The 70,184-nt window shown below is 46.9% G+C and overlaps 2 protein-coding genes across 6 annotated transcripts; one reads left to right on the top strand and one right to left on the bottom strand.

Annotated features, from left to right (window-relative positions):
• Window positions 1-25,574: 25,574 nt before the first annotated feature.
• AMPD2 (adenosine monophosphate deaminase 2) lies at window positions 25,575-42,255 on the bottom strand. Of its 5 annotated transcripts, XM_016429075.2 has the most exons (19): window positions 41,657-41,947; window positions 36,660-36,714; window positions 33,150-33,280; window positions 32,832-32,962; window positions 32,509-32,577; window positions 32,083-32,194; window positions 31,709-31,895; window positions 31,157-31,298; window positions 30,956-31,045; window positions 30,741-30,870; window positions 30,284-30,478; window positions 30,064-30,195; window positions 29,371-29,534; window positions 28,930-29,056; window positions 28,674-28,837; window positions 28,025-28,145; window positions 27,177-27,350; window positions 26,903-27,013; window positions 25,575-26,797 (listed from the first exon to the last, which is right to left on the bottom strand). In XM_016429075.2, exons 3-19 carry the CDS (start codon window positions 33,177-33,179, stop codon window positions 26,588-26,590), a joined length of 2,289 nt encoding a protein of 762 aa, XP_016284561.1. In that variant the 5' UTR covers window positions 33,180-33,280; window positions 36,660-36,714; window positions 41,657-41,947; the 3' UTR covers window positions 25,575-26,587. The 5 variants fall into 5 exon arrangements, with proteins under 5 accessions (XP_016284561.1, XP_007485157.1, XP_007485156.1 ...); XM_007485095.3 differs by lacking the exons at window positions 36,660-36,714; window positions 41,657-41,947 and adding an exon at window positions 41,994-42,255; XM_007485094.3 differs by lacking the exon at window positions 36,660-36,714 and having other exon boundaries at window positions 41,657-42,003.
• Window positions 42,256-54,447: 12,192 nt separating this feature from the next.
• Window positions 54,448-68,376, top strand: GNAT2 (G protein subunit alpha transducin 2). The gene is made up of 8 exons (XM_001372488.3): window positions 54,448-55,124; window positions 57,935-57,977; window positions 58,525-58,666; window positions 60,438-60,595; window positions 63,209-63,337; window positions 63,880-64,009; window positions 67,593-67,746; window positions 68,009-68,376. Exons 1-8 carry the CDS (start codon window positions 55,007-55,009, stop codon window positions 68,197-68,199), a joined length of 1,065 nt encoding a protein of 354 aa, XP_001372525.1. The 5' UTR covers window positions 54,448-55,006; the 3' UTR covers window positions 68,200-68,376.
• Window positions 68,377-70,184: the final 1,808 nt, after the last annotated feature.

Below are 70,184 nucleotides of genomic sequence, written 5' to 3'. Positions count from 1 at the left end.
CCGATCCATCTTTCTAGAATTCTTTTTTTTTTAATTTCTTACAATCTGTCTTAGAATCAATTTTCTGATTCTCTGCCACCCCACAACCACTTTGTATTGATTACCTCGTATTTATTCTGAATATGTTGTCCAGTCTATTGGAATGTAAGCTCTCTGAAGACAAGAACTGTTTTATTTTTGTCTTTGATTCTACAGAGCTTAGTACAGTCGCACACAGAAAAGGAGCTTAATAGATGCTTTGGCTGATTGATTGACCACCTAAGGGAATTTGGGTGCCAGTCTACGAGTGGGGCCTGGAGAAAGGGAGCAGGAGACCAACAGGCCTCCATACTAGACCACGTGCCTTCCCACCTTGGTTCTCCCTTGGGAATGTTGATGGAGAGATTAAATTCAAGAGTTCCATTCATCAGCTTGATACTGGTTGATTTCTTCAAAGCTGAGGCAATACCAGAGAGGTCAGCCAGCTGTGGAGACACTGGCAGAACCTTGCAGGTGAGGAGTGGGGTGAAGGAGCTGGGGAAAAGTAAGTGGAGAAGGGCAAGGAAGGGGAATCGGAGCCTTAAAGAACCCAAGAACTTGGGGAAATTCTGAGAAGGGACAGAAAAGACGGAAAGAACAATGGTCAATACATTTGACTGGGGCTGTCCAATCTGAAGAGATCCCAAGAGAACGTCCTAGGACCTTCTATCTCCTTGAGGGTCACCAGAGTCTGGGTCCTTCCTCTTCCCCTTCTAAACCTTCTTGAAGCCTATTGAGTGCCCCACTTGACTCTCTTCAGAAATACTGGATGGGGAGATATCATGGAGAGTTCGTGTAGTCTGACATCTTTGTTAGACCCTGGGGAGAGGAAAGAGGAAGGAAGAGATCTGAGCCCAGAGCCCTGTCCCCACTAGAGACAAGACCCCAGTGAGCATGGAGGGCTCGTGTTGGATTCTAGCTGTAGAGGTTGCCATCTCCTCTTAGAGAAAGGGTCCTCCACCATGTTTTTTAACCCTTACCTTCCATCTTAGAGTCAATATTGTGTATTGGTTCCAAGGCAGAAGAGTGGTAAGGGCTAGGCAATGGGGGTCAAGTGACTTGCCCAGGGTCACATAGCTGGGAAGTGTCTGTGGTCACATTTGAACCCAGACCCTCCTGGCTCTCTGTCCACTGAGTCAGCTAGCTCCCCATAACCTTTTCTCTTTTATCTAACCTTTTTTTTTAACCCTTACCTTCAGTCTTGGAATAAATATTGTGTATTGGCTCCAAGGCAGAAGAATGTTAAGGGCTAGGCAATGAGGGTTAAGTGACTTGCCCAGGGTCACACGAGGCCAGATTTGAACCTAGGACCTCCCATCGCTGGGACTGGCTCTCCATCCACTGAGTTACCTAGCTGCTTCCTCACCCTCCACCATGTTTTATGTCACACTCCCTTGATGGTCTGGTGAAGATTGTGGACCCCTTCCCAGAATAAGATTTTTTTAATTTGTAATTTTAAAAAGTCATCATTTCAGTTAATTGTTAGTGAAAATATAGAATTGTTTTTCTCAGCCAAGTTCATACACTTTCTGAAATTTATCCCTAAGTCTGTGGATCTCAAATGAAAAATTCTTATCTTAGGAAGACAACAGGGAAGGAGCAAAGGCTCATGGGTTCTCCGGATCCTGTAGGAGTTGAGGGTCAGAGGGACTTTGCCCCCCCTTATATATAGTCTATTGAGTCTTCCTCTTTTAGAATGGAAGCTTCTTAAGAGCAGAGACCCTTTTCCCCCCAAAATATTTGTATCTCCAGCACTTAGAAGAGTGCTTAGCACATAGTAAATGCTAAATAAAACCTTTTTCATTCAATTATCCTTTTAATTCACATATGCACTATATATGAATAATAATAACTCATGCTGACGTTAAGTGACAGCAGTGGAGAAGAAAGTCAGTGCAAGTGTTTGTTCCCATTTTACAAGGGAGGACATCTGAAACTCATCCAGACCTTGATTAGATTTGGGCCGGGCTTGAGGCCGCCGGCATCATCAAAGTGTCTGATTTTGACCCTGGCCATTAGCCTTAACTAAGAAGTCCATGATGTGATCTGAGAGACACTGAGGAGTCCCAGGCCTGATCCATCTCTCACCCAGTCACCTGAAATGCTACCATTAGCAATTCAGTTCCTTTGGATTCAATGGGAGCTCCATCCCTATAAAATGCAAAATTCCCAGAATGTGGAATTCTTTAGCTCCCTAAAATGTAAATAGGAATGTCAGAGGGAAGGAGAGGGGTGCTGGAACCCAAAACTAGGAGATTTCCTGGGTTCGACTCCCCCTTTTGGCATATATTCACTGTGTATAAGTCACTGAACTTCTAAGACTCAGTTTTCTCATCTCTAAAATGGGGAGAATAACACCTGCAGTCACCTCACATGAGTATCTTGATCCTCAAATGAGATAATGTATAGAAATAATTTTTTTACCTTAAAAATTCTATAGAAATGTTAGCTGTTGTGATTATGAATTAATTTATCAGATGTTTTACGTTGCACAAGGTTCTGTTTGGTCACTTGAAAGCAATGGACAAATGAGAACTACTGACCTAGAGCAAGTCACTTAAAATAATGTCCTATTATAAGGATTAATAATGACTAGTATATATCAAGCACTTCAAGGTTTGCAAAGCATTTAACAAATATTATTTTATTTTCTCCTCACAATGATCCTACTATTATCTCCATTTAGCAAATGAGGAAACTGAGGCAGACAGAGGTTAAATGACTTGTCCAGGATCACACAGCTCCTCCCCTCTCCTCTCTTCCCTTCCTCCTCTTTCTCTCTTCTCCTCTCCCTGCACTTTCTCCTTTAGTGAGTTCATCTACTTCCAAAGCTCCATACATGAGTACCAGATCTTTCTGATCTCTAGCTCCAGTCCCATGTTTCCTAATGCCTGCTTGAATATTTAGCCAGCCCAAACTCAAAATGCAGAAAATTAATCTTGTAGAAGGGGCATCTGTGTAGCTCAGTGGATTGAGAGCCAGTCCTAGAGATGGGAGGTCCCAGGTTCAAATCTGACCTCAGACACTTCCCAGCTGTGTGACCCTGGGCAAGTCACTTAACCCCCATTGCCTAGCCCTCACCTCTCTTCTGCTTTGGAACCAATGATTCTACTGATCTAAGGCAGAAGTACTGATTCTAAAGCAGAAGGTAAGGGTTTAAAAAAATTCATATCCCCCTCTGCTTACCCACACCCCAAATCTGTTCCCCTCTGATTTTTCTCTTTCTCTCGATGGCACCACAACCCTCCCATTCATCTAGGTTCAATCAATCACTCAGCCAGACCCTCTGCAAGACCCTAGACATATAATAATAAAAACAAAAGTAATAATACTATAGCTAGCTTTTATATAGCACTTATGCGCCAGGCACTGTGCCAAGCACTTTACAATTATCATCTCCTCTTATCTGCCCAACAACCCTGGAAGGGAGATGCTGAGGAAACTGAGGCAAACAGAGGTTCAGTGACTTGCCCAGCTACTTAGCGTCTGAGGTCAGATTTGAACTCGGGTCTTCCTGGCAGGAGTAGAACCATCCCTGCCCTCAGAAAGCAGAACCTCGGAGTTCCCTTTGACCGTGCCAAAGGCTTGCCAAGCCCTCAAGTCAAGCCCTCCTCCATATTTCCCCCACTCATACTGCAACCACCCAAGTTTCATGCTCAACTGGAGTGGATGGAAGTCAAAGAGAGACAGATTTCAGTTCCAATTTTTAAATTAATTACAATTCGTTCTGCCCAAAGTAGAACAAGGAGGAAGCCTTAGGAGTTTGTGTGTACCCCATCCTTGGAAATCCTCTGGCGAAGCTGGAGGGACGGTCAGTCGAGAAGGCACGCAGCAAGTGCCTCCTGGGTGCCAGGAACTCCATTCAGCCCTGAAACCTTCCAGAAGGGAGACGGTTGGGCTCAACGACCAGAGAGGGCCATTCCACGAGGCCCCCATTTCTTGTCCTCTAGACTCTAGTCACAGCCCTCTACCTAGTCCCGCTGGTCCTCCTCTCATCCCCTCTTCCATTTTCCCTCCACCCAGCTGCCCAGATCCATATCCCAGAGGCACAGCTCTGACCCGGTCACTCACAGAAGCGCCTGGGCAGTCCCTTCTTGCCTCTACGATAACATACAAATTCCTCTCTTTGACCTTTCCAGCCTGGCTCCAGCCTCCCTTCCCAGGCTTATCGCCCATTCCTCTCCCTCATGAACTCTGCATTCCAGTCCACTCGGCTGCCTTGCTCTTCCACACACACCGTCCCATCTCCCATCTGCCATCTTCCTGGGATTGCCCAGGCTGACTCCTGGAGCGTGTGGAATGCATTCTCTCCTTTACTGTCTCCACTTCTTGGGATCTCCAGCTTCCTCCAAAGCTCGGCTTCCAGGAACTCTTTCCCGATTCTAGTGGTTTTTGTCCCAAAAAATGACTTTGCTATATTTTGTTCAATTTTCTGTTTAGATGTTGTTCCCTCCCCCAACTTTTCCCCCAGAATATAAACTCCTCAAGGGCAGAGATTGCTTCATTTTTGTGTGTCCATCCTTGGTGCCAAATGTATAGATGCTCATTGAATCAAGAATGAATGAATGAATGAATGAATGAATGAATGAATGAAAAGGTATTTATTAAGCACTTAGGAGGTCAGGCCCTCTCTCTGCCACTTTTTGATCTGGGTTTTGATCTGAGAAGTCATAGGGATGGTGACAAAGAATAGTAGAGAGACAGTGGATTGGAAAAAGGAAGAGAATAAGCATTTATATGGTGCCTACTATGCTAAGCATTTTCTAAAAATATTATTTCATTTGAACTTCCCAACCACCCTGGGAGGGAAGTATTCTTCCTATCCCCACTTCAAAGTTGAGGAAACTGAGGCAAACAGAAGTTAAGTGACTTTCCCAGGGTTGTAGTTAGTAAGTTTCTGAGGTTGAATTTGAACTCGGGTTTTCTTATTTTTAGGTCCAGTGGTCTTTCACGTGTTAGACTCTGGGTCAGGAAGATCTGAGTTCAAATTTCACCTTACCCATCTGGTAGCTGTGTAATCTGGGACTATAATCACTCTAACTTCTCTTAAATCTCAGCTTCCTCATCTGTAAAATCAGTTTTGGACTGAATGGCCTCTAAGGTCCCTTTCAGCTCTAAAGCCACGATCATCTATCACAGCCTTTCAATTAGCAATGATGGTATTGATTTGATTAATGCTCCCAGAGGTGGAAAGGCAAGTGGGTTGCTGCTGGGCAGATGGCAGGATTCCCAGGTAAGCCTCAGGCTCCTGCTGGATGGCTGAAAGGGATGTAAAAGCATGGAGGGAGGCCAGCTAGCTAGAGTGAATTTGGTGAGCTTGCCCTCAATCCACCAGACAGCCCAGCTCATCCCCAGGGCAAGAGTTCTAGACCCCCTGGATCGACTCTCCAAGAAAAGGGGTTCAGAGATGTGCTTGCAGGGACAGACTCAGGGCATCCTTCCCTGGTGGGTCAGACTATCACTATCCTCTCCCCTGACCCCTTCCCCAAAGGAATTTCCCCTCTGGCACAAGAATTTCTAGTCCCAACTGGGCATCGGTCCACTATCTCCTCCCTCCCCGTCCCAGTCCTGGAGGAAGACCCAATTAGCCTCTAAGAGTGGAATGCTAGCCCTGGAGATAGGATGATCTGAGTTTGAATTCAGTTCAGGCACAAAAGTCACTTTTTTGTTGTTCAGTCATTCACTTGCATCTGAGTGTCTCCTCCTGACCCCATGGATCACAACACACCAGTACTATCCATGGAGTTTTTGTGGCAGAGACACTGGAGGGGTTTGCCATTTCCTTCTCCATGAATTAAGACAAACAGAGGTTAAGTGACTTGCCCACAGTCACACAGCTCATAAGTGAGGTGAGATTTGAACTCAGTTCTTCCTAACTCTATCCACTGGGTCAACGAGCCACCTGAGTTGTTCCCATTGCTCCTCTTCAAACACCCAATGTTCCAGCCAAATTGTACTCCAACTTTATCTCTAGGCACATCCTCCTCTTTACCTTTCAGCATCCTTCTTTTCCTACAAGACTGAACTGGAGAGCTACTTCTTCCATAGATCCTTTTTCTGGACTCTCCAGCTAAGACCATTCTCCCTCCTCAAATTTCCCAGAAGCTTTTTGTCCTCATTGCTCTTCCTGCCCTCACTCTCTACCATGGTTTATGCTTATCCAGTAAGAGCAGAGACTAGTCCTTTCTGCCTTAATGTTCCCAGCACACAGCATGATTCCTTCCTTGCAAAGAGCAGCTGCTTAACAAACTCTTAATTGATTGATGTGTATGGTAGAATGTAAGCTCCTTGAGGGCAGGGACTGTATTTTTTTTTCATTTGTATCTCCAGTGCTTTTCAAATAGTAGAAGCTTAATAAATATTTGGTGATTTTCATTGATTGCCTCATGATTCACCACATCTCCCTCCACCAAAAAAAAAATTTCATCACAAATCTTTCCAGCAAACCAGCCCTTTGAGCCCAGAAAATGGGGGAAGAGTTGCAGCATTTGAGGTAGGTGCTGGAGGGAGATGACATCTCATGGGGAGATGAGAGGATGAGAGCAAGAAGAAAATCACTGGCAAAAGACATGGTAATCAGAGATGTAAGGGGAGAATCAGGAGAACGAGGCATCCCAGAAACTAGGGGAGGAAAGATAAAGAAGGGGGTGATCAACGGTGTCAAATGATGCTGAAAGAGCAAAGATAATAAAGAATAAAGTGCCCTTGGATCTGGTAATCAGGGAGCTATCTGGCTTAGTGGATAAAGAGCCAGGCCTGGAATGAGGAGGTCCTCTCTTCAAATCTAGCCTCACATATTTCTTTCCTTGACCCCAATTGCCCAGCCTTTATAACTCTTCTGCCTTGGAACCAATACTTGATTCTAAGATGGAAGGTTTTGATTTGGGGGGGCTGAAACCAAACTGCTGAATTAGAAAAGGGATGGAGATAAGAGCTTGAATGCATGGAGGCTGAGGATATGAATCCTTTATTTGTTCGATGAAATCTGTGAAAAGAAATAAAGGAATGGGATGACAACTAAAGGATCAGAGATCTAGATGGGACTTTAGAGGCCACCCGCACCCAACCTCCAGGCAGGGGTCAGGCAGGTGAGATGGATTCCCCCAAAGTCACAAAGGAAGCAAGTACAAAAGGCAAAAATGAACCTCGGGCTTCCTGATTTCCAAAACTAGCACCCTTTCCCACCACTGGATGGAACAGTGGGATCAACTGAGGAATTTTTCCAAAGATAGGATGGCTACACATGCCTGTAGGCAGAAAGAAGAGAAAAAGACGAGAGACAGAGACAAAGAAATTGACAGATTAAAAATGGTGATGCAGGAGCGAGCAAAGGTCCTCGGGAGGCAGAAAGGGATGGAGTCCAGGATGGTGGGAGAGATGTTGACTTTACAGTAAAGAAGCCATACATACCTTTTCCTCTGAGACTGGAATAAAGGATGAGAAATTAAGTACATACATAGATTGTTGAGGGGGAGAAGTGAGGATGAATTTGAAGTATATATATGAAATGTATATATGTTATATGGTATATGTAATGTATATGTATATAGCCCTTATAATATTTTTGATAGAGAGAGAAAGAGAGAGAGAGAGAAAGAGAGAGAGAAAAAGAGAGAAAGTGAGCAAGAGAGAGAGAGAGAGAGTGAGCAGGAGAGAGAAAGAGAGAGAGAGAGAGAGAGAGAGAAAGAGAAAGAGAAAAAGAGAGAAAGTGAGCAAGAGAGAGAGAGAGAAAGAGAGAGAAAGTGAGCAAGAGAGAGAGAGAGAAAGAGAGTGAGCAAGAGAGAGAGAGAGAGAGAGAGAGAGAGAGAGAGAGAGAGAGAGAGAGAGAGAGTCCTCTCTTCAAACTCCTGTAGTACTTTAGAACAGCAGAACCTTTTCATCTTAGGACTCCTTTATACTCTTAATTAATGAATACCAGAGCATCTAGGTGGCTTAGTGTTTAGAGAGCCAGACTTGGAGAAGGGAAATTTTGGGGTCAAATCTGGTCTCAGATACTTCCTAGCTGCGTGACCCTGGGCAAGTCACTTAACCCCAGTTGCCTGCTCCTTACCACTCCCCTGCTTTGGAATCCTTCCTTGGTATCAATTCTATAAAAGAAGGGGAAGTTAATAAGGACCCCTCCACAAAGAGATTTTGTTTATGTGGATTATATCTATCAATATTTCTCTATTAGAAATGAAAACATATTATAGTATTTTTGTGAAAATTCTTTTGATTGGAGGATCCCTTGAAAAGGTCTCAGAAACTCAGACCACCCTTTCTTTGAGAACTGTTGGTCTAAGCCCTAGAACATGCATCAACTCAACTGGATTTCTATTTTCTTGGGAAATCCTGACCTCCCTATCAATCTATACTAAATACTCAGAAAATCTAAAGACCCCACTGTCACCCAACTCGTAAATGTCAGAAGGAGCATCTGAACTGTCTCCTCCATCTTCCCACACTCACATCACACAGGCTGTCTCTAAAAGGACTCTTCACTTTTTTGGTGTCATGAACCTGCCTTGGTAGTCAGAATGTTTTTAAGTAAGTGGATGAAATGCTAAGTTTTCATTAGAGGTTTGTCAAAAGAAAGATGTCATCGTTTTTCCCCATATAAAGTGATGCCCCCTGAAATCTATCCATGGAACACTAAATAGGTCCTAGGATAAGAGCATGCAGTCATCTTTTTAATCATACCGTAGCATTTAATTATATGTCTTGCATTTCTTTACTGTTGTTTGTTCTCTTCTGTACAGTTATAATCTCCTTAAAGGCCAATGATAATAGCTTGTATTTAGGTAGCACTTTACGGTTTACAAAGCACAAGAACTCTGGGAGGTGGGTACTGCTGGGACAATTATCCCCATTTTTCTTGTTTTCTTTCTTTTTTAAATAACCCTCACCTTCCATCTTAGAATCAATGCTGTGTATTGGATCCAAGGCAGAATAGGGGTAAGGGCTAGGCAATGGGGTTAAGTGACTTTCCCAGGGTGACACAGCTTGGAAGTGTTTGAGGTTTGATTTGAACACAGGACCTCCCATCTCTAGGTCTGTCTCTCCATCCATTGAGCTATCTCACTGCCTCTCCCCCACTCCCATTTTTCGAATGAGAAAATTGAGGTTCAGAGGTACTGTGACTTTCCAAGATCATAGAGTTAATAAATGTCAGCATTGAGTGATGAAGAGGTGATTCCTGACTCCAAGGCTGGGTCCAGGGCTTTCTCCACTATCCCACAATATCTTCTTCTTCCTCTAGCAGTGGCTGGAATAGTATTCAACCCAGCATAGAGGCTCAGACAGTATCTGTCCCAACGATTCATTAGGAATCCTGAGGGAAATGTGCCCTGGGGAGCCAGGAAGGGGCCCCCATCTCTGCCCTGGAAGGAAGGGAAAGGATGGAGAGGGCAATGCTTCTGGCAGGATGTGGGATGGCCATACGCTGGCATAAGTGTGAACACACACACACACACACACCCCTAGTGCTTTTATCCAATATAGGGTACGATAGCTTTGCTCTGGGTGACCTTGGGGTTCTCATCAATCAGGTAGAGTAACTGGAAAGTCAACAGGGAAATGATTGTTTCCTTTCTGTTCACACCCTGGAGTCAGCCCCATGTGTCTTCCCCGGGGCACATAAAAACTAGGAGACTCTGTAGTCCCACTACTCCTGACCCTACCTTGCTCTCTAGGAAATTATATTCTATACAACATGGAGTTAAGTATAATAGAATTCTCCCATATACATTCTCCCTCCCTTCTTTCTTTCTTTTCTTCCTCCCTTCCTTCTCTTTCTTCCTTCTCTTTCTTCCTTCTCTTTCTTCCTCTCTCTCTCTCTCTCTCTCTCTCTCTCTCTCTCTCTCTCTCTCTCTCTCTCTCTCTCTCTCTCTCCTTCCTTCCATAGATTCACCCTCACTCCTCTAGGGTCTCCCTCTTAGCTCCAACCTCCCTTCCAATCCATCCTCCTTTTAACCATTAAAGTCATTTTCCTAAAACAAAGGTTACCCCTCTCCTCAATTAACTCCATTGGCTCCCTATTTATTGCCTGCAGGAACAATTACAAAATCATCTCTTTGGCTTTCAAAGACCTTCAAATACCGTCCCCACCCAAACTTTTTAGTTTTTTTACACCTTATATTGTCCCTAACCCCCACATAATCTTCAATCCAATGACACTAACCTCCTTGAAGTTCCTAAAAAAGATGCTCCATCTCTCCATTCTGGGCATTTTCACTCCTGGAAATGCCATCCCTCCTCATCTCCTCCCACCCGCCTTGGTTTTCCTGGTTTCTGTCAAGTACTAGCTAGAATTCCACCTTCTACAGGAAGTCTTTTCCAAACCCTCTTAGTCCTAGAACCTTCCTTTTGTTGATTATTTCTATTTTTCCTGTATATAGCTTGTCTGTACATAGTTATTTCAATATTGCTTCCCTTTTTAAACTATGAGATCCTCAAGGGAAGAGAGACTTTTACCCTTTCTTTTGTTTTACCAGCACTTAGCACAGTTCCTGGCACCTAGTAGGTGCTTAATATTGTTTGACTAACTGATGGACTCCAGTTCCCTCTGACCCTCACTCACAGATGGGACCCACTGAGGCCACCTCAGATTCCCCTTACTCACAGACTAGCCTTCCTCCCGATGCCATCGGGCCTCCCCTGGCCTCCAGGATTTTGTGTGATCCCAAATCTCTAGGTCTAGTTAGATTCCCAAACTTAGCTTCTCCTTAGTTCAATCAATTTAAAGTTTCATATTTTCAAAAGGAATTTTATCAGGAAACTAGGGGAAAGTAAGAACGAGCAAGAGAAAGGAGATATTCTTGAAGGTGATGCCAACAAGCACAAGGTCTGGCGGGTCCACCAAGCCCAAAGGGATTCAGTGTCCTGCTGGGTGATGGATTGTGGCTCTAACATCAAAGGACAAGCCTGCCTAAGTGATTCATTGTCAACTTGACGATCTGATGATGAATTTTTGGTGCAACTGGAAGACAATCTACTTCAGGATGGAGGAATTAGGTTCTTTGTGCCCACAGTGATGAATGAAATCACCATTCCTTGAAGCCTTTGGACTCCTATTCATCTCATCAGAGTTCCACTTGGCTGCTCCTGGGGATGATGGGAAAAGTGAGGTATCCTAGGGACACTAGGCAGTTTACCCTCAAGGGCAATGGGTTGGGAGAGCTGCTAAGCTGGATAAATCAAAGCCCTGCTTACCAAGTTCGAGCCAGGGTGCTTTCCCCAGATTCAGTCTATTATGGGAAGAGTAATCCAGGAAAAGGGTACCAAGAGCATCAGGCCAGGAATCTCTAATAATTCATCTGGTGAGAGGGAATCACAATAGGTGGAAGGTGCAGGATATTGGATGTAGCCTTCTTGTAAGGATGCATCTCCCAAATGGGAGGATGGTCCAGTAAGGGAATGGGCTACTTTGAGAAGATGCGAGTTTCTCGTCATCAGAGGTCTGCAAAAGGCTGGATCACTTCCAACGAGCAGCCAAGACTCTTCCATGCACCCAAGACTCACTGCATTTCTTTTCCATTTTGATAACTTTCCAAGTTCCAACTTCAAGCCTGAGGTCTTTTCTCCATTAACACATCTAAGACATACCTAGTGTCTAATAGAGCTTTTCTAAACCCATTCTTGACTGTACTAACTTCCTTATAGTTTGAGACTGATGAATCCTCCTTAGTTACTCCTCAGTCCCATTGTTGCCCCTGCTACAGTCCCATTAGACCCTTCTACAATAATCCAGAATTTTAAGTGTATGTATGTACTTTCCATATAGTAAGTACTTAATACCTACTTTTTTTTCCCATTCATTCATCAATCAGCATGCATTTATTAAATGCTTATTACATGGTGACACTGTGCTAAATGTTGGGAATACAAAGAAAGACAAAAAAATCCCTACTGTTAAGGAGAGTACCTTCTAATGGGACAGACCACATGTAAATAAGTACGTACAGCAAAGATATATACAGGGTAGATGGAGGTGATCTTAAAAGGGAAAACCATTAGCAGTTGTTAGTTCTTCTCTTTGAAAAGGACCAATGGTATCATGGGATGATGTTTTGACTTGAGTATTGTGTAATTAGAATTTTGTACCCCAAGACTCCATTTCCCAGAATCCCACTTTCTTCCTCACATTACATCCTTGCATTTTGGAGATAAAGTTTCTATAACCCCATCCCCTCTTTGCTCTTCTCCCGCTACCATGGTCCAGAAAACTTCTCTTTACTCAGGCTTTACTTTTGTCTTTATTTTCCTCTACTTCAAGTGATTATTAATATATCTTATAAAATATGACACTTGGGGTTATTACATATTAATTTTAATCTTGGAGTATGAATTGATTTAAGTGAGGCAGAACTGCACTAAGTCTCACTCTCTCTTCTAGAGTCATCCAAGACCATTGGCTAGACAGAAGTCAGAAGAACTGGTGATGGCTCAGGATGGAATGAATGACCTTGGCATCTTCCATGTCTGACCAAGCTCCAAGTCTCTACATAGCCTGCTTCAGCCACCTTCATGGCCATTGGAACAAATTGTTCTCATCTGCCCCTTTTGCCAAGGTAAATCTTTACATGTTTGGGGTAGACACCCTACCACACACCCAACCAATGGGTTTCAGGTGTGTCAGTTAGCAACATTAGCAATTAGGTGGACCAGGAAAGGCCTCCTGCAAAAGGTGGATCCTGATGTAAGCCAAAGAAAATAAGAAGCAGAGAGGAAGGGGCAGAATATTCCAGATCTCGGGGACAGTTAGGATAAAGGCTCAGAGATATGTGACCTACTGATGCATTTGAGGGACCACAAGTTCCCACAATGACATGGCTCATTTTGTCCCAGATCCAATGGCCTTTCCAATTCACACCCACCTCATTCATCTCAGTTACGCTCTTTTCCATACAGGATCCTCAATAGTCTTTAGCATCATTCAGTCAGGATCAATGTTGTCTAAAGTCCAGTCCTCACACTAATTGCTGAATATCTAAAGTTAATATTTTACCAGAAGAATAAGATCCTGAACTCACTCTTCCAGAGTGAGGCTGGCTGCAGGGTTCTAAGGATTCAAAGTGTCTCCCCTCTAATCTTATCATTTTAAAGCCCCCATTCCAGTAAGTTCTTCCTACCATTAACCACCAGTGATTAGCACCCCACTTCTACTTAATCAATTAGCATCAATTAGCTTTTACAAAAGGAGACTTCAGAAGTAGAACAAGAACATCAATTACAAAATACAATTCAAAATACAAAAAAAATTATTTTAAATTTAATTAAAAATATTTTTCCCATGATTATGTGATTTTTGTTTCTCTCTCCCTTCTTCCCTCTTGCCTCCGGGAGTTGGCAAGCAATTCCACTGGGTTACACATGTATTACTAGCTACTGAACTCTGTGCTTGCCCTAAATTGGTGAGCAAGATATTTCCATTATTGATCTCCACGCCTTTCAAGAAGCCTCTTACACGCTAAATACTGCATTATCCATCCCACCCAAGCCCATTCCATGAGGCTACAGAGCTCTTGTCATCAATGGTCCTTACTTCTCACAACCTCTTAAAGGTAAAGAGCTTTCTTCTGCTCTTCCAAGGAACACAGGCCTCATGTTGGCCATAAGAATGGAGAGGCCAATGCGTTGGGGCCAGAATATCCATTCAGGGTGCAATCTCAGCAAAAACCACCAGGTAGCACCACAAGCTTGAGCTCCAGCCAGAGTTCTTTTGCATAGGTGTGATAAAGGCTTTGGGACCCCACTCCAGGGCAAGACCAGAACAGTTTGGCCCGGGGTTCCACAGGCTCCAAATTTCCTTGCCCAGGAATGATTTCCTCTGATTTAGATTGTGAAATAAGAATATTCTCATCATTTTTGTGGCTCATTCTCCCATTCTCATTTAGATCCCAATCGGCTTCCCATCTTTGCCTGACCCACAAGAAGGGGTACCCTCACATTAGAACTTAGAGCTGTTTTCCAGAATAGAATCAGGTTTCCAAAAAATAAAAACACAGCATTAAAACTCCTGAGCAGCTGATCACAGCTGCCCTGGAAAGGTCTGAAATCTCAACTTCCTGTTGGTCATCACTGCCCCTACTAAAATCTAAATTCCCAACTTCACTTTTTGCAAAGGAACAGATGCTGGCAAAAGAGGTGTTTCCAACAGAAAGTCATGGCAGGTGGAGGTGGCAATCCTCATCCCAGATCCTATAAAGGCAGTATTTGCTTCCAAATCCATTCCAATGGTCACCAGAGGATCTCTCCAAAGACTCCCACAATACCCTGGTCTTGCCCCCACCATGGCCCTAATGCAATGCCATGATGTAGTTTCACTGCCTATACTTCATTCCAGACATTCCGTTCTGTTCCTCTCCTCCTCTGGATCTCCTTTAGCACATTCCCCATAAAGTAAACTGATGTCTCTGTTTTAATTGCTATGTCTCACCATACAGTATTATATAACTCATGAGCCATTTGGGCAGATAGGAGGTCACATGACCAACAAAGATGGCAGACCAGTTGTTATTCCCCAGTGCTGAGCAATCCTTAAACCTCAGATCAGGGAATTCCATGCCAGCTATAAAGTCACTAAAGATGAATCTACAAGATAAGACAAAAAAAAAGATGAGTATAACCACAAAAGATGATCCAGACACCTCATACGATGAAGGAAAATGAAGCCAAATTCTCCTCAGAAAAAGAAAATCCTGGGGGCAGCTAGGTGGCTCAGTGGATTGAGAGCCAGGCCCAGAGACAGGAGGTCCTAGGCTTAAATCTGGACTCAGACATTTCCTAGCTGTGTGACCCTGGGCAAGTTACTTAATCCCCATTGCCTAGTCCTTACTGCTCTTCTACCTTAGAACCAAACAAAAAGAAAGAAAGAAAGAAAGAAAGAAAGAAAGAAGGAAAGAAAGAAAGAAGGAAAGAAGGAAAGAAGGAAAGAAGGAAAGAAGGAAAGAAGGAAAGAAGGAAAGAAGGAAAGAAGGAAAGAAGGAAAGAAGGAAAGAAGGAAAGAAGGAAAGAAGGAAAGAAGGAAAGAAGGAAAGAAGGAAAGAAAGAAAGAAAGAAAGAAAGAAAGAAAGAAAGAAAGAAAGAAAGAAAGAAAGAAAGAAAGAAAGAAAGAAAGAAAGAAAGAAAGAAAGAAAGAAAGAAAGAAAGAAAGAAAGAAAGAAAGAAAGAAAGAAAGAAAGAAAGAAAGGAAGGAAGGAAGGAAGAAAGAAAGAAAGAAAGAAAGAAAGAAAGAGGCAGAGAGAGAGAGAAAATACTGAAGATTCTTCAGAAATCATGGAATTGGGGCAGCTAAACGGCATAGTAGATAGAGCATCAGGCCTGGAATCAGATTTTAAAATTTTAATAAAAATTTTAAAAGAAGACAACCTCCATCTTGCCTCCTGGTCATTCATATTATCCTCTCGTCTAATAGATTTGAAACAGAGAGAGAGAGAGAGAGGGGGGGGGGGGGAGAGAGAGAGAGAGAGAGAGAGAGAGAGAGAGAGAGAGAGAGAGAGAGAGAGAGAGAGAGAGAGAGAGAGAGAGAGGGAGAGAGGGAGAGAGGGAGAGAGGGAGAGAGGGAGAGAGGGAGAGAGGGCAGAAGGAAGGAAGGAAGGAAGGAAGGAAGGAAGGAAGGAAGGAAGGAAGGAAGGGAGAAAGGGATGGAGGGAGGGAGGAAGGAAGGAAGGGAGGGAAGCAGGAAGGGAAGAAAGGAGGAAAGGAGGAAGGAAGAGGAGGAAGAAAGGAAGAGAGAGAGAGAGAGAGAGAGAGAGAGAGAGAGAGAGAGAGAGAGAAAGAGAGAGAGAGAGAGAAAGAGAGAGAGAGAGAGAAAAAAAGCGGGAGAAAGAAAGGGAGGGGAAGGGATTTTCTTTTAAAATCATAGAACAACACCCAGAAACTCCAAAGTGGTTCAAAAGGAAAAGGAATAGTTCTAAGATAACATAAGGAATAATATTTCAGATGGAAATTGGAACTGTTAGAAAACTGCAGAGTTCTTTTAATGATCCTGATTCTCATGAAAACAAAAACCCCATGTTTTTAATACATTCTGCCACAATTGTTATATGACAGTGAAACACAATTTTATAAGCATGAACAATAGAAACAGGAAAAAGCAGATGATATTTCAAAGTAGAGAGAGAATAATAGATTCAGGACACCCAAATACTGAAGTGGAAGAGAATCAAAAATCAGCTATGTTAAAGAAGCATAGGAATTCTATTGAAAATAAAGTGGTTGACCCTGAGAATAGGATGTATAAAAAGGTAATTTGAAGGGCAGCTAGGTGGCTCAGTGGATAAAGAGCCAGACCTGGAGGTCCTGGGTTCAAATGTGACCATAGACACTTCCTAGCTGTGTGACCCTGGGCAAGCCACTTAATTCTAATTGCATAGTCCTCACCACTCCTCTGTTGTGGAATAATTCTCGATTCCAAGATGGGAAGTAAAGATTTTTCAAAATCAGATATATAGATAAATATGGCCTTTGGCTACCATTTTGTCTGTATATGACTGGTAAGTCCAATGTTTGCTGACTAATCTACTTGGGGGTTCTTTTGGCTAGTCAGTCAATACATTACTCTGTTTACTGTGTTCTAGGGAAAATGCTCATAAGCTCTGGGGATACAAAGGCCAAAAAAAGTCTCTGCTCTCAAGGAATTCACAGGCAAGTGGTGGAGATGAAAACAACTACATACAAGCAAGCTATAAGCAGGATAAATTTGAGGTCATCTCAGAAGACACTAGAATTAAGGGAGATTAAGGAAAGGTAGGATTACAGGTAGTGCTTGAAGGAATCCAGGGACGCCAAAATATTGAGATGAGAGAGGAGAGTATTCAAAAAAATGGGGATAGAGTATGAAAATGCACGAGTTGAGAGGGAGCATCTTGTCTGAGGAACAGTAAGGTGTCACTGGATCACAGTTGGGGATGTAAGGTACAAGATGTGTGTGTGTGTAAGGGGTAATCTACAAATTATATCTATTTTAGCTAAACAAAAGGATTTAAAATGCCAAATGAGATTTTTATATTGAATACTGGAAGTGAAAGGGAACCCCTGGAGTTTATTCAATGGGGAGAAAAAAGAGAGGTGGACACATGGTCAGATAGATTTACATCAAAATCCTATCTAAATAATCACTAAAACCATTGGTATCTATATCACTTCTGTTGTCCATTTCTCATTTTTCATTGTCAATTATTTAAGTGGTTCAGGATTAAGTAACTTCAAATATATGCTATGTCATTTTCTCATTGTTATTCTTGCTTTTTACTTATTCTGATCTCTCCTCAGACAAGTCAGTGGTCTGATTATCTAGATGCTGATTTAGAGAGATAACTACCACATTAACAGCAACTATTTTCTTGTCTTGAAATATAACCTATTTGCTCTTTTTGTAATGTTGTTGCCATGTTGAGCAAGTGATTAAAAATTATTTTCCTAAAGAAAGTGGTCATGATATAAAATCATGAGGCTTCTATGTAGCCTACTCATCTTTGACTTCTCATTCTCTGTTTCTGGACCTGATTTTCCAAGTAATTCTCGCCATCCTCACTTTTTTCTCTTCTTTGCATTTAAATCACCAAATATCAGAGTATTCATGGATTTAATGAAATATATGTGGATTTAAGCCAATGCTGGAGCATAAGTTATAATTATTTCATAATGTTCTTTTGGTAAATACTTATCAGGATTATAATATGAGATGATCAAATATCCCATGAAAAATGTTTATTGTTATCTATGGATTTACAGGATGTATACCAAAGCCCCCCAAATGACTTAGGAAGCAAACATAGTGGCCAGAAGTAACATTAGTTTACAATATAGACTCATTTATAAAATATTACAAAGTACTATGGATGAAAGAGAGAGAATTGGTGGAGTTTAAAATCAGTTTTTGTAGTGTTACCTTTGGACAACTCCAACAGCTCCTTGCTTTACCTTGCCAAGGAGCCATTTTTCCATTTCACTGCAATTTCTGGTTTCATTTATATTCAGAATATCAGAATTTTTACAATTCCACTCCCCAAAAGTTTGTTCCCTCACTGATTGTTGGACAAGGATTTCAAACACCAGCAGTTATAGTAAAGGTTTATAGAGGACAGTCTAAAAGCTGTATGGTTCTTAGCATTCTCGGCCCCTTTTCCTCATCACTTTGTCATAATTACTGGCTATTTGATAGACTGGAAGGTGATGAGGCTCTGAACGAAATACTGGTTGCATGAGTGGTTAGAAGTGAACATACATGAGAAAAGTTGTAGAGATGGAAATTGCAAGGTTTGACAATTCTTTGGATATCTAGGGTGGGTGAGAATGAGGAATTGGGGATGATACCAAGCATTGGAAGGGTGGTGGAATCCTCAGTGATGGTGGGACATTCAGGATGGAGGTATATTTGAGTGAAAAGATAATAATTTCCAGTTTAGACATGGGGGGTTTAAGATGTCTGTAGGACATGCAGTTAGAAATGTCCAGTAAATAGTTGGTGATGTGGTATTGGCACTCAGGAGAGACAGTAGGACTGAATATATTGATCTAAGAATTATCTGCTTAGAGATGATAATTGAACCCAAAGGAATTTGTGAAGTTACCAAGCAAGGAATTAGAAGAAAGAAAAAAGGGCCTTGAGGGACAACTACAAGAAGTGGACAGGTCATGGGCGAATATCCAACAACAAAGATTGTAAAGAAATGGTCAGACAGATAGAACTAAGAGGAAGAAACGTTATGAAAACATAAAGAGGAGGGAATTCTCGCTGTTGCTGTTTGCCCTTTATTTTCAAAGAGGACCAAGGTTATCACTGGATAATGGTGACATCCCAACTTGCTCATGAATTGGATTTAAGTGAATAAGAAGTTGTATAAAGTTGTCGGTCTCCTTTGGTCTTCCACCGTCATTGAAGTCCAATGGCAAGACCAAAGTCAGGAAGACTGGCAATGGCCTGGGATGCAGTGAATGACGTTGGCATCTTCAATATCTGGCCAAGCTCCCTTCGTGACAAATTGTTCTCATCCACCCATTCCACCAGGTGAAGACTTCACATGCTTGGGGTAGACACCACCCCCAAACACATCTATAGTTTTGAGACCTGTTGGTTTAACCCTTATCCTGATTTAGCTTGACTGGGGAGATGGTTTTACCAAGGTGAAGCCATTGCCTATGCTACAGTTTCTTGGCACCATATTGAGGAGGAGAAAGTGACCAATGCTGTCAAGTGCTTTAGACAAGTCAGAGAAGGATGAGGATTGAGGAAAAGTCATTTGTCAATTAAGAGATAACGAATAACTTGGCAAGAGCAACTTCAGTTGCATAATGAAATGAAATTCACAGATTGTAGAAAGTTTAATGAGATTGAAAGGAGAAGACATGGCAACATCCAAGAGAGATGACTTTTGCTACCAAAGAGGAATCAGCAGAAGGATGCTGAGGGCAGAGAATGGAGATCGCGGCTACAAGGCTAGCAGTTAGGAGTCTGTGAAGCCATCCAGGAACTGAAAAATGCTTCTGGAGAAGAAAGCATACAATAGCTTGTATAAGTACTGTGAGATTTAAAATGGTTGAGGTCTTAAACTGTAGTGATTAAAATAGTGGAAGATATAAATTGTGATAGATATAAGAGAGGGTGAGCAATTTTGACCACAGAAATATGTTTCACTACAGTGTCTTGGGTTTTAAAATCAAATATAAGGTGGTCGCCAGGGAAATATTCCCAATTATTCAAATACCCAAGTCAATTGGGTTTTATAGAGATTTTTAATTAACAATGCAATGAGTAATCAAAGAAGGAGAGAGAGAGTAAGAAAAGAATCAGTTTTTTAACACTCACCACAAGGTCTGACTAAACAAGGATTTCTAATGACACCAGGCCAGCAGCATCTCAGCTGCTTTCACCAGCTCCCTCCTCCATCTGAATATTTCAGAATCAGTCTCCTCAGAATGAGTCTCTCCAATCTGAATGTTTCAGAATGACTTCCCAGCTCTTCCCTGAGCTCTTATTTTTAAGGGCAAAATCTTCTCTGTCACCTCCCCTAAGTCCTTACATCTACCAATCACTGTAGATGTTTCTAAAGGACCGCCCATTTTGAATTCACAGCTGAGTAGTTTTAATCTCTTTAGTAAGAGAGAAAAAAATGCTGCTGTGTTGACTAATTTCATTAAGAGAAAACCTCTGAGTAAGTTTTCACCTTTTAGGTCTAAGTAGTTTACAAGTTGCCCACCTTTATAGGTACTTAGTATCCCATTGTATCAATTCTAAAACAGTCATGACTCAAAGAACTTCCTGTCCCTTCCATAAGCATGGATCAAAGTACTTTTCATTGTTCTCAAGGAGCTCACTGTCCTAAATCAGTCCTAAGTAGGGTGGAGTAGGGATATTCCCAAGGCAAGGAGCCCTCACATTCAAATAGAATTCTCACTATCTGCTAGGGAATTTTTTTTAAGTAGAAGATTCCCCAATGGGGGAAACCCCTAACATTCATAAGGCTGAGAAATTTTGAGGTTTACAGTACCTCATCCAGGACCAGGTGCCAGGACAAAGCAGAAACAAGGTAAGGCAGGAGTGGCAAATAGGGGGAAACAGGGCTGGAACCTGAGATAAAGGTAATTCCCTAGAATTAACTAGGAGTCCCAAGAAGCAACAGCCCTATGAGGCTCCCAGGACATCACCTATTAGTGTTATGAGTCAGAGGATCAGAGAACCAGAACTGGAAAAAACAAACAAACAAACAAACAAAAAACCTCATGGGCCACCAAGTCCAACTCTCTTCATTTTGCAGATAAAGAAACTGAGTCCCAGGAGGTCATGACTTGACCAGGGTCCCACAGGTAGTGTTAGAAGTAGGACATGCATCCAGGTTCCCTGACTATAGACTCAATATTATTCCAGGTTACCAATAACTAGTCTTTCCTCCTTTTCTTATATGCCTTAGAATAAAGTTGATTTAAGCTTAAAATGCCTTGGCTGCTTGGGTAGCTTAGGAAGAAAGTCAATACTCCTAGAGGACAGATTTTTAAAATGAGCCCTATTCATGGATTCTCGAGGGAAACCAATGCTGGTGGGGGCTTGAACCAAAGAGTGATTAGTGAGAAGTCTCCAAGCCATGAGCTGTGTGATTCCAAACTGGGCTTTGAGCCACGGGTTATAAATGTGATACTATATTATTGGGTCATAAAAGTGACAAAAAAATGAATACAAAGAAATGTGAAAAAATTTATAAGAAGAGATATTGAGGAAGGAAAGCAGAATTATAACATACATACTGACAACAACAGCAACATTTTATGAAAACACAGAAAAAACAACTTACATGTTCTGGGACACCTTCCAGTCTGTGGGTGTCTTAGAACAAGTAAATTATTGTGCTAAAATTTTCATCTCTCTTTTTTTTTATCAAAATGTGTGTTATCAAAACATAAATGGTTGAGATTTTGCAGCTTTATATTCTGGATTCTCCTCGACTCTTCCTGGCTTGATTGGACTGTATTTGGGGAGACTGAGCATTGACTAACTGAAGAGAGTCCAGAGGAGGGGGCCCACAATGGTGGTGCCAAATCAAAATGAAAACATGGAAGGATGGAAGATAGTTCAGCCTCAAGAAGACTGAAGGAGATTCTAGGTTCTTGTTCTTCAAGGTCTTGAGCTACATCTTTGATTTCAAGAAAGGGGCAATAGGAAAGGAGGGTTAGTAACCCCATCTGTGTCCTAGATCAGGATGTGGGTCAAGGGGGACCAATTTCTGAGGTTAATAGCTAATATTTACAAAGCACTTTCAAGATGTGCAAAGCAGTTTATATACATCAGCTCATGGGATGCCCACAGCAACCGGATCCTGAGCTAGGTGCCGCCATTATCCCTGCTTTACCAGCCCCTTCACCAACCCATTCCAAATCTATGATGCTTTGGTCCATGAGAGGCAGTGTGACTTTTGAGGGTCTCCCTCTTAGTCACTTTGGAACCAAAGACCCAAGTCTAACCTGCACTCCAAGAGACTAACTAGTTGTTTGGTTATGTGCAAGCCATTTACCTAACCTCTCAGAATCTTAGTTTGCTCATCTGTAAATTGGGGACAATACTTCCCTTATCTGCCTTGAGGAGCTGCCACAGGGAAGGGCTTTGCAATAGATGTGAGACCCACAGAAATGGAATGGTTCGCCCAAAGTCACATAAAATTAGCAAGTGACAAAGTTAGGGCTCAAATCAAGTTCTTCCTCCTCATTTGGAAAGGCATAGGGAAAGGGGGAAGGGTCATCTTTATGACATCATGGACCATTAAGGGTGAAATGGACACTGGAGATTATGAAGATCATGGAGTACAAAGCTAGAAGGAACCTCAAAGGTTATCTAGTCCAACCCACTCAGTTTACAGAGGAGGGAGCTCAGGCTTAAAGAGTGATTTACCCAAAGTCAGAGGGCTAGCAGGTAGCACAGCTGGGATGGCCTGGCTTCCAGACTTTTAAAAATCAGTTCTAAGACAGAAGAGTAGCAAGAGCTAGCCAATGGGGGAGTTGAGGGACTTGCCCTGAGGTCACACATCTAGGAAGAGTCTGAGGCCAGATTTGAACCCAGTTCCTTCCAACCCCATGCCTAGTGCTCTATCCACGGTGCTTTTGTGGTGTCATACCTAAGCATTTTTTTCAACCTTTATATGCTCTTTTAGTAATAACTCTAAGACAGAGTGGCAAGTTCTAAGCAATCTAGATTAAGTGACTTGTCCAGTTAGGAAGCGTCGGACACCATATTTGCACCCTGGTCGTCCTGACTCCAGGACCGGTGATGTTCCCATTGTGCCACCTAGCTACCCTGACTAATGCACTTTCCACTGAGGCATGATCCATCTTTTTAGTTCAATCCCCTCATTTTACAACTGAGGTCCAGAAAGGTATGGTCTATGGTGAGGCCATAGTTTAGGAAAGAACCCAAATTCCTCAGTCATGGTACCTACAAAGGAACACATGTGGCATTCGCCTATAATGAGGACCAAATCCTGATTCCTCATGCCTGACCTGGTGCCAGGAGGGAGGAGAGCATCTGAACATCCAACAATACCTGGTGTTGAGGATTCCTGAAGGAGGGGGACATAGAGATGGAAGGAGGCTACACTGGGAGAAGAGAACTTACTGCAGAAGCTGAAGAAGTCTCTGGGGGAAAGCAAGTTAGGGCTGTAGAAAAGGCTTGAAAAGGTATCTCCAACCCTACCTTGCAGGGTCTTCTCAACTAGAAGCCCTAGTCTGAGCCTGGGAATTTGGAGGGCTGAGTTTGATCCTGAGAGGATCAAACTTTCTAAATTCTACATCTGTTTCTTTTTTTTTCTGGTGAATAAAAAACTCCCTAAAGGAGGGAAACTGAGGGCTGATAAAGGGGGGGCAGTCCTCAAGTCACTAAGATGCATAGTCTAATTTGGGCACTTGAAGATTAAGAATGACCCCTTTCATCACTTGCTAATCTGAGGAAGCTTGGTAGAGCAGTGGACCTAAGGGGATCTTGGTTCCCATCCCAGTCTTGCAATTATCCGTTATCTGCAATGATTTGGGTCATTTAATTCCTTCATCTGCAAAATGAGAAGCTGGACTAACTTGAGACTCCCTTCTTGCCCTAAAGTTAGGTTCCCAAGTGCCAGTTTCCAAAACTATAAAACAGGATAGAAAAATATACTTGTGAGGGAAAGCTCTGTTCATTTTAGTGCCATGATAGAACACCCGGGAAGGATTTCGTGTTTGCCTTTCTAGTGTCCAGAACAGTGCTTGGTACATTTTAGATGCTTAATAAATGCTAGTTAATTAACAGCATCCTTGGTTGGAAATGTTCCTATGGAAGTTGGAAGTTCTCCCAGTTCCAGGAGAAACATTGGGTTCACAACAGGCAAGGTACCATTGAAGGAAGCCCTGGCCCTTCTCTCAGCTCCCAGATTTCCCTTCGTGGATTTCTCCTGCATATGAAGCCCTTAAACAGCCACAAGTGGGATCCCAAGGGTCTAGAAGGAATCCCAACCCTCCCACAGCCATTTCAAGATGGAGCTCAGCAACTCCATCTAAAGTTCTCTAGCCACCGTCTTCTCCTCCAAGGTTTTGGAGTGAGAAGGTAACTAAAATCCAAAGCATCCAGCTGGGATGGAAAATGTGGGATGGGATTGTGGTTAGAGAATTTAGGTCAAGGTCTGGGTGAAGCTTGGGAATCGGGGCTGGTGGCGGGAATATGGAGGTCTCCGGGATCAATTCAATTGAGTTGTCTGTGGATGGTAGAGAATGAGTCGGTGCTTCCTTCTTCTTTAGATCAATGGGAAATGGAGCATTGCTAGGGTAGAGGGAGATGGACCCACCAGACCTGACAAGTCTTCAATCCATTGCTGGTTCCGGGTAGTTGTGTTCAAGAATCAGGTATCAGTTGGTAAGAGCCCAACAGTTACTGAACTCCAGCGAGTAAGTGAGGGATGAATTCTTGGAACTCAGTAGACTGAGGTCAAGGACTGGTATGGGATGGAATCCTGGGAGTCAGAAATCTTTTTTAACAGGGGCAGATTGGTGGATTGAGAGTCAGGAGGTCCTGGGTTCAAATATGGCCTTGGATACTCTAGCTATGTGACCCTGAGCAAATACGTTTCTTAAAGCCCCACTGCCTAGTCCTTACCTCTCCTCTGCCTTGGAACCAATACTCACTATTGATTCTGAGACAGAAGATAAAGCTTTGGGTATGTCACCACCAGAGGATTCATCCGTGAAGGAAGAGTTGAACTAGCTGGGGTGGAAAATGTGGGATGGGAGGTCCCTTTCTAGGATCCTAGATCTTCAGGGAGGCCATCTAGTACTAAGTCTTCCAATCCCCTCATTTAACAGAGGGAGTAAACTGAGACCCCCAGAGAGGTCAAGGGCTTTGTCCAAGGTCATACAACTAAGGAATTGGCAGAGGCAGGATTTGAACTCAGCTACTCCAAAGCCAGTGCTCTCTCCACCATATGCCGTGCTGCTCCAACTCTAAGGTCTGTATTTTCAACAAACCCGTTTCTCTCTATAATCCATACCCCGCCTGCCTCAGAGGCAAGTCGTGAAGTTCAAATATTAAAATGGCAGCTCTTACTTCTACTCATCTCACAGGCTTCTTAAGTGCTAAGATAAATTGTAGGCAACTACTGTTATCAGAGCAGGAAGGGGAAGGGCAGTGTTGCAATCAGTGGCCTGTAGCTCTCCATTCTCTAAGCAAACCTCCCCAGGTCTCTTCTCTGCTTTCAGCTGTAAGCCCTCCCCCATCCTTATATCCCCCCACATCCTAAGTGTCCTCGTCCCCACCTTGTCCTCAACAATCCAACCCCAAGCTCTCTCTGACCCTGTGGGAGGGCAGGGAGCAGGGGAAGAGGCCCAGGCAACCTGCTTTTATGGATAGGGCACTGGACCTGGCAACAGGAAAACAAGGGTTCAAATCCTGCCTCATCACAAACTTAATTGCGTGGCCCCTGGGCAAGTCTCTGAGCCTGTTTGTCCTGTGAAAGATGAAGGGTTGGCTTGATGGTTTCTGCATTTCCTTCTAATTCGCAGTCTATGGTGCTGTCCCACTCCCCCCAGCACACACACAAAGCCCACTTTCTTCTCCCTCAAAGACCATGTTACTTAAATAATCTTTATTATTTTTTTTTACATGCTAAAGAGACGGACTGGTTTGAAATTTCACAGCTATGCAAAACACAGTTCCAGATTGGCCAGTGACAACAACACCAACGGGGGTAGGGAGAGGAGAGGCGAGAAGGGGGATCCACCCAGGGAGTCTCTCTCCAAGGCCACCTGGGTGTCCCTGGGCTCCTTCCTTCCCCGGCTGCCCGGTGTGTGGGCTGAGGCGGGGCCCTCCTCCTCTCCTACAGTGGCACAGAAAGCTACAGCTTGGGCTTGTCTAGCTGTGCGGCGCCAGCTCTGGGCCCCTGACCTGTTTCTAAAAGGTGAGCCAGGTCCTCAGCCTTCTCTTCCCCCTACCCTACCACAGCTATGTGAAGGCCACAGCAATCTGAGAAGAAGGGAGCCTGCCCAGCTCCACAACTGGACAGGCCTCGGCCCTCATCCACGCCACAGCCACCCCCTGCTCTTCCAACAAGACTCGGAACGTCCTCGCCTTGGCCAAGACAAAGAGGCCCATTTAGGCCAGATCGTGCCAATGCTCGGGCCCTGGCTGAGCATCTGTGGGCATGGGACCAGTAGCACCTATCCTCTATAGCCGAGAAGCTCCAGAAAACCCAACTGCCCACGGTGGGACAGGCCTCCAGAAACCCCCATTGTCACGGACAGAACGTGGGTGCTGGTCACTCCCTGCCCGGCTACAGGGCTCCAAACGCCCCTGGGAATGATGGGGACGCCTGAGGCCCTGCCACCCAAAGGGCGCCTCCGGTGCCCAGCCCTGTGCATAATTCAAAGAGAAGTCTCTGGGCCCAACGGCCTTCTGTGTCCAGCCAGAAGTCCCCTCCTCCGACTTGACCAGAAGACAGACAGGAGAGACATGCAGAAGAGCAGAGACACTCGGGGACGGAATCCGACAGAGGAGGGAGAGAGACAGAGGAGAGGGGGCAGAAGAGAAGCGGGAGGGACAGAGGGGGAGACCGCACCGAGGTATTGGCAGAGGGCCCACTGAGGCTCAGTGAGGCCCGGGGCTCATGGTGAGGCCGGCCTCTTCGGGGATGGGCTCCAGCATCTCGCTCTGCACCGCCTGCGTGATGAGGGCCAGCTCCTGGCACAGCGTCTCATGGCGGTAGCCCACACGGATGTCCGGCACGTTGGTACGGCGGATGTCGTTGCCCTCGGGCCCCTCTTTGGTGTAATTGGGCCCCAGCCAGTGGCTCTTCACCTGGGAAGGAGGCAGAGAAAGTGGCCCCAGCCTCCAGGGCAGGTCCTCCCCGAACATCCCCAGAGGACGCCAGGGCCCTGGCAGGGGGGCGCTGGCGGGCATTACCTTGTGGGAGAAGCCGCTCATGAGGACACTGTTTCGGGCCAGCTCGCACATGTCACAGGAGCTCAGCTTCCACACCTGAGTGGCGATGCTGTACTCCTCCATCAGAGGCTCCTGGGCACAGGACAGTCTGTTTAGCCCCCCAGGGCCTCCCCCACACCAGCAGCACGGGGTGGGGGAGGAGCAGGAGGATCCCCCACGTGGGGGTGGGCCGGACGAATCGGGGAGGGGAGGGAGCAGCACCAGCCCTCCCTAACCCAGCGGGCTGAGTTCTGACCTTGGTGAAATGAAACTGCAGGGGGTCATCGGTGGACAGCGAGACCATGAGCCCCCGGGACAGGTACTCGGGCAGTGGGTTACGGTGGTAGCTGAGAAACAAGCTGTTGTTGCTGAGTGGAGACATGGCAATGCCGATCTGAGCCAGGTAATACAGGTACTGCAGGACTGGAGCCTGGAGGGGAGGAGGGAGAAGGGGTCAGGGGGCCCAGCCTGCCCCAATACTGCTGGGGGGCCCCTGTAACACCGTCTTTGACCCCTTCTGCTGGGGTCACTCGGGGACAGTCACTTCCCGGGGCCCCCACGAGTCCGTGCCGTCCAAGGACTAGCATGAGGGGAAGAGGCCGAGGCTGGGACTGGGGCCTCGATGAGGACGGATGAGAGCGGGGCAGCGTGGGTCAGGGCTGGCTGAGGAGGATCTGAGGGGAAAGGGCCAGGACTGGGGCCCTGGCGAGATGCCTGCTGAGAGGGGAAGCGAGGCTGGAGGCAGCTATGGGTTGGGAAGGGGTCGGTCACTGGTTCTCCGGAGGTGTTGGTCCTAGCAGGGCGGTTCGTGCCAGGAGCAGTCACTGAGCACAGAGGACAGAGGAGTGGCAATATTGGGGTCATGGGAGTTTGGGAGGGGTACCGGTTTGAAAGGATGAGGAAAAGGTCCTGGTCACCAGTTCTACCCTCTGGGACGAGTAAAGGGCATTGGCCATTGAGGGTACCAGCTGAAAAAGTCGGGGAGGCGGTAGTTATTGGGGACATTAGCTGCTGAGAGGGCATCCGGGGGTGGGTCTGCCGTTCGAGAAGGGTGGAAGGGTAGTGGATCAACAGAACAGGATGTAGGCTTTGGGCCTGACTGACCTTTCGAAGCAACAGTCCATGGGAGATGTTCTCGGCCAGCATGAAGGCGGACACCAGGTGATGGATGGGTCCAGCCTCTCCACAGTGGGGCCGGAGCACAAAGGTGTGAAAACCCCGCTGTCTGTAATGGGGGACACAACTGTATCAGTCTTACAGCCACCTCCCTGCCTGTGATCCAGAGCTCCTTGTCCCTGGGAAGCCCAAACGCCTTCTCCCACCCAAGAATGGCTTAGAGATGAAACCAAAGCCCCCAGGCGTATGGCAGGGGCAGAAGAGATGGAGAAGGGAGAGCCGCGGGAGGAGGCCCACAATGGACTCTGAGAATAAAGGAGAAAGGGGCGCAGATGGAGCGTTTGTGGAGAAGGGAACCCAGTCTGGGAAGAGAACTGAAGAAATGGCCACAGAACAGGTGAGAAAGAGGCCCCTCGACTGCAGGGTTTGTGCAACACAACAACAACAAACCAAAAACCCACTGGAATGGAAGACCTGGGTTCTTCATCACTAAGGGGCCTTGTGACCTGGAAGAAATCTGGATTCGACCTTCCTAAAAACATCTCGGCATCAAGTACAAGGCATGCTGGGTCACCTGTAACCATCCTCTGTCTGCACGCACACGGAACAGAACAAGGAGGCAGGGGCACCCCCTCACCTGCGCAGGTGGTTGAGCACCGCCATGTTGGCGTAGGTGTAGTACAGGTAGTAGGAGTAGGGAGGGTTGTCTTCCTCCACCCAGGCCTCCGGCAGTGGGCTTTCCAGATTGAACACATGGTTCTCAGGCTTCGACTCGTCATCCACGCTGTCAAAGCCATCCACCTAGGGATGGGGCACAGGAGTGAGGAAGGAGGGGAGACTTCCCCAACACCCCTCCCTCCGGTGGCTCCTCCACCCGTCTTTCAAAGGCTCACATGTTCCAAGAAGAGATGCAGCTCCGGGTGGCTGGCGGGGTGGATAGTGGCCTCAAAGAGGGGGAGGAAGATGTTCTCCAGCATCTCCTGGAAGTTGGCTAGCTGGCCTTTGGTGCGATAGACATCACTGCAGGGAACGGAGGGGAACATATTAGAGAGGGACCAGCCAGGAGCTGGGGTGGGATAGAAACCTGAGACTGGCGTGACGAAGACGGGTCCATCCCCAAAGGTTCTTAAAAAGAAGCTGGAGCTGCCCAGGGACATCCCAAGCCTGGAAGAAGGACGAGAAACATCCAAGTGGAGCCACTCGATGCACCCAGAGCCAGGGGCTCCGTGGGCTGCCCTGGAACACACATCCTCACGCCCAAGGGGGAAAGGCTGGGGGCTGGGGACGGACCTCCTCGAAGTATGCCCTTCCTGCAACCTTTGGAGGCCACTCACAAAAGTCGGGGCACCTGCACCAGCCAGCGCACGTTGGGTGAATGCACGCGATGCCCCACGGCCCAGCGGGCCAGCTTGTCCCACTCGTCTCGAGAGCGCCCGTACACGGAGAGACGCAGCTCTGCGTTCTGGTACTTGCTCTCCTCCAGGTCTGACATCACCTCCTGAGGGAGACACAGAGAGGCTGCCCAGGAACAGCTGGACAGAGTGCTGGAAAATCTGTGTTCCAAGCCTGCCCCAGACACTTACTAGCTGTATATCTTAATAAAAAGCGTAATAACAGTGAGTAAACCCTATACTTTTAAATGCTATTTTATTTATTATGAATAGAATTCATTATTCTATTATTTGATCCTTGCAACAACAGGGAAGTAGAAATGATTACTGTTCCAGTTATAGAGATAAGAAAATAAGCCATAAACAAGTTGAGGAACGTGTCGAGGGGTCAAGTGGCTAAAACAGTGTGACTCCAGGCCTGGCCCTCTATCTGTTGTGCCAACTAGTTGCCTCTCTGAGGCTCGGTTTCCTCATCTGTAAAATGATCATAATAATTGCACCTACCTCCCAAGGGGGATCAAATGAGCTATCTGTAAAGCCCTCTGCTCATGTTAGAGCGAGTTGTCACCATTATTATTATATTTATATATACAATATCTATATAATACATATTGTTGTTATACATGATACCCATACCTTGATGATGTGGGCAAAGTATTTCCCCGAGACCCTGTTGTCTGTTTTGATGAAGATCTCTCGAAGGACGGACTCCCCAATGGGGTTGTACTTGGCATTGAACTTGTCGAATCGATGGAAGGTGTTCCGGTCCTGGAAGCCAGGTCGGGTCAGAGACGTCAGAGCTCCCCCTCTTCCGAATGACCCCCCCCCCAGCCCCTCAGGATGGCCCAGGACCCACCGCATGCACGTCAAGCGTGTCCACACTCAGGTCGTAGGCCGTGAGGTTCATGCTCTGGAAGACCTCCCGAAGCGTCTGCTCCCGGCCCTGCTCCACATGGACGATCTCCTCCAGATGCCTCTTCATGGCCCTCTTGATGAAGCGAAGGAGATGCTTCTGGTTCATGCACGATGAGGCGTGGATGTGGGTGTCCACCTGGAGGTGCCAGAGGGGGATCAGAAGGGGAATGGAGGGGTAAGGGGGGAGGGGGCCTGCCGCACACGTCCCAGGGCTGAGTGAAGGGCAAGAGCCGTCCTGGGGGGAAGCCTGCTCCAAGGTGGCCTCGGGGAGGGAACACCTTCCCCCTTCCCAGTCCCAACCCTGCTCGGCAGGCGCTTTGTGGGGAAGGGCTGGCAGGAGGCGAGCCAGGAGGGGATGGCTTTGGGGGAAACATTAGGGAAAGGGCTGGGAAACGGACCTTCCGGATGTTGTAGAAGTCCCGGTGGGGCACCTTCTTCTGCGCGGCCAGCTCCTTCATCTCGTTGAGCAGCACGTGCATCTGGAACTTGGAGCTCAGGTACTGCAGCCGCCGGTAGCAGAAAGACTTTCTGGGAAGGGGAAGGGGAAGGGAGGAGATGAGCTGGGAGAGCACAGCGGGACTTGCGGGGCCGGGCCTCGGGGACGGGGACTCACATGGGGCCATTGATGATGAGCGCCATGAGCACGTTGACATCGGCTACAAACTCCTGGAGGTCGGGATAGGGCAGCTCCAGCTCCGAGTTCCTGCGGGGAGCCCGGGCTGAGGAAAGGGGGCCGACTCCGCCAGTCGGCCCCCCTAGCCTGCCCCCTCTGCCCTCTCCTGAGTACCCCCTTCATTCTTCCCTCCTCACTCACTGTTCCTCGGGATCCCTTTTCAGGTAGACGTGGACGACTCCCCGGACCATGCGGAGCCCAAAGCCCAGGTCCCCAGGCATGGCAGCAGGCTCACAGTGGTCGTAAGGGTGCTGCTCTAGCACCGGGGGGTGGACCGGGGCATCTGGTGTGGGTGAGAGCAGGGAAGGACAAAGGGGTCAGGGCCACAAGGGTCCTACCGCCTCTGCTTTCCTCCCTTCTGGAGGGAGCTTCTCCCCAACCCCAGCCTTGGGCCAGCCCAAGGAGCCTGGTGGCCTTTTCCAGGCCAAGGCCGGGGGCAGAGGGCACTAAGTTCTGGGAGCCCCTGGAAGAACGGCGGCCCCCAGAAACCCAAGCACCTCTGCACAGGGCCTGGATGGGCGAGGGCTAAGAGAAACAGAAGTGGTCCGATGGAACAGCCGAGGGAGAGGCCAGCCACAAGGCAGGCCAGGGGCCTGTACGGGGGTGAGGGCAAGAGGGACGCCCACAGAACCATCCCCAAGATCAGCCCAGGGAGCCCTCTTCTGGGAACAGGGAACAAAAGGGGATCCACACCAGCAGCCACGGGGGTCTCCGGGCCCTGCTCAAAGGCCCTGGTCTCCAGGGGCTTCTCGGCCAGCTGCTGGAGGAAGCGCCGAGTGGTGGGGCAGAAACTCTGAAGGGCCAGGGCCATGTACTTCTCTCGGATGAAGAGCGCCCGCACCACACTCTTAGCTGCGTCCAGCAGGTCGGTGAACGGCACCTGGGCACGAGGGACAGACGCAGACAAGGGCCAGTGCTTATCCGTCCTTTTCCCCAGGACCATCTCCGTCCCTAACGCGTGTGCTTCGAGCCCTCCTTCCCCTCGTGCCCAGAGGGCCAAGCTCGGAGCAGGATCCCAGGGATGCTCGGGCCCTGCGGCTCCCTCCACCTGCCCAGGTCACACTCACCCCACACTTCTCCTCCCCAGAGATGGAGACCCTCTGAAACTCTCGTTCCAGGTGTCCATCTCGCTCCCTGGGGCCACGGTCGCCCTGAGCTTCGCTCTGCTCCTTGTACAACCTGCAGAGGAAGAGCCTGAAGACGTGAGGAGGGAAAGGGAGCAGGGCCAGGGTAGCTTTAAGGCCATGGAGGGGGCCAGCCTATAAAAACGACAGCCAAAGGGGAGCCTGAGGCCGCTGGAGCCCCCGAGCTCGGAGTTCTGACCTAAGCTAAAGCTCATCAGGGGTCTGGGCTCTGGGGGGCCACCCCTGCCCAGTTCAGACCCCGAGCAGGAGCTCCCATGCCCATCGGTGATGGGATCAGGCCTGCAGGGAGCTGATGGGTGGGGGGGGAGTGGGGGGGGGACAAGTTCTCCCAGCCTTGTCAGCACTCACTGGAGGTCTGAATCACTGTCTGTCTTCAGAAAGTCTTGCTTGGCCCTGAGCAGAATATCTGGTTCCAACCTGGAAGGAAAAGAGATCGGCGGCTAACACAGGCTCTGGCCCCCATAATGCTCCTTTGGGATGCAAGGACCTGGTTACAGATGGGGGAGTGCAACGGGAAGCCCCTTCCCCTGCGTGGGGAAGCCAGGCAGTGGGGAGGCTGAAGACACAAGGAAAGGGCAGGGACAGACGGTGTTCTCTGCAGGGCAGCCTGGCCGGGCTCTCCCCTTGGGGTCGCTGGCTGGTCGCTGGCCCAGCAGGGGGAGGGGGCTCACTTGACGTCCTGGCTGATCTGCCTCTCCAGCCGCTGGCGCCTCTCCTCCAGCTGTTCTATGGGGCTCTCCTCTGGGAACTCATACGGGGCGCTGCGAAGCTCGCTCTCGGCGAGGGAGCGGCTGAACAGTTCCTGGCGAGAAGGGCATCCTCAGACACACTCTGCCCATCCCCGGCAGCAGGGCGGCCTCCCTGCCCGGGCTGGGTTTGTGAGTCAGGGCTGGGGGTGGAGAGCAGTCGGCAGGGGAGTCATGCATCTGGAGGGGGGGCAGGGGACCAGCAGAGGGGCTACACCAGAGGGCATGGGGGGAGGGGGGTACCTCAGCAATCTCCTTGCATTTGCCATCCATGGAGGTGCGCAGGTCGAGTGGAAAGTGCTTGAGGCAGGGGGGAGGGCCCGGCAGGGAGCGGGCAGATTGCAGTGGGGGGGGGCCCAGCCCGCCCCGTGCCTCTGTAGAGACAGAGACGGTGCCTGGGGTCAGCAGGGGTAGGATGGAGCCACCAGGCAGTCATCCCCCCCCCCCCCCCCCCCCGCTGCCCCCCGATTCTGGCCTATCCCTTTCACAGTGAGCCCAGGCTCACAGCAAGTGATGTGGGTGGCAATGGGTGCTGGAAGAGGGGCGGGAGAAGGCATGCACCAGAGGGACCCTTTCAAGAGAAACTCCAAGCTCCCAGACACCCCAGTCCTGCAGCACCTCTCAGCTCAAGTCTTCTGGCTCCCAAGCAAACAACTTCAAGAAAAATGAAGTTCTGACTTAAGCCCTTATTCTACCCCTGGCTTCCCAGTGCTGGTTTTGAGGTGGGACACCCAGATGCTGGGTGGGTGGGCTTCGGGACCCCCCTCCTGACCATTCCCAGAAAGCCTTTATTGGCCCCATGCCACGTCCCGGGCCCACAACCCTACCCTGCAGTGGGGGGAGGGGACCGGAGGCCAGTATCAGAGGCTGGCAGAGCAGGAGGGAAAACCACAGTTTGACTCCTCTCGGAGGGCACGGCCCACAAGGGGCAGGGCCAGGGAGGAGCGGGAACTTTGCTGGGTCCCCCGGGGCCAGCCTTTCCCCCAGGACCCTGGAGCTGCCAAGAAGCTGCCTGGCTCCACCTCACAGCTGGCTGCCCCTCCAGAAGGGCCCACCACGGCCAGGCTGTGCCACTCCGAGGCCCGGGCTCTGCTCTCTGCCTCACCCTCTTCGATGAGGGCCTTGAAGATCGGAGGCCCCGAAGAGACCAGGAGCTCCCAACCCACCTGGCTCAGGCCCTCCCGTCTGGGGCCCCCCGGCTCCCTCCCCCCGGACACCTCGATGGCCAGGACCCTATACTCCTTGGCCCTGGGAAAGGCCAGGGGCACTGCCCAGGACTTGTGCCAGGGCCGAGGAACCAGCCCAGCCCTCAGCGAGTCCTCTCCCCAGGCTGCTCAGCGCTCTGCCTGGCTCCTCAGTGCCCATGAGAAGCCCCGACGCTGCCTCACTTCAGGGGCGGGAAAGAGGAATGCCTGGCCCAAGCCCGGCTCTGCCCCTGGCAGGCCCCCCGCCCATCCACTCCCCTACCTGCAGAAATCTGGCAGCCCCGAGCCAGGCCCCTGACGGCGGTGTGCACCCCTCACAGGAGCTGTTGCCCACCCGCCCGCCTGCCCGGGTGAGGCTGCAGTCAGTCCCGGAGGACGGCTCTGGAGCCGGCACGGACGATACCAAGTGCAGCTGTAGACGGGGGTGCAGTGGGGGTGGAGGGTAGAGGGAAAAAGGCTGGGGGTCGGGGAAGAGCCAGGTAGCCCGGGCCAGGGGGCCAGCAGGATGGTAGACAGGATGGTCTGGGTGTCAGGGGAGAGGCATTGGACTGGCCTGCAAGGGACATCCCAGAGCCCAATGGGGTCTTAACCCCCACATGCCCAGAGCCCAGGCGAGCGCAGGACGGCCCAGAGGAGAAGAGGGGAGCCCTCAGAGTGTGGGACCCGGCCTGGCCCGGCCCCAAAGCCCCCTCCTGAAGGGCGGAGCCAAGCCCTGGCACTCCAGGAGTCAACCCCCAGCCATGCTGCTGCAGGGGGACAAAGAGGGACATCACCTGTCCCTGCCCAGGAGCCCACCCCGGGGCCTGCTATTGTTAGAAGCCCAAAGAGCCACAGCTGCTGCTCCCTGCAGGGAAGGCCCCACAGCTAGGGGGGAGCACAGAGACAGGGAAAGGAGAGGGAGAAAGATGAGGGGGGGAAAGGAGAGAAGGAGAGAGGGAGAGGGAGAGAGAGAGAGGGAGAGAGAGAGAGAGAGAGAGAGAGAGAGAGAGAGAGAGAGAGAGAGAGAGAGAGAGAGAGAGGGAAGGGGGAGACACACAGAGAGGATGGGGAGAGGGGGAGAGAGAGAGGGAAGAGAAGGAGGAAGGGAAACAGGGAGAGAGAGGGAAGAGGGGAGAGAGAGGAAGAGGGGAGAAAGAGGAAGGGGAGAAAAGGGGGAGACAGAGAAAGAGAGAGAGAGAGAGAGGAAGGGGAGAGAGAAAGAGGAAGGGGAGAGAAGAAGGGGGAGACAGAGAAAGAGAGAGAGAGGAAGGGGAGAGATGAAGAAGAGAGAGGGAAGACAGAGAGGGGAGAGAAGGAGGGAAGGAAACAGGGAGAGGGAAGAGGGAGAGACAGAGAGGAAGAGGGGAGAGAGAGGAAGAGGGGAGAAAGGAAGAAGGAGAGGAGGGAAGAGAGGGAGAAAGGGAGGGGGGAGAGAGAGGAAGAGGGGAGAGAGAGAGGAAGAAGGGAGAAAGAGGAAGAAGGGGAGAGAGGGAGGGAAGGAGAGAGAGAAGGGAGAGAGGGAGAGAGGAAGGGGGAGAAACAGAGAGGATGGGGAGAGATGAAGGAGAGAGAAAGGGAAGACAGAGAGGGGGAGAGAGGGAAGAGGAGGGAGGGAAACAGGAAGAGGGAGAGACAGAGGAAGAGGGGAGAGAGAAAGAGAAAGAAGGGGAGAGAGACAGGGAGAGGGAGAGGGAGAAAGGGGGGAGAGGAAGAGGGGAGAGAGAGGAAGAGGGGAGACAAGGCGAAAGAGGGTAGAAAGGTAGAGAGGAAGGGAGGAAAGAGACAGAGGAAGAGGGGAGAAAGAGAAAGCCAGTAGACAGAGAAAGAAGAGGGAAGAGAAGGAAGAGAAGAGAGATGGGGGGGCACCTGGGCCTGGAGAGATGGAGCTATTAGAAGGGAACAGGCACCTCAAGGTGTCCCAACTCTTCCCTTGGGCAGCCAGGCCACACAGTAGTCCCTCCCCTACATGCCCAGACCTCTCTGACCCCCAAGGCCAGGCCTAAGAGCCCAGAGGCCCGGCTTCCAAAGAGCCTCAGCCACTTACTTAGGAGACAGATCTAAGCTCCCTAGGCCTGGAGTTCTCACTCTTCCAGCCTCCCCAGGCTTCTGGGAGCAGGCTGGAAATCTTCCCCAAACAGGAGCTATTGGTATTTTCATGACAAAGAAAAGGCCCCAGAGGAGGAGGCTCAACTATAGGAGAAGAATGCAGGGCTCAGGTCTGCCCATAGTCAAGAATGAGGCCCTGGGCAGGGCACCTGACAGGGATGCAAACAGGAGAACCCAGGGAGGTTCCCCCTCCTCAAATCCCTCTGAAGAAGATGCCTCCCCAAGGGAAGTGGCTCCCTGGGGGCAGAGGGAGGAGGACTCTGGGATTCCCGACTCCTCCCAGCTTGTAGCTCTCCCAGGACCCCCCCCTTCTCCCCAGGAACCCAGAGAACAAGGCGGCCAGGAGAAGGCCCAGGCACACTGCCCTGCCATCCCTCTCCAGGAGGACAGGTATCGAGCCCCAGGGCAGAGGATGCCAGGCTGAGGGAGGGAGAACTGGACTCCCATGCCAGATCACACTTACCAGCTGTGTGACCCAAAGCAAATCAATATATCTCTCCCAGATTTAGTTTTCTCATCTGTAAAACACGCATAACAAGCCTCTTACTAGTACTTCAGGGTCCTAGTGAGATAAATGCTTTGAAATCCTTAAAGTGCTACAAACCTTATTATTATTATTATTATTATTATTATCCCTTCAGGGACATGGGGGGCCTCGAACCCCAGCCCAATCTCTAGCCCGACAGATCAGAAGCAGGAAAAATCCTAATTTCCCCCAGAAAGCCTACGTAGACCTCAGGCAATCTCCCCAAAGGAAGGCAGGGTAACCCCACAGGCTTCCAGGTCACAGGCCCAGTCTGGGGGTCAGATGGGCTCCAGGTCACGCTTCTCTCCTCTCAAGGGCAAATATTTTGTTTTGGAAGCCTCTGAGGGCAAATCCTAAGGCCCAGGGTCCCCAGGACCTTCTTTAGAGGCAGGGGGGTCCGGGAGGCCAGAGTTCAAAGCTCCCTGGGACAGTGTGAGCCTGGCCCGGCACCTACCTTCCAGGGCTGACATGAGATTCTGACTGAAGATGGGTGAGGTGCTCGGCATAGGGCCTGGCATCCAGCGACCCTCAATCGTGCTTGTTCCCTTCCTTCCTGAGGTCAGAAATCCCCAGGAGCCTGGCCTGGGAACTAGAAAGTGCCGTCCGTGCCCTCCTGTTACAGACTGGCATGGGGCACCCCGACTCCCAGGAGGCTCCGTCCTGTATTTGGGCCAGAATGACCTAGAGCGGCGCCCCCAGGACCTCGCCATCCCTAGCACCGATGTGGCCTTCAACACCTCCCTGTGGGGTGGTGCCCCTGGGCAGCTCGCCCGCCCCACCTCTGTGTGCCCATCTGTCCCTGGGAGCCACAGTAGCACTGGTGCAAGAAGGCGTCCTTGTAAAGCATCCTAAATGGGAGCTATTCATCAAGTTCCCTCTGAGCGGCTAGCTACGGGAGCCACAAAATCTAAGCTGGACCACAGGCACATTCCAGCCCTGCCTGGTCAGACCCCTGGCGCCTCTCCGAAGGGCTCCTGGTCATCCCACACCCCCGAGCGGCCTCCTCTCTGCATGGGGAGCCCTGCCAAAAGCAACCTGGTGGAGGCCCGACGACACCCAGCCACCTTCAGGCTCCTTCTTCCCAAGACACTGGCCTTCTGTCCTCAGCCAGCTGACCCTTCCACAGCTGGGCTTCCCCAAGACAGAGGGAAGGAGTTTCCCCCCAACTACCACACACACAACAGCACAGCTGTCACAAGCTGGGGAGCCCTGGGGCCAAACTGGGCAGGATCCCAGGAGGCAACGGTGCCCTCAACTGTGCAGAGACCCAAGCACCAGGGGACAAGCACCTCAGGGACCTCACAGACCTCAGGACCTCAGGGGAGGGCCCCCTCAGCCATGGCACAGTCCCGAGCCTCCCTGAGGGCCTCCTTACCCATGGCAGTCCTGAGCCTCCCTGAGGGCCCCTTCTCCCATGGCACAGTCCTGAGCCTCCCTGAGGGCCCCCTCATCTATGGCAGAGTCCTGAGCCTCCCTGAGGGCCTCCTCATCTATGGCACAGTCCTGAGCCTCCCTGAGGATCCCCTCAGCCATGGCACAATCCTGAGCCTCCCTGAGGGCCTCCTCACCCATGGCAGTCCTGAGCCTCCCTGAGGGCCCCTTTTCCCATGGCACAGTCCTGAGCCTCCCTGAGGGCCCCCTCATCTATGGCACAGTCCTGAGCCTCCCTGAGGGCCTCCTCACCCATGGCAGTCCTGAGCCTCCCTGAGGATCCCCTCACCCATGGCACAATCCTGAGCCTCCCTGAGGATCCCCTCACCCATGGCACAGTCTTGAGCCTCCCTGAGGATCCCCTCACCCCATGGCACAATCCTGAGCCTCCCTGAGGATCCCCTCACCCATGGCACAGTCTTGAGTCTCCCTGAGGGCTCCCTCACCCATGGCACAGTCTTGAGCCTCCCTGAGGGTTCCCTCACCCATGGCACAATCCTGAGCCTCCTGAGGATCCCCTCACCCCATGGCACAATCCTGAGCCTCCCTGAGGATCCCCTCACCCATGGCACAGTCTTGAGTCTCCCTGAGGGCTCCCTCACCCATGGCACAGTCTTGAGCCTCCCTGAGGGTTCCCTCACCCATGGCACAATCCTGAGCCTCCTGAGGATCCCCTCACCCCATGGCACAATCCTGAGCCTCCTGAGGATCCCCTCATCCATGGAACAATCCTGAGCCTCCCTGAGGGTCCCCTCACCCCATGGCACAGTCCTGAGCACCCAAGGGAGCTAAGTGCCCTAAGTCAATAGCAGGAGCATCGCAGAGGGGTGTTCTTAGCAGTTATGTACAAGGGCACCCCTGAAAACAGTTCCCTCAACCGCGGAATAATGATGGCAGCTTTTGGGGGGAAGAGTTCTCCATAAATTTACAAACATGGGTGCCAGAGTGGGAGCCCAGCCAGGAGCCTCTTGGCAGTATCACGGGTCATCCTGGGCCCTGAATGGCGCACCGATGCCCGCTGGAACAGGCACGGACTGCAAGGCTAAAGAGAAGGTGGCCAGGGGGGAATCCTGCGCAGGAGCATCTTCCCAGAGCAGCTGCCAAGAGACGGCGCCGGGGATGGAAGTGGGGGCAGAGTGGTTCCAGGGAAGGCAAGCTTCGGGAGGAGAGGAGCGACTCCAAGCTCCCTGCTGCCGGCAGATGCAGCCGCAGGGGTGCCCGTGAGGATAAACGCAGAGGTGCCACACGCCAGCGTTCTGCTGCAAAGGCTGGCTCCTGTGCCTCTTCCCTCGGTCACCAGCATCCCCCTCCCCTTCCCAGGGGTGGCGGGGAAGCCCTCCGGGCGCAGGGGCTTGAGGTGGGCACCGAGGGGGCAGGGGCCAGACTCACCTGGGGCACGGGCCACCTGCAGACTGCCCCGCTTCTTAAAGGGGCATCTGGCCTTGGGCTTCCCCGGGGCCACCGAGGAGGATGCCATGGTTGGGGCAGAGGAGGGCAGGCAGGCAGGGGCCTGGATCTGCCAGCACCCTGCCTCCCGCCTCCCTGCCCACAATGCCCGCCCACATCAGGAGTGACTGGAGCAGGAAGCTGAGTCGGGCTCAGCGGGGTGGGCGGAAGAGGCCTGGGCCAAGATTTCTGAGGTTGCCTGGGCAACGGAGGAGTGCCCCCCCCCCATCCCTGCCCCTCATCCCCTGCCCCAGGGAGGGCGCCGCGCAGGTCTCCACAGAGGGAGGGGAGAGAGGAAGCAAGACTAGGGGAGGGGAGCCAAGCGTGCCCCCTCCCAACTTGGGTCCCCTCCCCCAGCTGTGCAGGGACCTGGCTGCTCTTTGGGGGAGGGGGAGGGGGACGGAGGGAGGGAAGGAGAGAGAAAAGGAGAGAGGGAGGGAGGCATTTCCCAGGGATTCCCTCAAGCTGATTGGTGCTCCCAAAACACAAACACCCCAAAGCAGGGCATCCCAAAGCACAGACACCCCAAAAGCAGGGCACTCCAAGATACAGACACCCCAAAGTAAGGCATCCTAAAGCAAGGCACCTCAAAACATGGCACCCCCAAACACAGACACCCCAAAGCAGGGTACCCCAAAACACAGACACCCCAAAGCAGGGCACCCCAAAACACAGACACCCCAAAGCAGGGCACCCCAGCTCTCTGGGGCCAGAGGAACTGTCCCCAGGTCTGGAGAGAAACGGAGCCCTTCATGGGCCCACATCAGACAGCCCAGGAGCAGGGGAATGGGGTGACTCCTGGGGGGGGGCCTTTGTGCCCCTCCACCTTTACTGATGCCAGCTGTCACCTTCCCCCTTGGAAGTCAGGCTGGTTGATCCCAGGCAGAAGAGTACTCAGAACCCTCAGGCTGGAAGTTAGACCTGATCCAGGCCTCAGAACTGGCCCAGGGCATGTCCTTTTTTAACCCTCACCTCCTGTCTCAGCATTCTTTTTTGTTGTGGCTTTTTAAAAAAACCCTGATCATCTTAAGAGTCAACCATGTATAGTTTCCAAGGCAGAAGAGCAGTAAGGGCTAGGCAATGGTGGTGAAGTGACTTGCCCAGGGTCACACAGCCAGGAAGGATCTGAGGCCAAATTTGAACCCAGGACCTCCCCTCTCTGGGCCTGGCCCCCCATCCCCTGGGCCACCCAGCTGCCCCCTCAGCATTGGTTCTTCTGGAGGGGAAGGGTGGGACACAGGGTAAAGTGACAGGGAAGTGTCTGAGGCCACTTTGGAACCCTGGGTTTCCCCACACCAGCCCCACCCCCCAATGGTATTTTTAAAAAATATTTTTGATAACTTTTTCAAAATAAGTTTCAAAATAAAAGTTTCAAAAATTAGTTTTCTTCAATTTTATGCACATGAGAAAATATTCCTGGGAAGGGGGTTTCCCTAGCCGACAAAGGAGCGTGTGACACAAAAAAGGTTGGGTTTGCAGTGGGGAGGTTGTCGGTTCAAATGTGACTTGGGACACTTTCTGGAGGGGTGACCCTGGGCCAGTCACACAACCCCAACGGCCAACCCTTTCCGGCTCTTCTGTCTTATAACTGAAACTAGGTCGGAAGGTGGGGCACCTAGGTGTCTTCAGGGATAAAGAACCAAACCTGGACGCCAGAGGTCCTGCGTTCAAATTTGACCTCGGACACTTCTTGACTGTGTGACCCTGGGCCAGTCACTTAACTCCCTTCTGTCTTAAGAGTTGTTACTAAAGCCGGGTTTCATTTAAAAAAAAGAAAAAAAAAACCCTGGTCCATCTCCTCCTCCTCCTAAAAAATGAAGAAATGGAAGCCGGTGCCCAGGTGAAGTGATGGGTCCAAGGTCTGACTCCATCTCGGGTCAGCCTCGGGGCTTGAACTCTGCTTTCCAGAGCTGCCCTTTCCCCAAATTTCGGGGCTCCCCCGGCCCCCTACCGCCTGGATATGCAGGAAGTGGAGGCCCCGAGCGCAGGGAGGTCTAGGCAGGGGTGAGATCTCCCCCCCTCCCGAACGCCTCCCGGGCCCAGCACGCCGCACTCACCTGCTGCCATACCGGCCTCCCGGGTGCGCCTCCTGGGCCGCCCGGGAGCTGCGGGCTCCGGGGGCAGCTGCGGGGCACACCACGTGTTCGCTCAGCCCGAGCTGCGGGCCCCGGAACTGGCTCCGGCCCGAGCGTCCCACCGGCACCGGATAGGGTTGTGGGGCGGTGGGGCTGCGGGCCTGTGACTTCGACCAGGTTCCGAGGGAGACCCCAAAAGCTAATGCAAACCGCTTCTCGCACCAAAAAACAACCCCAAATCCCGGTCCGACCCCGCCCCCATCCGACATGCTCCCGGCTCCACCCCCAGCGCAGGGCCCGCCCTCGGCCCCGCCCTCACCTCGAGGCCCTCCTCCCGCGGCCTCGTGGTCACGTGGGCTGTCTGGCTCCGCTGCCGCCGGGATCGGGATGCTCTTCGCCTTGGTTTTGATGGGTTCCTAGCGTCTGAGCGCTCCCTCCGCCCCGGTCTGTGCGGGGCTGGGAGGTTGAAATGGTCGTGCCTCGTCTTCTGCCAATCGCTTTTCTCTCCGGAGGCCAGGCTCGCCCGTTCTCTGACCTCATCCGTAAAGGGAAACCAGATGATCTCCTAAGCCCTTTCCAGCTCTAAACCCCTTCTCCCGGAACCACCAAAAGGCGCGAGGGAGGGGGAGGGGAAGGGCGGGGGTATGGGGCGTGCGTCTTGTCGGGGCTGGGCTAGCTGACCTCTAAAGCCCCTTTCAACTCTGAAATTCTGGCATTTGCATCTTTTTTTCCATACGCCGAACCAAGCTTTTCAGATAACCCCTCACCATCTGCTGGACTCTAAAACGCTGTGGGGGAGGGGGGCTCTTCGTGTCGGGGTTGGGCTAGACGACCTCTGAAGCCCCTTACAGCTCTTTAGATTCCGTGATTTGGAGGCTAGTTTTTCCATAGATAAAGCCAAGATTCATTGGGACTCTCTGGTCCTTAGGATATCCCCTCACCCTCTTCTACTGGACTCGTTAGAGTCAGCAGATCCTACACTGTGCCTCAGTGGATTGAAAACTAGATCCAAGATGTGAGGTCCTGGGTTCAAATGTGGGTGGCCTCAGACACTTCCCAGCTGTGTGACCCTGGGCAAGTCTCTTAACTCCTATTGCCTAGTCCTTACCACTTTTCTGCTTTAGAATCAACGCACAAGATTGATTCATTGAGGGAAGAGAAGGGTTTTAAATAGAGAAAGAGAAAGATAGAGCTCTTTCTTTTCAGAATTGCCAGGGTAAAGTTGGTAGCTCAACTATTGCTATGTTCATTTTACAGATGGAGAAATTGAGAGGTACTAGAGTTGAAGTGCCTTGACAAAAATTATCCAGCCAGTAAGTGTCAGAGGCAGCAATTGAATGCAGGTTTTCCCCAATGCTCTTTTTATTTTTTTAAATCCTTGCCTTCCCTCTTAAAATTAATCCTATGTATCCAAGGCAGAGGAGCAGTAAGAGCTAGGCATTGGAGGTTAAGTGATTTGTCCAAGGTCACCCAGCTAGGAAGTAACTGAAACTAGATTTGAATCCAGGTCTTCCCACCAACTTCCCATCTCTCTCTCTCTCTCTCTCTCTCTCTCTCTCTCTCTCTCTCTCTCTCTCTCTCTCTCTCTCTCTCTCTCGCTCTCTCTCTCTCTCTCTCTCTCTCTCTCTTGCTCTCTCTCGCTCTCTCTCTCTCTCTCTCTCTCTCCCCCTCTCCCCCACTGAACCACCTAGCAACCTCCTTTCCAATTCTCTTTTTACCAGACTAATCCCACAATGACCCAAGCAGTCTTCCAGAGCATTAGAAAATTGGAGGCAGAAAAGTTCCCATCTCTGGAAGTGCTGAAGTAGAAGTTGAAGAGTTGTTTGTCCAAGTTGGCTGTGGAAAGGATTCATGCTTCAGGTTTGAGTAGGATGAGGTGATTGTCGAAGCTCTAAAGAAACCAAAGAGATGGGTATACAGCAGGCATTCAATGAATATTTAACAGAGAATCACAGAATCCAACCCATAACTGAACAAGAATCCCGTTGTACAACATTCCCAACTTCTCTTTGAAGAAGGCTTCTGCTTGAAGAACTCCAGAAAAGAAACCTACTCTCCATCCCTGGGTACCCAAATCATTTTTGTTTATCTCCTTTTGTTAGAAGAAAGTTTTTTCCTACCATCATCTTCTACCCAGTACCCCTTCTTCTGTCCATTAGTGCCAAGAATAAGTTAAATAATCCCCTTTCCATACTTTTCAAATACTTGAAAATTGCCCTCATTATGCTATCTCCCCAATGCTCCAGTTTCTTCTCCAAGATAAACATCATCACTTCCTTCCACTGATCCTTGTAGGACATGAACTGAAGGCATAGGACTCTGGATATGGCTTGACCAGGGAAGACTATGGGCATAGGATAGAGACTGGATTTGTTATTTCATTGGTTAAAGGCAATTCCTAGGTGAGGAAATCCCCTCTACTGATGCCAGGCCAGCCTCTTCTTGATAATTGACGGTCTTAGAGTGTTGCCTAGAACACTGTAAAATTATCGACCATACAGGGTTACACAGTACACAGCAGTTATCACCTTCCTGGTTCTGCTCACTCTTTCTCCATTCCACCTAGGCAACTTAGAACATCTTTAGAATTAAGAAATATCTGCTCTTTGAGTTTCCATGTCACACTATTAATTCCTTTATGGAATGAACACAGTGACCCTGTAATGTTAACAGCATTGATCATTAACAGTCATGATCATTGCTACTAATAATAACTACTCTTTTCCACTTTCTGTAGCAACCCCAGACCTTTGTCCCCCACGCCCAGTTATGCCACCAATTTGTACACAGATTGATTCGACTCCACCCTCTTCTCACCCACCCCAACAAATAACTTTTTTGGTTCTGGCCAATTTCGTCCTAAACTCCTGGATTCTTGGTATTAGGCCTTTTCACACTCCCTTTATCATATTCTCTGTGTGGCTATCTCCAGCAAACATTCAGTCCCTGATCCCATCTTAGCTCAATTTCTCCTTGGAACAAATTAAAAGCCATAAAGTAATCAGTTCTTAATTAGGATACTCAACAAGGCAATAGGGCATTAGGGAAAGAGCACTTGGCAGTGAATTATGAGAGTTGAGTTTGAGTCCTCATCATTATATTAATTTTCTTTTTTAAATTATATATATTTTTTCAATCCTTTAAATCATGCCATCCTACCTTCCCTGCTTTAAGCCTTCCCCCAGTTTGAGAATTAAAGAAAAATAAACCCGATTACAAACATGCAAAGTCAATCAAAACAAATTTCCACATTGACCATATCTAAAAACAAAATTTATCTCATTCTACAGTCTGAATCCTTCACCCTCTCTCCTCCTTGTTTGAATAGATGTCTAATTGGGAAACCTAACTATATGAGATCATGTTCCTTTCCCTACCACCTCTCTATGTATTCCTCTTCCCTCTCATTTCTCACAACTCTCATTTCTTTTTCAAAATTTTCCTCAAGCATTCATTTCATTTATAAAAACATTTTCCACTTTTCTTTTTAAACTCTCACTTCATGTCTTCTAGGAATTCCAGTTGAGTTTCTATCCAAGCTGTATTTTGCTCTGAGGCATCACTTGTAGATGTTTTGTAGTCATCCTCTTCTGTGTTTATGTCTTGAGCTTCCCTGAGAACATAGTAGCTTTTTATGGAGAGTTTCTCTTTTATTTGCCCATTCTTCCAATCTACTGCCTGATTTTGGACTTTATATTAGGGCTGAGCTCTGCAGCACTTCTGGAGAGAAGGTCTGGACTGGTCTTGTTGCTACTTTCTTGGGAGATTGAGTGTTGTGTTATTCCAGGATTTCAGGAACAGACTGAAGACCCAAAAGCTTCACTGCTCCCAAAGTGAGCTGATCCAGGGCAAAGTCTGACTGATACCCCCATCATCTGGATTCAAGTTTTTGCCCCAGATTTCAGTCTAAACAGTAGAATGCACTTAGTCTCTCTTGGCCAGCTAGGTAGTTGTTCTGCTGATTCAGAATGATAGAACTGTAGGTTCCCCTTTGGTCCAAGTTTTCTGCTCTGGTTATTCTTCTCTGGCTGGACTAGATGCTGGAACTGAGATCCCACTCTGCTTCTGGGGTCTGAAACACCCCAGATGCTCCTGAATTTCTTCTGAATTTCCCCATTTCTTAGTCCACTGACCAGGGTATCGCTCTCTACTCAGGGATAACACCTCCATGCCCAGGTCCTCCTCAGTTCACCCTGGATCTGTAACCCATAACTGTGTCGTAGTGGGTGACAACGCTACCAGTTGGAAGCTGTCCTCACTGCAGTGTCTGGGACGTCCTCTTATCTTGGTGCATGGCCTTTGCCCGGGTGCTGGGATGTTTCATCCAGTGTGTTCCTAGTCCAACCCTATTTCTATGGTCCACAGATCTTTCTGTTTCCTTATGCTGCCCTGGGCTGGATGAAGAACTCATTGTCATTTCTTCTGAATTTCTCTCTGGCCTGCTATATTTTCTAGATCTGTTTGGAATAATTATGGATGAGAGTTCAATTGTATTGCTTCCTGCTACTCCACCATCTTGGACCTATGTTTCCCTCTATTAACTTTTTGTGTAATCTTAAGTAAGTCAAAGTAACATCTCTTGGCCTCAGTTTCTTTATTTGTAAGCAGAAGGATTTGGACTAGATGATCTCCAAGGTACTTTCTAGCCTTACTGTTCTATGAAGATATGAAATGAACCGGACATTTAGAGGTTGGGATCCTTATGCTTTCCAAAGTTATAAATTCACAGACTCTCCAATTGAGAAGGGACCTTTCTCTAGGAATAAGGTGATAGAATTCAACCTTTGACTGAGCAGGAATACCCTCTAGACCAAGGGTTCTTAACCTTTGTTAGGTCATGGATCCTTTTGGCAGTCTGGTAGAGTTCTATAGGCCCCTTTTCAGAATAATGTTTTTAAATGCATAAAATCAAAAATCAAAACCCAATTATATTGAAATAAAGTTTAAGTTCCTGGACCTCAAATTAAGACCCACTCTTCTGGAATAAGCTAGGTTAAATGACTATCTAGTTCCTACACGAAGACCATCAAGTATAGGGACTCCCTTGTTCGTAAGGCAATCCATTCCACTTTTGGATAGTGTTAATTTTTAGGAAGTTTGTCTTAATGTGGACCCCAAATCTGCTTCTCTAAAGCATCCAGGGCTTCTCGATCCCCAAAAAGGCCTAATAAAACAAATTTAATCCCTTTATGTGTAAAATAGCTATCCTGTCTCCCTTTTACTCCCCCTGCACAATTTTATCTTCTTCAAGTTAAACATTCTAGTCCTTCAGCTGATGGCCTCCCTTCTGTGGGTACACTCCAGGGTGTAAATGCCCTGAGATGTATATTTTATTAAATTAATGGTTGCTATCAATTGGGGAATGGCTGAACAAAAATGGTATGTGATGGTGATGGAATACTATTGTGCTATAAGAAATGATGAACAGAATGATTTCAAAAAAGCTGGAAAGACCTACGTGGACTGATGCAGAGTGAAATAAACAGATCAAGGAGATTATTTTACACAGTAACAGCAATATGATGGAATGATAAACTGTGAAAGACTTGGCTATTTTCAGCAATGTAATGATCCAGGACAATTCTGAGGGGCTTTTAAAGAAGGCTATCCACCTCAAGAGAAAGAAATGTCAGAGTGGGAATGCAGATCAGAGCTTACTATTTTTCACCTTAGTTTATTTGTGTTTTTATTTTGGAGTTTTGGTTTTGTATGAATGTTCTCTTACAACATGACCAATCTGGAGGTATGTTTTGAATGATAATACATATAAAACCCAGATCAAAACGCTTACCATCTTCAGTGAATTCCAACCATTAACCTTTTCTTTTTTTCTTGAGAGAAAGGAGAAAGACAATTTGGATCTTACAATTTCAGAAAACCTATGTTGAAAATTGTTATTATATATAATTGGGAAAATAAAATATTTTTTAAATTTTCAAATTAAATTTTCATTTAAAAAAAAGTTAATGGTTGGAATTCACTGAGGGCAAATGGCAGACCACAAAGATTGTGACAAGTACCCTCAAATTTATCTCACTTTTCTTAAATTTTCCTTTACTATCTCATCAGCCTCTTTTCTGCTTCTATGATTTTCAACTGAGAAGGTAGGTTCAAATTTTTGTTTTTCAAAATCACTTTGAGCCCTTTGTTAATCCTTTTAACCTGAGGCTAGTTGATTAAGGGCATGCCTGTATTCTTCTCTAAAGTCCTTGAAAAAAAATCCTTAATAAGACCATGTAATTTCATATAATTTAAGTCCAACCATTAAATCTATCCTTTACATTTCTGCCCATCTCATTTCTCTGGTTTTTATCTCCTTTTAACCACTTTTGTTCTATACCTCCCAGTCTAATAATCCTTTTCCTTGGTAGAGAAAACATGATTTTTCCTAATTTGTCATTCATTGTCATTTTCCTGTCCACATCAAAGATAGAACCTATCCATTCTTTTTTTTTTTAAATCCTTACCTTACACAGAAGAGCGGTCTGGACTAGGCAATTAGGGCTGTGACTTGCCCAGGATTAAACAGCTAGGAAGTCTCTGAGGCTACATTTGAACCCAGGACCTCCTGTCTCAGGGCCTGGCTCTCTATCCACTGAGCCACCTAGCTTCCCTAAACCTACCCATTCTTTAACTTTCCTTTTGCCCCCAACATTGATGTGTCTCCTTGCCTTTTCTGTTGTCCTTAGCCTTCACAATCTCTCCTACTTATTTAATGCCTTAAGGTTACAAAATGCTTTCTGTGCAATAACTTTGAGAGGTGTGTAGCATTAAAAAAAATCATATCCTTATTTTACAAATGAGGAGGCAGTGACTCAAAGAAAGGAAGAGATTTGCCTTTGATCCCATACCATAGCTGGTATCAAAAATCAGAATTTAAGTCCAAGTCTCCTGAATTCCAATGTTCTTATCATATACTACTAGTTCATTCTGTATGTTAGTCTCTGACATGCTTGGGAAATGGGTTGCTCTTTCGGGTCTCTAAATACATGCAGCTTTTCCTCATTAAGATTTAATCTCCTTGAGGGCGGGGATTGGTTTGCAGCTCAATACAATGCCCAGCAGGTAGTAGGCATGTAAATTCTTGTGGAATTGAATTGAATTTTCTGTTTTTGCTTGCAACTTCTGCATGTCTACTAAAAAAAAAAAACCTTAGGAAATTAATAAACTGTCTGTATATTGTGTTTAAATAATCTGGATTTGAATTGAATCACACAATTGTGGAGATGCAGATAACTCAGAACATGGTTATTTAGTGTACCCTCTCTAACATCCTTAATAACCAGTCATCTACCTTGATGAAAGGGCATGGAATTTCTCATCTCAAATGAAGATCTCTAGTTTATTTAATCATTCATACACTGTACCTTGGCACACGAGAACGTTGTTATTATTACTGCTCCTAGGACTTCCGGGCTATTGTTTTTCCTACATTACTGGCAATCTCCTCTTATATTTTTCTTCTGTCAAACCCACAACCCTGGCATTCTGCTAAGCAGATGTATGTGGGAAGTTAGGTATTATCTCAGAGACTATAAAAGGCTATTGAATGTTTTCCAGCAGAGGAATGACAGACCTGTAAGTCATAGAAGATTATTTTGGTTTAAAGCTCTCTTGATCAGCTCCATAAGGAAGCCTCTGACAAATATATTCTTCCCTGACCTCGTCAGAAGCACAACATCCCTGCTAAGAGCCCATCATTACTAAAAAGTAACGATTTAGTTGAAATAGTACTCAAAGGGATCTGTGATCACAACAGTTTGGAGTTCTTCCCATAATGCAAAGCACAACCCATCCAATGTGATTTGTCCATATTCTCCCAAAAGTTCACAGAGGAGGTTACACTCAACTTACAGGAGGTCTTCCTTACTTTCTCCCAATATCTCAAGCATCCCAGTGAAGCATTTCTGTCCAGCTATTATCCCTGCTCTTCTCATAGAACCAATCTATCTTTTCCCTTGTTAAACAATTCCATGATGGCATCCTTTGCTCCTTCTCTTCTTTGGAGCAGCCTGCTTGCACCCACATTCATCTCACTCTCCTACTCACCCTCCTTCCATCTTCTGGCTCCCTCCTGATAACTCAGCCTCCCTTGCTAGTTCTGGTTGTACTTTCACCATTCATATTTCCTTCTCCCACTCTCTAGTGGAGGTGGGGGGACTGGAATGCTCTTTGCTCCCCATTGCTATTTCCAGGCTCTCCCTCTACTTTCATTACACAACAACCTCTCCTTTGAGGTTCACTCAATTCATATCTACCACCCAATCAAAAATTCTGGCAGCTGTTTTCTGCTGACCTCTAGATCTTCTTTTTTCTTCATTGAGTTTTTTGCCTGGCTTTTATCCATCCTCCTCAACTCCTGCCTTCATATTACAGAACTTCAACATTCATATTGATTTTTCCTTAAAAACCCTCATGGGACAGCTAGGCGAATCAATGGATTGAGATCCAGGTCCTGACTTTAGCCACTTTCCTAACCTATGTGATCCTGGACAAGTCACTTAATCTCAATTGCCCAGCCTTACTGCTCTTCTGCTTTAGAACCAATAGTATTGATTCTGAGGCAGGAGGTAAGGGTTTAAAAAAAGAACGCCCTAATGCTACAGTTTCTGAACTAACTCATTTCTTCTTTTTTTTTTTTAACCCTTACCTTCTGTCTTGGAATCAATACTGTGTATTGGCTCCAAGGCAGAAGAGCGATAAGGGCTAGGCAGTGGGGGTCAAGTGACTTGCCCAGGGTCACACAGCTGGGAAGTGTCTGAGGCCAGATTTGAACCTAGAACCTCCAGTCTCTAGGGCTGGCTCTCAATCCACTGAGCTACCCAGCTGCCCCTAACTCATTTCTTATGACGTACTCTTCCACCCCATCTTAGCCTCACATAAAGATGCTTTTTATCTTGTGATCACCTACAAATGAACCACTTCCATGTCCACAATTTCTGAAATTCCTTTATCTAATTACAATGTAGTGCTACTCTACCTTTCCCTCAGCCTTACAATCCCAGACCGTGCTCTCCATCCACCCCATGACCTCCAATCTCTCCCCTTCTCTGTTCTTTCCCAGGCCATCACCCCTACCCTAGCTACACTGTCTTCTCTTGCCCATCTTAACCCCTTGGTGAACCAGTTCAACTGTAGTGTCCTCTTGAATCCCTTGCCCCCTTCTCTTATCACCAATCTTCCTGCCAAGCCTCAGCCTGGAACCACCACCACTATCAACTCTCTTCACTCATACTCATATGCTACTGAATAAAGTTAGAGAAAAATCACACAACTGTACGGAAAGGATATATTAAAATATGATGTTCTATAACCTCAATTGGGTCCTCACTGGTGCTAGGCAATCCTTGTATATCTCACTAATTAACTCAATCTCCTACTCATCAAAGCCACATTTCTGAACCTTTTCTTCCCTCCTCGTGCCTTTTTATTACCTCCAACATCCCAGCTAAGAATCTTGTCTCACATATTGCTGAAGAAATTGAAACCACTGGCCACAAGCTTACTCTTCTCCCACCCTCCTCACCTCTCTCAGATGCTTTCTGCCATTGCCTCCTCCTCCAACTGAGTCCCACATAATCCAATGGTCTTTCTCCTCCTCAAAGCAAACACTACCTGTACCAGTAATCCCATTCCAGCCCATCTTCCCCAGTAAGTTGTCCTCTCTAACATTCCACTGAGCCACCCATCTGCTCCCATTCCCACTAGTTATCGCCTGACCCTCTCCTATCTTTTATGGCTAAATTCCATGAGAAGACCTTCTACAAGAGTAGCTTCCTTTTCCCCCTTTTTTCCCCCTCATACTCTCCTTAACTATAGTCTGACTTCTGACTTCATCATTGCACTAAAACTGCTCTCTTGAAAATGATGATAATTCTAGTGGCTTCTCTCTGGGATGAGCTCCAATTCATCCCATGTATAGCTTGTTTCTACATGTTGTCTGTCCCACTAGCCTGGGAGCTCCTTGAGAGCAGGGACTGTATTTTTTCTTTCTTGGCATCCTCAGCACTTTCCACCATGCTGTCACGTAGCAGATGCTTAATAAATGCTGACTGACCGACCCACCACATACTTCTCTGTTGCTCTTTGTGTGAAATTTTTCTTTGGTTTTTTGGAGGCAGTTGGTGTCCCACATCTTTTATGTATTCATTCATTCATTCATTCATTCATTCATTTTTTGTTTATCTATCTGTCTGTCTATGTTTATTCATTTATTTATTCATTCATTTACTTGTTCATTCATTCATTCATTCCTTTGTTTGTTTATTTATTTTAGATTTCCCCAAGTCTTACAGCCACATAGCAACACTGGTCAATTATTAGAGTTGAAAAGATGGACCTTTACTTTTCAGGGGAAGCTTTGTAATTTTCTGAAAGCCAGTCAAACCTCTCTCCTCCTCCTTTTCAACTTGGAGCTCAGTTCATTTGCCCATCTGTCCCACTTAGACAAACCCATGTTTAATTTCTATAAGGTATCCATTCAGCCTGTTGAAATTGGGGAAATATATGATCTTCATCTATGTAATCTTTTTTAACCCTTACTTTCTGTCTGTAACAATTCTAAGACAGAAGGGCAAAGGCTAGGCAAGTGAGGTAAAGTGACTTGCCCAGGGTCACACAGCTAGGAAGCATCTGATGCCAGATTTGAACCCAGGTCCTCTTGGGATCCAGGCCTGGCACTCTATCCATTGTATCACCTAATGGCTCCCCTTCAAGATTTTTTATATGTGGCTAGACAGGTCAAATTCTCCATCCACAGGGAATCCCTTCTTGACCTGGGCTCTGAGCTGGATCTCCTCCATGTCAGTAGCCAGCAAATATCTCCATTTTATGTCACTTGATGTTTATTATCAGTAAAAAATAAAAACAAAATGCCCATCCCTGTTGTTTCATCTTTCAGGGAATCCTTTATTATCTTGAAGTATGAATGGTGAGACACTTTGCTGTCAAAGAGCCTGTAAAAGTGTCATTTGTTTTTCTTAACCCAATTAAAATAATAACATTTTAATATTTAACCTATTTTATATTTATATGTATTTTCCCACTTTTCCTACTTCATTTCCTTCCTGAGGTTTTTTTTCCTAGCAGAAGCAACATGTCTTCTTTTAAAACATGAATAACGTGGAAATAGGTATTGTATGAGAGCACATGTATGACCGATATCTTATTGCTGGCCATCTAGGGGTGGGATGAGAAGAATGGAGAGAAAATGGATCACAAAATGTCAGAAAATAGACATCTAAAGTTGTATCTACTTATAATCGGGAAAAAAATATAATACAGACATTTAAGTATATATACATATATGTGTATGTGTCTGTACCTACATAGATAAATGTGTACCTATATATATATGTGTATACAAGTGTACATATGTATATATGTGTGTGTGTAAATATAAATAAAGCCACCATCCTTTAGCCTCTGGGCCTCCTGCTTTAGTTGATTTACTGGGTTTTCCTGAAAGCCAAGCCTCCTCTCTCCCCCTGGAGGACTGGAATTGGAGCCTGGAAAGGCTGTTTTTGAATCTGCTCTAGTTATTTCCTGAATGAACTTGGCCACGATGAACCTCTTTCTTCATCCACCAAATGGCTTAGATGATCTCCAGAGTTCTAAATATTCCATCCTATGGAAAAGCAACCTGTCACACCATTGCCAGAGAGCTTCCTTTGTTCTCACAGATGCTGAATCCAACAGGGAGAGCATCTGTGTGGCTCTTGAGAAAGATAATTGGCCTGCGGTGATTTCCCAGGCCTCACCCCTTGCCTAGAACATCTCTTTGCCTCAGCTTGCTGAACTCTGTCTTTCCACTCTCCTTCCTCTGAGCATTTATGTACACATGTCATCGCTCCCTCCTGAAATCCTCCCACCCATCTACCTGTTGACCCACTGGAGCCCCATTGCCCTCTCCTCCCCAGCCTGATAAGACTTCCTTCCTCCAAGAAGTTAGGGTGACAATGAACCTCACTCTCCAGCATAAACCACTGTCCTTGTTAATAATACGCCCATGTTCTGGGGGTTCATTACATCTCCCGCAGTCCCAGAACATGGAAACCATCTCCTCACTTCCTTGGATCTCCTTCTTTGCCCAATGCAGTCCCTTGCCCCCAATCCATTGCACTGATTTGTTGGTTAGTCATTCAACAAGCACTTCTTCTGTATTTCTCTCTTTGGATCTGGCCTGGTGTATTGCCTAGATCTGTTTGGAATAGTCATGGAGGAGAATCCAATTGTATTGTTTCCTGATACTCCACCATCTTGGATCTATGTCTCCCTCTGTTTATTTTCTATGTACCTATTCTATACCAGGCACTTGTGTGGCTGAATGACTGAATTCCACCATTAAAGCATTTGAAAAGCTCCTGAGATGTCTCCTCTCCCAGGAAGCTTTCTCTGAATCAATGGGAATAGAGGGGTATCAGCCCTGAATGAATCCTTTCACTCCACCCACTAAATATAGCCCGTATTTCATAGGGTTCCCTGTCATGAAGTCTACAGTCTAGCTTGACGGGTCTAGTGTTTGTTTCCACCATGTTGACATTCTATCTCCTGCCTCCTTGGCCTTAGCAGAGGTTGTTTCTCATGCCTTTCATGCTCTCCCACCTCACCTAGCACCCTTCAAGGTTCAGCTCAGATAAAAGTACCTGTTCTTTTTTTTAAATGTTATTTAATTAGATGATTTAGAATAATTTTCCATGGTTACAAGACTCATATTCCTTCTCTTCCCTTCCTCCACCCCCTTCCCATATCTGACACAATTCTGCTGGGTTTAACATGTGCCATCGATAAAGACCCATTTCCTTATTATTATTATTTGCACTTGGGTGATCTTTTAGAGTCTAAAAAGTACCTTTTCTGATGCTTCCAAGAAGGAAGACCTGAGTTCAAGTTCTACTTGGGACAAATATTAACTTTATGACCACAGACAAGACACAATTGAGTAGTCTCAGGTAGCTTTCTAACACTGTTAAGTTTAAAAAAAAATGTTATTAAACTACATTGGAAAAGGGAGTCCCATACACTGTTGTAATTAAAGGGCCAGACCAAGAAAATCCTCCCAATCTCCACATCCCACCTCCCCAGTCTTCTAGTCTTTGCCATTTGTCATCTCAAGCTCCTTAATTGGCTTTTGCTATCACATGGGTAGACATAAAGCTCCCAATCCCTGGGATAAGAAAATAGACTCCTAACAGGGGAAGAGAGAAGAAACTCCCCTGTCAAGCTTCCTGGAGTGGGGTGAGAACTATCCATCTATCTCCTTCTCTTTCTTCTCTTCCTTCTCATCCCATTTACCCTGGTGGAGAGCAAGGAGGTGGCCCAGAAAAGATCAGGATGGGCAGTGGAGCCAGTGCTGAAGACAAAGAATTGGCCAAGAGATCCAAGGAGCTAGAGAAGAAGCTTCAGGAGGATGCAGACAAAGAGGCAAAGACTGTCAAGCTATTACTGTTGGGTGAGGTATCAGTGGTTGGCAGGGAGGGAATTGGGGAAGGGAATAGCATCTTTGTCTAGCATCACTCCCTTCTCTGATGCTTTAGCCTTCATGTCTCTGCTTTCCTTCTTGCATTGGGCAGTTCTCTTTGGAGCCTCCATTTTTGAGACGAGTCAAGGACCAGCCATCCCTTGTTCTCTGGATTTAGCCATTATGCCCAGACCCAGATTTTCAGCATCCTTTTTATATTCTGTCTTCTCCCATCAGAATATGAGTTTCTTGAGGGTAGGAGCTATCTTTCTTTTTACTTGAATTAGTACCCCAGCATTTAGCACGTCTTATGTGCTTCCTAAATGCATGTTGACGGACCACTACCCCAGAATTGTTGGTTGATTCTTGCCCATTACTGGAGAGAAAGGTTCCCTCATTCTCAAGGCTCTTGGCAAACCGAGATGAGAGTGGAGGAGATAGAGAAGGTACCAGACCATTTTCTTACTTCTAATACTCCCATTTGATAGAGCAGGGAGTAAGCATGGAAGACTCTGGCCAGGTAGACCCCACCCTTCTTTGGAGGAGGAATAATTCAGGTAAAGAGACCACAGTAGAAACCAAGTATGAGGAAAGCCATAGAATCTGAGTTAGAAAGAGATTCAGAATCTACTATTATTCCAAACCGAGTTGATGAACATGTGGTCCCTAGTGGTGGTCATCCAGCCTTTTCTCAAACCCTTCTTAAGATGGGAAACTCATTATCTCATGGGATAGCTCCCCCTCGCCATGTTCCAAAGGATGCCACTTTGAGATCAAGACATCCTTGCCTGGCATTGATCTTGCCAAGCTGCTTGGACTCTCCACAACAGAAGAAAAAAAGAAGGAAGAAGAAATCGGGAGTAGGGGGGAGGCCAGGAAATGGAGGTAGGAATAAGGATAGTTTCCCCCTCTAGTAGCCCTGGCCAAAAGGGAGTCTCATCACTTGAATTTCTAACTAGGTTTTTTGCCTGAGCTATAAAAAGTCCCTCCATCTGTCTGAGTCACTGGCCACAGAAACAACGGGGCCAAGGGTGGAGTGGCTTGGCTAAGAATGGGGATATTGGGCACAGGAGACAGAGTGAAACAAAAATGTTTTAGATACAGAAATAAGAAGAATCCAGGTGGAAAGCTCAGCCAGGGTTCTTTGGCTGGGGGGCAGGGGGGCTCTGGATATCACCCCTTCCCCCAGCTGGTGGAAAGGAGATGTTAAGGCCACTAAATGATCTTTTCTTAAGCCCAAGCAGCTTTCGGTCAGTTCAGAATAAGCGGCTTAGAAGAAAGAGGTATAATGTGGGATTGAAGGGGCGGAACAATGTGGTGGAGAAAATGGAGAATTGGAAGCAGATGGAAGAATAAGAAAATGGAGGTTGGAAAGGAGCTGGAAAGAGCTAAGTAAAGAGCCAGAACTACAGAGATATGGGGTGGGGAGCAGGGTGGGAACCCTAACCTAAAACCAACCATCGGAAACAGAAAAGGAGACTAGGAAATGTAGGGAATACTGTCCCCAAACCCACCCCTCCAATATAGGCCTATGGGAGCCAGGGATAAGGAAGATTAGAGGAGGAGGCAGGTATCTGGGAGGGAAAGTTCCTTCCTTCTCCTTGAGTCTGAACCCAAGAATAACAGATTATTTTTTATGGAGGAGGCACAATTTTTTAAAAAAAATCCTTATCTTCCTTCTTAGTATTAGTTCCAAGGTAAAAGAATGGTAAGGGCTAGGCAATTGAGGTTAAGTGACTTGCCCAGGGTCATACAGCTAAATGGAGATTTGAACCTTTGACTTCATTCCCTAGAAGTCCTTAGTATTTCTCAAAATTTCCTATAATCTCTCCTGCGTCTCCATGTTGGCAAGATCACATTATTGGTGTTTAACTGGTAGTAATGCCTCCCAGATATTCTCTTTTTTTGCATGATGTAGCATCAGCAGTAATGGTGGTAAGGTGGGGAAAATTTGAAAATGGCTAACCAGCCATGGGTACATGGTTTTTAATTTGTATCCTCTTTATTCCTTGATTTCTAATGATCTTTAGTAAATCTCATAAAATATAATATTTTTATTATTTGAGATATAATTATAATTTTTACTCTAGGAAGTGTCTGAGGCCAGATTTGATCCCAGGACCTCCCATCTCCAGCCTGGGCTCTCTATCCATTGAGCCACCCAGCAGCCCCACACCAGTGGCCCAACTCCCAAATCCGATGACCCTTTATTCTTCTTTATTATATTTGCCCTTTCAGCATCCTTTGACACTGTTGACCACCCCCTTCTTTTTTTTCCTAGTTCATTTGCAAATAACAATCAACTCTAAATAGATTTTCCTTGTGACATTTGCTGTTTAAATCAAGCTCACCGGACTACAGATTATGAGACCCATATTCTGGTCATGCCTTTCCCATTAATGAGCTGTAGGACTTTGGAAGAAAAAAAAAGCTTTGCCTCTTAAGATAAAAGGAAGAAGTTGAATTAAATAATCTCTGACCTCCCTTCCAACTCTTATGAAATACTCTTTTCCTTCCCCCCCACCTTTTCTTTAAAAAAAAACAAAAAAACCCTTGTTTTCTGTCCTAGGCCAAAGAATGGGGAGGGCTAGGCAAATGGGAGTTCAGTACCTTGTCCAGGGTCACTCAGCTAGGAAGTGTCTGAGGCCAGATTTGAACCTCCAATCTCCTGTCTCCATATCTGGCTCTCTATCCACTGAGACGCCTAGGGGCCTCTAAATCCCAATTTTCATGCAGATTCTTCCCCAGGGATTAAAGAATTTACAGGGTAGGGCTCCAGGCAAACTGTTCTCTTCTTTCAGGTGCTGGGGAATCCGGAAAGAGTACCATCGTCAAACAGATGAAGTAAGTAAGAATCTAGACTTGGGAGAAGTGAGGGGAGGGGAGGGGAGAAAGGCCCAAGACATCCAGGATGCAGCAGAGGGATATTCTGTCTCATTCTTCCAGGAGTCTCCCCCCCCCCCCCCCAAATGGCCCCATCTGGCCCGGTGAAGGCATCGGGTATGGATTTCTAGTCATGGAGGAGTCCTTCTCTCTTATCCCAATGGAAAAACAAGAAGTATAGTGAATTAGGTACAAATAAGTAGCCCAGTGGATAGAGTACTGGGCCTCCAGATGGGAAGACTTGGGTCTAAATCTGGGCTCAGACACATAGTAATTGTGAGACCCTGCCCAAGTCACATAACCCTATTTGCCTCAGTTTCCTCATCTGTCAAATGATCTGGAGAAGGAAGTGGTCAACCATTCCAGTACCTTTGCCAAGAAAACTCTTAATGGGGTCATGTTGAGCGGGACATGATTGAAATGACTGAACGACAGTCAATTAGGAACTCTATGGCTCCCCAGTCCCACCTGAGAATTATTTACACAAGGACTTTGCCCTCCCTTCCAGAATCATCCACCAGGATGGCTACACTGAAGAGGAGTGTTTGGAGTTCAAATCCGTTATCTACGGCAATGTGCTGCAATCCATTCTGGCCATCATTCGTGCCATGTCCACCCTGGGCATTGACTATGCAGAGTCATCGTGCGTGGTACGTGCCTCTCCAGGGTGCTAGAGTCCCACAAATGGGAAGGGGGAGAGGTGGGAAGCCAGGAGTCTTAAGGAGGAAACCTCTGGATGAAGTCACCTGGCTGTAAGGGTAGCTGGCTTTGGAGTCAGAGGATTTGGGTTCAAATATCCCCTCTGATGCTTCCTACTTGTACATCTTTGGACGAGCCAGGGATTCCTCCCTAGATTTTGATTTTTTCGTCTGCTTCCTGAAGGAGTTGAACTAGATGGCCCCTGTGTTCATTTCTATATAAATTCCTTTTTTTTTACCTTTATCTTATGTCTTAGAATCAATACTGGTATTGATTCCTATGCTCTTACGTGAAAATGACAACAATAACAACCCGCAATTGTTTTTTTGTTTAGTTTTGTTTTGTCTTTTTTTGCATTTTGTTAAAATTCACAAAACTAGAGTTAGAAGGCACATTTGACCCAAATGTCTCATCTTGCAGATGAAGAATAGAAGTCCAGTGAGAGATAAACTGACTTGCCTAAGCAGAAACTGAAACCTACAATCTTCTGACTTGTGGGCCACATGTGTGTGTGTGTGTGTGTGTGTGTGTGTGTGTGTGTGTGACCATACCACACTCCCTTCTCCTGCCATCAAAGTCCAGATCTCTCGTTTGGTTCCAGAGAAGAGCAGGCGGCCAGTCCCCTCCCTAATAACCCTTCACAAACCTGGACGAGGTTAGGAAATGTCTCCTCAGGCTTTTATGCCCCAGAGACTAGATGGCTGCCACCTCTAATAATTCTGTATTCATGATCCAATCTCAGGGATGCTTCTAAAATGTCCCAGCCAGGAACCCGATAGGAGCTAAATCTAGGTTTCCAGAACAGGAATCCTTTGGTGTCCAGGTAAGACAAGAAGTCACTGGGCAGGAGGTGACGTCCCTTACACCCTCACCCCTTCTGGATCCTGACCATCTCTTACAGGGAGATCCCTTTTCCCTCTCTTGGCCGCCATCTTTGGACTCACCAAGGTTGGAGGTAGTCCCAGGAAGGGGGCAGGAAGCCCACTAGCCATCACACATATAGCTTGTAGGACTTGTTGTCAACATCTGACTTGAGAGAGATCATCATAGAAGCATCCCTGAGACAGGATTCCAAATATGAGCCTCAGCATCGAACTCAAACAAGGGGGCAGCTGGATGGTTCAGTGGACTGAGAGCCAGGCTTAGAGACAGAAGGTTCTGGGTTCAAAGATGACCTTCGAAACCTTCCAGCTGTGTGATCTTGGGCAAATCACTTAACCCCTCTTGCCTAGCCCTTACCACCTTTCTGCTTTGGAATCAATACTAGTATTGATTCTATTTATTTTTCCCCATTTTTATTTTTTTCTGGTTTATACATGCATTATCCTGCAAAACCTATTTCTATGTTATTCGTTTTTGTAAGTGAATAATTTTCTAAAATAAAAAAACCAAAACAAGCGATAAATCATATATTTTCATCTATATTTCTAATCCAACAATTCTTTCTCCAGAGTTAGCCTTCTTTGTCATAAGCCCCTCAAATTTGTCCTGGATCGTCGTACTAGTATTGATTCTAAGACAGAAGCTAAGGATTAAAAAGAAAAGAATTAAAAAATTAAAAATTAAAAAAAGAAAAGAATTTAAACAGAAATTAAATTATCATTACTAATAGAGATTCTTGACTAGAAGGAACCGTTTCCATCTCAGGAGTTGGGAAAACTTCCAAGTCCTTCTGGAAGCTCCTCCTCATTAGGTACTTTCCCCTGGTTCTCCCACTGGCAGGATGATGGACGACAGCTTAACAACATAGCTGATTCCATGGAGGAGGGAACCATGTCTCCTGAGCTGGTGGGCATCATTAAAAGACTATGGCAGGATGGGGGCGTGCAGGCCTGCTTTGACCGTGCTGCTGAGTACCAACTCAATGACTCTGCCTCTTAGTAAGTCTCTGATGCCAGGAGGTCAGAACCTGCCCTGGGATGTGCTGACCACAGGACTTTTCCCTTGCTTCATTCATTCAATATGGATTAAATGTAAAATCTTGCACTTGGCTCTCAAAATATTCAGCTTCTCTAGTATAATATGTTAGGCAGTTTGTCTTAAAAAGATGTCATTTAGGGGGGCAGCTAGGTGCCTCGGGGGATAGAGAACCAAGCCTGGGTTCAATTCTGGCCTCAGATGCTTCCTAGCTGTGTGACCCTGGGCAAGTCACTTGACCCCCATTGCCTAGCCCTGACCACTCTTCTGTCTTGGAATTAATTGATTAATTAATTAGGATTAAAAAAAAGATGTAGTCTAAATAGAATCTCATGATGAACCCATAGTATAATGTTATGGCCAAAAAAAGCTAATGGGCTCTTGGACTACATTAAGGATATAGTTTCCAGAAATAAGGAAGGGATGGACTGTCTGTACTCCGCCTTGGACCACTGAGTTTAGTTCTGAGTCCCCTGAGAGAGTGTCCAGAGGAGAGCAAACAAGACAGGGAAGGGACTGGAACTTAAGCCCGATAAGGATTGGTCAACAGAACTGGAGATGTTTGGCCTGGAGGAGATTTGGGGTAGATGTTATACTGTCTTCCACTACTTGGAGGGCTGCCTTGTAGAAGAGGGATGAGACGTGTCCTGTTTGGCCCCAGCAGGCAGAATTAGACACAAGGAATGGAAGTGCAAAGAGCTAAATTTAGGCTGGATGGTCAGGAAAAACTTGCTTCCCACTGGAGTTGCGCCAAAGTGGAAGGGATGGCCTGGGGAGGTTGGAGCTCCTCCCTCTTGAGACATCTTTAAGCCCAGGTTAGCTGCCTCCTTGTCTGGTATGTTAGCGTGTCTAGCATGTTAAAGCGCTTTATTGCACTGTGTAAATATCTCACGCTTTTTAATTTGTTTACAAATTGAAGGTTTGTGGCAGCCCTGCACTAAACAGGTCTATTGGCGCCATTTTCCCAAAAGCATTGGTAACTTTCCCAATATTTGAATTTTCCCCCCATTTTTATTATATCCGTTATGGGGATCTGTGGTCAGTGTCATTGTTTTGGGGTGCCATAAACTGCAGCCACATGAGACTTTGAACTTAACAATGTTACGGGTGTTCTGATGGCCCCACCAACAAGCCATTCTCCTCCCTTTCACCACCTCCTCAGGCCTTCCTGAGACACGACAATATTGAGACTGGGCCAATTAATAACCCGACAAAGACCTCCAAGTGAAAGGAAGAGAAATCAATACAGAAAACTTTACTGTTGCCTTAAGAAATTGCCTCAGTTACCCCAGCTTTCAGCAGCTGTCCACCTAGAGGTGACCCTCTACCAGTAAAAAGATTCTAACTCACTCAAGGATCAGATGATGGTTAAAATTTTTTTTAGTAAGAAAGTACTTTTTAAATTAAGGTGTGTATGTTGGGGTTCTTTAGACCTAAGACTCTTGCACACCTAATAGACTATAATATAGTGGAAACCTAATTTTTATAAGCACTAGAAAACCAAAAAAATTCATGTCACACTTTTTATTGCAATATTTGATTTATTGGGTCGATCTGGAACAGAACTATACTATCTCTGATGTTCTAGATAAGCTGTTGGCCAAGCTCTCTGTACTTCAGGTTTCTTGTCCATAAAAGGAGGGGCTTGCTAAGCACCTTCCAATTCTAACTCCTAGAACAGAGCCTCTCTTCCACAATCCTTGTGCCAAGAACCTCTGAAAGACGTCTTTATGGTTCTGAAGTCTTGTCTGTCCTTTATGTCCTTCTAGAGGACAAACTCCATTGTGCTTTATTTTGTATTTGTGCCTTCAGTGCCTAGCACAGTGTCTTCTCGTACACCATGGAAAAATTGCTGAATTGAATTCCCTTCTTGGTGCTACCCATCAGACCTTTGTCCTATTTTTAATGCTTGTTAGACCATGGAAAGAAGAAATGTCGCAAGCTTAGTCAACCAGGGAAATGAAATCAGCCTTGACATTATTGGGCCAGTGGTCAATGGCCAGAGAAGTTCTGCCCTCCACCTCCTCCTCCTATTTTTCCATCATGGAGAAGATGAATGTCTGAAAGACTCCTTAACCTGGTTTAGGGCTCTCCACCATTTGGGTCTAGCCTACATGTAGGTAGCCAGTGAGTGTGAGATTTACGGACAATAAAGATACTTCAGAGGTTCTTGGCACAAGGATTGTGGAAGAGAGGCTCCATTCTAGGAGTTCTAGAAGGTGCTTAGAGAAATTCCCCTCCTTTTATGGTCAAGAATCCTGAGGTCCAGAGAGTTTGACCAAGAGCTTGTCTAGAAGGAATCACACAGGCAGACTCAGGATGAGAATCCAGGTCTTCCAATTGCTTTCTCTACATGCCTCTTCTTCTGTTAACTCTGTGACCCTGGACAAGTCACCACCTCTTGGAACCTTGGAGGAGATGCTTCTAAAATTGGAAATTAGGTCTGTTCTCTTGTAGAGATGGTGGGGTTAAAATGAAAAAACAAAAGCATTTTGGAAAAAAAAATTCTCTGGAAGTGCAAGAAGCTTTCTTGCTCCCTCAGACATCATTGGCACCAATTATGATCTTTTGTCTAGCTACCTCAATCAGTTGGATCGAATCACAGCCCCAGACTACCTCCCCAATGAGCAGGATGTTCTTCGGTCTCGGGTCAAAACTACAGGCATCATTGAGACCAAGTTCTCAGTCAAAGACCTGAATTTCAGGTGGGTGTGTGTCTCCCTTCCCCTTTCAGGACCAGAGAATCTTAATAACTATGTGCTGAATTTGAATATTTCCTGGATAGCAAACAAAATGGTGGAGGAGTAACTTCCCAAGACGAAACCAGATCCATATGGGCCAATCCACTGGCCACTCTGGTGACCTCCCATACCCTAGTCCTTGATATGGCTGAGAACTGCCATAATCTTTTCTCCTGTTTCAGGGATTTCAGTCACATCCCATTCTTTGTAATCCCATTGGGGTCTCCTTTGCAAAGATAATAGAGTGGCACACTGTCACCTAGGTTAGCTCATTTGATGGATAAGGAAACTGAGGCAAACAGGGTTATATGATTTTGTCAGAGCCACACAGTCTAAGGTCAGATTTGAACTTGGGTCTTCCTGACTCCAGCCTTAGCACCATCCACTGTACCACCTAGCTGCCCATGTTCTTCTCTAGGGGTGGCTCTATGTCCAGGCTGAACCCAAGGGCTTCAGATCCCAGGTAAGCAGTATCTGTGAGACAAGTGGCTTCTTCTCCCCCACAGGATGTTTGATGTCGGAGGGCAGAGGTCGGAGCGCAAGAAATGGATCCATTGTTTCGAAGGTGTCACCTGCATCATTTTCTGCGGAGCCCTAAGTGCCTATGACATGGTGCTGGTGGAAGATGACGAAGTGGTGAGTAGCATTTGTTCCAAGAGGCTCCAGGGCAGCCGGTTCAACTAATCCTTTGGTGGCTTTTGCTTTAAGCTCTCTCTCATTCCCTAATTCCCCAACTTGTGTGATTTCGACAAGTGTTGATCTTCAGTATCAGATTTCTCTGCACTTCCCCAAAAACAGATTCCCTGCTCTGGCTTCTTAGACTCTGGGATGGTGCCCCTGGGCTTTAGAATTTGAGCACGCCATTCATTTCTCTTTTTAGCTCATCGTGTACCACAGGCACAGAGAGGCTATAACCTCAGCCGGAGTATTCAAGGTCCAGAACATGACCAGCTCATTAGAATGGTCACGAGCAGAACCTTTTCTTTCTGCCTTTGGGTATGAGGGCAGGAGAAGCAGTGGGGGAGGGTGCAGGAATAGGGGAGAGTAGAGAAGATCAGATAAAAATGATAACCAAAAAAAAAGGGAAGGAAAGCTTGCATCTTTGTTCAACCCTACTAGCAGAGGTTGTGCCATCCCACCAGAAATCTAACAGCACAGCCCAGGCAGAGTCAACAGAGCTAAAGGGGCTGGTAGAATAGAAGCTCTTTGTTTTTATCTGTATTTCCAGTATTTAGTACACCACAGAATCTTAATAACTATGTGCTGAATTTAAATACTTCCTGGATAGCAAACAAAATGGCGGAGGAGTATCTTCCCAAGATGAATTCCTATTGAATTTTTGAGTGGAAGAAGGTGCCAGGTCAGGCCAGACCCCTCTCCCTGGACCAAACACTGAGAAATGTTGATTTCCCCTAAGTGTATGCCCCAGAGGAAGAAGGGCCATCTTCCAAACCCATTTCTTCTCTTGGTCCCTAGTAACGCCCACCTATGTCAGTTATCCATGAAGCCGCATCCTTATTCTGAATGTAGGTGATGGAGTCCAAGATTCTCAGCAGGCTTCAAAGCAGCATTCTGGATGCATTCTGGATGCAGTAGATGAACACAGACCCAGCTTAGCCCACAAATCTACGAGGGCTATAACCTTGGGCACAAATTGGCTTGCAGTAGGCGAAGGAGAGTCTCTATACTCATTAAATCCCAGGATCATTCTATTTAGAACTTGAAGCAACCTTAGGAATTCACCTCCCACTTCATCTCTGCCTCTCCGAAGCCTGGTACTCCTTCAAGTCTTAGTGGAAGTGCCATTTACCCTACCACCTTCCCCTTTGGGGTGGATCATACAGGTGTAAATGTTGCATCCCTTTGGAAGAATGGAAGTTCCTTGAGGGCAGGGACTCTTATCTTTCTGTTTCCACTCCCCCTATAGCTAGTGCCTTAGTCTGAACTGAAGTAGGTCTTGAATACTTGATAAATTGAATTATATTATTATTTAAATCAGTTTAATCCAGGAGGAAGGTTTTGGCCTCTACCTTGGGCAATAAGCTATATCAGGGAGCCCCATCCTTCCAAGGGAACTATACACTTCTGTGAGAAGTGTAGCCTTTGTTCCAGAACAAAAAGGGAATGAGTTGGTTGCCACTATCTTCCCTATTGCTATAGTACTTGAGTGCCCCAAAGTTTTCTGCTGCTACTGAAGTTTGGGGAGAATTTTCCTAGAATCTATGACAAACATCTAAGGAGCTTGCTAGGCACACACTAACTGGAGCCAAGTCTTGGGCTAGGCACATTATACACATTTAATAAATACTTGTTGGCCCAATCATACTTGAGAAACTTGCTTAAGGATGGGATTGGGATCTGTGAGCCCACAGCTGTGCCCACAACACTTGCTCTAAACAATGCAGCAGGGAAGAAAAGAAAGCAGAAATAGCAACCCAGTCATTTTTTGCAGCCTCTCTTCTCCTCCCCAACCATCAAGCTGAGCTGGGTTCCCAGGGAGAGAAATTCCTTAACCACTCAACAACCTGCTCTACCATTGTTGGCTTGCTGATGTGACCTCCTCCCTCTCTACAGCTGAAGCAACAGCATCTGTGCTTTCCCCAATAATAATCTCTGTAGGGGATGGAGATGTAGCTATTGAAAACATAGTAAAGGAGGGCACACACACACCTCCTCCCTCTCATTTGTAGGAGACCTTTTTTTGTTGTTCAAAACAGCTGGTTAAAATCAAGTCCAGCTTTTTCTATAAATCTACAATTATATGGTAACTAAAACCCAGCAACAAGTTTACATGTGGTTTATATCTAGGAGAGATGTTTCTTTGTCCTACTCACATTGGGAGAATTTGGGATCATGGGATTATTTGGGGTCTGGAAGAGTCCTTGGGGCTATTTAATTGAATTTTTTTTGTTTTACAGATAAGGAAATGGGGGACCAGAGAGGGTAAAGAAATTGTGGAAGGTCACAAAAGTATTAAGTAGCAGATGCAGAATTCAGACCCAGCTGATTCCAAATCTAAGCGTCTTTCTTGCTCCTTGGTCTCCTGCCTCCTTTAAGGGAGACAGGATAGATATCTGGTAGTCAAAGGGTGGACAAGAGGAAGAGGCATTCGATTTCTTCTGCTTTAGAACCAAAAGTGAGAAGAGAAATGAGTGGAAGCTTCAGGGAGCTAGATTTCAGCTCAATTTAAGGAAGAACCTACCGAGTAGAGCTACATGCCAGTTGGAATGGGTTCCCCTTCACCCTGGGATTTGTAAGCCAAGGCAGATAGATGCCCAGGTATTGGGTAGGTTGCAGGAAGTACCTGCTTGGTTAGGTTGGGGAGGTTTCCCTCAATTCTGAGAGCCTGTAAAAGATATGGTCAGTCTCAGTTTTAGCTGCTTCTCTGCATGTTTTGTTCTACCTCTAAGTGTGTCCAAAGAGAACAACAACAAAAAAAAGGACAGACTAGGTGTGAAAGGAACCTCTCTTGTCTGGCTTTTGACCCCCCCCAAAAAAGGACAAATCAGGTGTGAAAGGAACCTCTCTTGTCTGGCTTTTGACCCTCCCCCCCAAAAAAGGACAGACCAGGTGTGAAAGGAACCTCTCTTGTCTGGCTTTTGACCCTCCCCCCCAAAAAAGGACAAATCAGGTGTGAAAGGAACCTCTCTTGTCTGGCTTTTGACCCTCCCCCCAAAAAAGGACAGACCAGGTGTGAAAGGAACCTCTCTTGTCTGGCTTTTGACCCTCCCCCCAAAAAAGGACAGACCAGGTGTGAAAGGAACCTCTCTTGTCTAACTTTTGACCCTCCCCCCAAAAAAAAGGACAGACCAGGTGTGAAAGGAACCTCTCTTGTCTAACTTTTGACCCTCCCCCCCAAAAAAGGACAAATCAGGTGTGAAAGGAACCTCTCTTGTCTGGCTTTTGACCCTCCCCCCAAAAAAGGACAGACCAGGTGTGAAAGGAACCTCTCTTGTCTGGCTTTTGACCCTCCCCCCCAAAAAAGGACAGACCAGGTGTGAAAGGAACCTCTCTTGTCTAACTTTTGATCCTCCCCCCAAAAAAAGGACAGACCAGGTGTGAAAGGAACCTCTCTTGTCTAACTTTTGACCCTCCCCCCAAAAAAAGGACAGACCAGGTGTGAAAGGAACCTCTCTTGTCTAGCTTTTGACCCCCCCCCCCAAAAAGGACAGACCAGGTGTGAAAGGAACCTCTCTTGTCTGGCTTTTGCTTCCACCAGAACCGCATGCACGAGTCTCTGCATCTGTTCAACAGCATATGTAACCACAAGTTCTTTGCTGCGACTTCTATTGTCCTATTTCTTAACAAGAAGGACCTCTTTGAGGAAAAGATCAAGAAGGTTCACCTCAGCATTTGCTTTCCTGAGTATGATGGTAAGCATGGAAGGCATGAGAACCCTTGGCTAGCAGTGGGATGGGGGCCTCTGGGGGTTTCTTAGGCACAAAAGGAACTTGGATGAAAGTAAGAGGCATGAAAGTTACTCCCAAAATAAGTGCAGACGTTAAACACTATCCCTACTTTTTGAAGATGGGATCATCTGTCTCCTAAAATTCAGGGTAACCATTGGGAAAGATAAAACAGTTTAAGCTCCATGTTTACCCCTTTGCTGTTTGGTTTATGTTTTCTGGGAACCAGGGAACAACTCATATGAGGATGCAGGAAATTATATAAAGAGCCAGTTTCTTGACCTAAACATGCGCAAAGATGTCAAAGAAATCTACAGTCATATGACTTGTGCAACAGACACACAGAATGTCAAATTTGTGTTTGATGCGGTCACAGATATCATCATCAAAGAGAACCTCAAGGATTGTGGGCTCTTCTAGTTCTCATCAGCAGCTACACGTCTGGAAAAAAAAAACCCATCCCCAGCTGGACTGTTGTTTAGGAGATTTGGATAATTCGAAATGATTGTTTGGGTAATCAGAAATGATCATTGCTTGCCTTCTCAGTGGGTGAGAGGGAGGGACTTGGAGGAACAGAATTTGGAACTCAAAGAAAAATGTTGAATGCTAAAAAAGTAAACAATAAATGTTTAAAAAAGATGAAAGACTAAACTGTGTTATGTATATAAAGAAGGAAGGAAAGGAAGGGAAGGGAAGGGATAAAGAAATGAAATAATGGACCAGTCAGTACTCAATGATGAGTACATGTAAAGCCATTCTCCATCAGCGGGGTAACATGCCTAATTGCTTCCTCCACATCGGGTCTGTGGCAACATCTTGGCATTATCTGCTGAGGGTGAGGGTTATTAAAAGCTAATGGACCTTAAGGGCTATCTCTAAATTATCTCTTATGCTTTCACAGTGGAAGAACAGAGACAAATGGTGCCATTTTGAAAATTCACCAGTTTTGTGGAATGAGGCAATTCAAGAGACACCCTCCAATTAAAATAGCTTACAAAATACCCACCACTCTGCATATTTCCATGTGCCACATTCTTTGAAGATCATGGTCCTCAGATAGGTTTTGCAAATTGGTTAGTTTTCAAGATATACACTAGGTGGGGGCAGCTGGTTGGCTCAGTGGATTGAGAACCAGGCCTAGAGATGGGAGGTCCTGGGTTCAAATCTGGCCTCAGACACTTCCTAGCTGTGTGACCCTGGGCAAGTCACTTGACCCTTATTTGCCTAGCCCTTACCACTCTTCTGCCTTAGAACCAATTGGTTCTACGACAGAAGGTAAGGCTTTAAAAAAAAAAAGATATACGCTAGGAAACAATGATTTTTAAAAAATGACACTTGGGAAAGTCAAGAGCTGTGAAGCTATAGCCCCCATTTTAGAAATAAAAAAGTAAAGCAGGCACACTAACTAGTCCAATTTTCATTCATTCAAAATGTATCAGCCATCAAGAACCTTAACATTTTTTATATTGGGGGTGGGGGTAAAGAAGAATGGGCCAGACGTGATTTTATCATTGTTTTCCAAGTTTCGTGTATATAAACTCTTTCCACCAACACACAGCAACAATTTACTGTTGTGGTTATCTGGAACCATCCAAGAGGGATATTTGCTCATGACTGAAGAATCAGAACATGTTAGAGATAGGACTTGAACTCATACCTTCTTGACTCCAACCAGATCTACATAAAGTTGCCTTTTTAGGTATAAAAAAGTCGCTTAATAGATAAGTGCTGTTGTTGAATATTGTATTGAAAACTCAATTAAAATAGCCTTTAATTAAATAGCTTTAATTAATAATAATAAAATAGCTTTAATTTAAAAAGTCACATAGCAGGCAAAAGGAGAGAGAGATGCCCTAGGAAAGGTCCTGGGCTACAAATCAAAGCCATAGTCTACACCCTCTACCTTTCACAATGTCTTGTGAATTTCCATTCTGACAATTATTTTCCTAATTACACATAAGAGTGGAAGGGAAGCTGCTTTTGGTTTGAGTAGAAAGGAAACCAGAGAATTATAATGTGTTAAAATGAGTTAAAGGGCCTTAGAGTTCATCTAAGTTCAACCCTCTTTATTTTACAAAAGAGAGAAACGTGGCCAAGAATCCAAGTAACTTGTCCTTGCTATCAAATGGCAGAGCTGGGACTCAAATCCCCATCTTTTTTCCATCCAGCAGAACAATGGATCCAGTTCCTGGGGCTGCCTGCTCTCCTTAGAACTGGGGGAAGAAACTGCAGCTCTCAGTATGCCTCATTTCGACTCCTGCACGTTCTGGAGAACAAAAAGGCAGCAGCAAGGGTTGATTTAGGCGACAGAAATCTCTAGAATAGGGCCCACGTTGTGTTGGTTGCAAATAAATAATATCCCCAGTCAGGCCAAAGTAAATTGCTCCCTTGAACTCCCTTGGGGA

Source organism: Monodelphis domestica, chromosome 2 (genome assembly GCF_027887165.1).
Source record: "Monodelphis domestica isolate mMonDom1 chromosome 2, mMonDom1.pri, whole genome shotgun sequence".
Lineage (NCBI taxonomy): Eukaryota > Metazoa > Chordata > Mammalia > Didelphimorphia > Didelphidae > Monodelphis > Monodelphis domestica.
The sequence above is the reverse complement of the archived record's forward strand: the minus strand, read 5'-3'. Positions and strand labels throughout refer to the sequence as shown.

Excerpts from the sequence above, each read along its gene's own strand:
- GNAT2 (XM_001372488.3), top strand. The coding sequence starts at position 55,007 with ATGGGCAGTGGAGCCAGTGCTGAAGACAAAGAATTGGCCAAGAGATCC. Across the intron at positions 63,338-63,879 it reads GTCAAAGACCTGAATTTCAG|GATGTTTGATGTCGGAGGGC; the intron begins GTGGGTGTGTGT and ends TCTCCCCCACAG. Across the intron at positions 67,747-68,008 it reads TTGCTTTCCTGAGTATGATG|GGAACAACTCATATGAGGAT; the intron begins GTAAGCATGGAA and ends TCTGGGAACCAG.
- AMPD2 (XM_001381919.4), bottom strand. The coding sequence starts at position 39,630 with ATGGCATCCTCCTCGGTGGCCCCGGGGAAGCCCAAGGCCAGATGCCCC. Across the intron at positions 32,195-32,508 it reads GACAGTGATTCAGACCTCCA|GTTGTACAAGGAGCAGAGCG; the intron begins GTGAGTGCTGAC and ends CTTCCTCTGCAG. Across the intron at positions 28,146-28,673 it reads GTGCTCAACCACCTGCGCAG|ACAGCGGGGTTTTCACACCT; the intron begins GTGAGGGGGTGC and ends CCCCCATTACAG.